General features: G+C 35.9%; 3 protein-coding genes and 2 pseudogenes across 11 annotated transcripts; 4 read left to right on the plus strand and 1 right to left on the minus strand.

The window, feature by feature from the left end:
* The first annotated feature begins 618 nt into the window (after positions 1-618).
* On the plus strand, positions 619-33,379 carry Liprin-gamma (liprin protein kazrin). 9 transcript variants are annotated; one of them, XM_088029230.1, is made up of 18 exons: positions 619-898; positions 950-1,037; positions 9,349-9,381; positions 25,545-25,664; positions 27,476-28,040; positions 28,112-28,393; positions 28,454-28,581; positions 28,687-28,866; positions 28,917-29,256; positions 29,348-29,435; positions 29,495-29,682; positions 30,334-30,539; positions 30,618-30,827; positions 30,882-31,040; positions 31,086-31,209; positions 31,263-31,407; positions 32,206-32,362; positions 32,492-33,379. In XM_088029230.1, exons 4-18 carry the CDS (start codon positions 25,626-25,628, stop codon positions 32,909-32,911), a joined length of 3,231 nt encoding a protein of 1,076 aa, XP_087885356.1. In that variant the 5' UTR covers positions 619-898; positions 950-1,037; positions 9,349-9,381; positions 25,545-25,625; the 3' UTR covers positions 32,912-33,379. The 9 variants fall into 9 exon arrangements, with proteins under 9 accessions (XP_087885356.1, XP_087885360.1, XP_087885359.1 ...); XM_088029234.1 differs by having other exon boundaries at positions 29,351-29,435; XM_088029233.1 differs by having other exon boundaries at positions 28,690-28,866.
* Positions 8,925-9,239, plus strand: LOC148179740 (10 kDa heat shock protein, mitochondrial pseudogene; annotated as a pseudogene).
* Positions 12,656-13,570, plus strand: LOC148179741 (uncharacterized; annotated as a pseudogene).
* LOC148179742 (uncharacterized) lies at positions 13,604-15,114 on the minus strand. The gene is made up of 5 exons (XM_088029573.1): positions 15,064-15,114; positions 14,847-15,020; positions 14,201-14,780; positions 13,772-14,154; positions 13,604-13,720 (listed from the first exon to the last, which is right to left on the minus strand). Exons 1-5 carry the CDS (start codon positions 15,112-15,114, stop codon positions 13,604-13,606), a joined length of 1,305 nt encoding a protein of 434 aa, XP_087885699.1.
* An 11,497-nt stretch (positions 33,380-44,876) lies between the features above and the next one.
* Positions 44,877-55,838, plus strand: LOC148179743 (G protein-coupled receptor dmsr-1-like). The gene is made up of 2 exons (XM_088029284.1): positions 44,877-45,949; positions 55,488-55,838. The coding sequence occupies exons 1-2, from the start codon at positions 44,989-44,991 to the stop codon at positions 55,661-55,663; spliced, it is 1,137 nt and encodes a 378-aa protein (XP_087885410.1). The 5' UTR covers positions 44,877-44,988; the 3' UTR covers positions 55,664-55,838.
* Positions 55,839-56,311: the final 473 nt, after the last annotated feature.

Genomic DNA, 56,311 nt, shown 5'->3' on the forward strand with positions numbered 1-56,311 from the left:
AACGTCTCCAATTAGTCGATTTTGGTACATAATTTATGCGTCCAAACATTTGTGTGGGTCCAACTAAAATCAATTATAAGTTCAAACGAGTGGTCTAATTTAAACCGCTCGAGATTATTCGACGTTTAAATCACAGGTTGCTAATGCGTAAAGCTGATTACCGGAAGCGAGTAATTCAGGGATCGACAGCTGCTTGTCCGGAAAGTCGTTATTGCGCATCCGGCAATTTCTAGGCCTCTTAAGTCAGACCCTTCAGTCACCTATTGATTGTTTTAATATTCCTCTCGACGTTGAAAAAGCAAAATATTACTTAAAGCTCCGAGAAAAACTTAAACTGTTGATCGGAGCTTTACTAGATGTCGCTCGGGCAACCCTTTGGTGAGTACGTGAAGAATGATCGCACTATTTCCAACAATAATGAAACTACCACATCACCCCTACTTGTAGTTTCGAAGGGGAGATATGCTCCGGCACTTCTCATTCTTCTACAAGTTATACCGAGGTCCTTTTTTATCCAACTGTTGGCGTACGTTCGTTGCACTCAGACACCCCAAAAATGATCCTCCATCTATCTTTATTTCCACAGTACGTGCAGAGCCATGAAGAAAAGCGCTTGCGCGCAAGTGTAGTCAATGAATGAATTTAGTCCGTTTCGAGTCCCCGGATTCTAACAACGTAAATTGCAGGACTACCGATTTAATTGTAAACTGACCGAACGTCACTTACAATCACACAAATTGCGAGTGCACACGAGAAAATAATTCGGTTTGGTGAAACGTGTCCGGGTCGGTACGACACTAATTTTCCAAAATTGAATTTTTCCGGAGAAATCAGCAAATTGCGCTCCGGTAATTCCCGAAACCTGACCGCGTGAGGCGCCGGATCGCTGGACCAGTGCGTATGTATTTTGGTGTATCATGGTGTCCCTGTGCAAACATTTTCATTTTAGTTATTAGTTTGCAATCGTTGATAGTCAATAAACGAGGGTGTGTCTCCTTTGGAGCAATGTTGACCTAAATATTGGCAAAAGCAAGGAGGTAAGTTCTTTATTTACGAGATTTCCACGACATTCGATATCCTTCGAATTCGATATTTGCGCCCGACTCATGTGCCGTGAAGGATGTGGCGGAATTGAAGTGACAATAATAGATTCTCATGACCTCACATACTTTCATTAAAAGCTGTCGCATTATTGAATTAAATTTTAGATACGGTGGGAACTATCGCGGGACTCTCATCGAACTGATTGTTTTTTATTGGGAATTCGTCACTGCTTCATTGTTCTCATGGTCCAGTTTTGTTATTGTTCCTCTGCTATTATTCACGTCTGCAATTGTCACTGGAGGCGGTGCATATGCAAATAATTTGACAAATGAATGAGCGACGGATTCCATTCTAAATGAGTCACAACAAAAGCGAAATTGCAGCACCGAGATAAGAACTCCACAATGGATCGATTCGATTAATCACACCTTTTAGACCACCACTGCACTTCCAAGCACCTCCCTGTCGCAATCCATTTAATTATTTCTGATCTTGGCTTTCATTAAACCCGAGACTTTGTTCTATTTAGTTTGGCAGGCTTAATGGCCTAGAGCCACAAATGGAAGGATTTTAAAGAGCCAGACATAACGTGTAAGTATTTTGCACTTAATAATGGAAAAGTATCATTTTTTCTTCGCGGACATTTGGGGATGGAATTTTTTATTTCCAGCGTATACGTTTCAGCAGGTACGTGATAAAATATAAATGGTTGCTGCGTGTATGGTTTCTCTGAAAATGAGATTGGATTGCGAGTGTATTGTTTTTCTTGTTATATGAGGGCCACATAATCAAGTCTTGAATGGGTATTGGTCGGATTTAATTAGTTATGTTAAATTTAGTGCACCGTCATGTTATGCACCTACATACGGGACATAAATTAATTTAGTTAAATTATGGTCGACGAAGTGTAGCTCTATTGATAAAATTAAATTAACAATCTGATAAAGACTGGTCCTACAACGAGCAATTTTCATCAATTCGAAAGTTTATAAGTAAAATTTAGTATGAACACTCAAATTAGTTCCATTACAAATTACATAGGTTTCCGGAGATCCTTTACTTGCTATTCTTCGAGTAGTGTTATTTCTTGTAATCCTTTGAATTCTTCAGGTTCTTTAGATTATTTCAATTTTTCATTTTTTTATTTTTTATTAATTTTGATTTTCCGGATCTCTTAATTTTTTCAAAAAATCGAAGTATTTGAAGAACTGGGAAAATTCGGTCTGGAATCAAAAGGATTTGAAGAATCCAGATATTAAGCCCCAAATTTCTGATTAATCTGGGGAATGAAGAAATTTAAATGAATTCGCAAAATTTCTTAAACTCTTTTAATGCCATTAAAAATATAAACGCTGAGGATTAAATAATGATTTAATAAAAAAATCTCTAGGTCCTCCTTTTAAAGAATTAAGCTCTGCGCTTGAGATCGGCTGTCGGCTGGTGCCTGTCCAAACTCTTTCCGACAAAAGGATTCAAGCCATTATTAGATAGCTTCGTTGTAAATATCACTGGAGATTCTCTGTCATCGAAAAATATCTCATATAACTGGAAATGTCTGAACTTTGCAATAATCCGACTCGTAGAAAATAATCTACATTCTCGTTGGTTTTGTTTTATTGACGAGGGAATATTTTGAAACGTTAAATCGATTCCAATCGCATCCTTCTGACAAAAACATATGGGGACAGAGACAATATATTTTCTCTCGATAAATGGATTTAGACTGACATTTTCCTCATTCCGTGCACGATCCATTTTCAACAACTAAAAAAGAAAGCAAGTCATCTTTCTCGATTATTTTCGTTAATTTCGTTCTGTTGTGAAACAAAATACTCCAAATTAACCCTTTTGACGAAACAAATCTTGCGACTTTCGTGTTTATCTTGCAAATGTATTTCAGCCAGAAACCCGGTAAAAAATGGAATGATAAGCTCTCAGGATATTGCTTCTGAATGTTTTATTAGAGATTAGCAGCGTTCCGATATTGAACTCATCAACTCCCTAAAGAAAAATAAAATTCGCGCCACATTTATAAAAGTCCGGGTGAAATTCAGAATCCGAATTTAATTAATCTGATACTGCCCTATGCGCTGTTGTGTGCATCCACGTGGAAGTGTTATTTCATTTTTTCAACGTTGGCAATTTCGGATACCTTTAGAAGGGTTCTTTTATCGAGAACTCAATTTTTGGATTTCCCATTTCGACCGAGAGAAGCTTTCAATTAGTTTATCGACTGGATCTTAGGATGCGGTAACAGGATATTTCCTCAAAAAAATTACCCTTTCTTTGTGCTCGGTACGTTCCTGGCTTCTAAGCCAATTAGTATCGGGTAAAATGAACATGTCAGCAGAAAAGCTGCGCGCTTTTGGGCGTGATTTGTATGCTAAAGCTCGGAATAACCGTGTTTCGGTATTATTATACGAATTTTCTTATTGTGTGCGTGCGGATTTGGCGTATAAATAATACAAGAACGCAGGTAAAGGGACTGAATTAATGTCAGTCACACACATACAGGAAATAGACCATTTATGAATATATACGCGCTTATTTGAATGTTGGCAATGTTCGCACAATGCATTTATACCAACTTGAGCTCTCTAAGCAATTATTTCACAACGGGTAATTGTTATGTTGCAAAAACCGTCCTCTGTACATACTGGGAATTTCTTCCATACCAGGCAGTCAACGGAAATTACGACACCTTAAACAATGAATACATTTTACCACACTTATGCTAATGGCAGTGGAAAAAGGACCGCTTTCATTATCTTTTCACGCCTTATTAGTCAGTTATCAGGTGTGGCCAAATATTTTTATTTGATAACAAAGATTGATGACGCTTTAACTTGACCTGCATTTAAGAAATATTGGGGTAATTAAGAAAATTAATTAAAAGGGTTAATTAAATGATACAAGATAATGTAGAGTTGACTGCACGTTTATTAAATATAATAATAAATTTATTACCAGGCGCGTGATAAAATCTAGCACAAAGAAACAGCAGTTATAATAAATTGTTATAACAAATGGTCATAAATTTTAGGATTTGTGTTTGAATACCAATATTTTATTGTTATTTACGGTCGATTTTAGATTATGTTGGAAATTTTGTGCTAAATTAAATTCAAACTAAAAAACTCGTAACCAAAACAGATAAAAATTATAAACTCAACCACAACAACTGACAATCAGTTCGATACAAATCACTATTTAACACAATTGATTCTATAGGTATTGATTCAGATTAAAAAATTTGCAAATTTTAAAGAAATAATCTGAACTGTGGAAACACTAAAATCTAGGCATTTGTCAAGCTTAAATGATCACTTAAAACATGGAAAACGTCCCAAGAAGCTCTAAATTTTAGTACTTTTGCTTTTTCACTTTTGGTTTATTGATGCCCCTACTTTCATTTTCATGTTTCAGAAAAGAAGTCTTTCACAATGCCACAATTTAGATTCTTTTGTACGGCGACTTATGTTCTTTTTTGCTCCTTTTTCACAGTAGATATAGTCAGCATAAAGTAGAGTTTGATTAACGGGAATTCCTGCAAACACGTTCCCAGTGAAAACTTTATTGGTACGAACTGAACGAAATTATTATAAAACCCGAAAGCCCGACCGGAGGGTTTTAATCTACAAATGTACGATTTAGAAGTGGGTTTTTTTTGATAAAACGACACTCGATGGTTTGATGAAAATTATTTATTTTTCTCAGATTTATTCTGTTCTTCGTGACACAAAAATGAAGCAGCCGGGCGTGATGTTCGAACTTTTTCCAGAGGAGCGATTTTTGTCAATTTCCTTCAGTAAATTTAGCAAATTTCACTTTTTATGTAGCCGGGCCAAAGTAGGACTATATCATTTTTATTGCCACTTTTTAAATCGTCAAGAATAAACTTTTTCTGTTTGTCACATTTTTACGTTCCATCAGTTTGTATTTTATACGGTCATAAGAAAACTTCCACAATTCTGAGTCTTCTAGCGTTTCTTGTAAACATTAGAAGATCGTTTGACCAGCATGTCCGCTCCTAAAACTTCCGAGCTCAAGTTTCAGCGTACCTGCCAGGCTTTGCGGTCAGCCGTATTTTGTCTTGTCTGATTTTTTATGATTGTAATCTCTGACTTTGGTGGAGAAGTTAGCAACTAGAGCTGGAGTCTCATTAATTTTGCAGATAAGTGCACTTCCGTTGTGAATGGAGACAGCAACTTGGAACAAAAACGGAGTTTTCATTATTCCGATTCCTTCTCCATCCTGTCTTTATTTGTTACTTTTACTCTCTTATTTTGAGTGTCACGTTATATTGTGTGATTTATGCGGACGGTTTACGCGCATATCTTTATTCATAACTGTCACTTCCTTGTCTTTTATTTTCAATTCACTTGTTTTGTGTATTTAAATTTATATTCCTACTCCGCCAGAGTCACTTTATCCAATTCCTCTGTTATTTGATTTATACGCACCTACCTTGAGAATTCAATAAACAAGTCGAACAAAAAACTCCCTGGCAGGAATTTCCTCGTGCTTTAATCTCTCCTACGCCAAATCTAATTAATTGAAACAAAACCCACGCAAATATTGTTTTGGTTGAACTTTGAAACAGCAAAAATCTCCAAAACTGAGTTTCACGAATTTATTTTTCCAACGTGAGAATGTTTCATTAAAATTTAAATTAACTTACCTCAAACCCGAGAGAGACTGGTCAGAGGTATAACTTTATTAGCTGTGAGGATAAAAAGAAAAATATTGAAAATATAAGTTGAACTTTTCGCGATAGATTTTAATTACAGTTGTAATTTTTTGCGCGTATTTCGACCATAAAATAATTTGGACTTTATTTGAATTATTTTCTACCGCAGGGGTTTAACGCTTTCACAACTCGATTGGTAGTTGCTATTCAATTTCCAAGTAAGTACACATATTCGCTTCAAGTCACTCGATATTATATTGACATTGCTTGTTATATGCTGGTATCAATATTGATCATTGACAAGTTAAACAATTAATTGAAAGTAATTAAATTCGCGAGTTAGTTTAAGTTTAGAATGCAACGTGTCCGTGCAGTTTATAAACATTAAATTTTAATTTAATTAATTCAAAAATTTCTATAGGAGAAAAGACGACGATACCCTTTCAACTAAGCATAATACAAGCAGAATACATAATTAGCAGGTCAAGCGGGCTCCTAACTTCACGCTATTTTCCTAAGCACCCAAATAAACTGGCCCTAATGGACGCTCCTGTCTTACAGCCGTCAGAAGTTATCCTCCACCTGAAGTTTAAATAACGTGCTTCTAATGCAAGCTCACGTGTCCGTTGGTAACTTTGGACAGTTACAATCACACTCATTTGCATTGAAACCCTTTTCTTTGATGTGAAGTCTCTATGAACTCAGATTAAATGATGATATCTGACATTTTCGACGTTACCAGGAATTAATATCAATCTATCTAAAATGATTTTGCTCACTCAACTGTGTACATTTAAACACTGTTTGCAGTGCAATATATTCCAAAGCTCGAACGGAGCTTTAATGCATAATAGATACACCCAACACTGAGAAATTGAACGCGCAAAATTCAATATCTCTAAAGAATGCAATTGTGTTCACGTTGGAAAAGTTCTCTGAAAAATTTGAGTTTCCAGCGCTGTCAAGTTTTTTTTTTTGAATTTTAATTAAATACTCGAGTCGTCGGCGTCGCTTCGAAAAATTGGATAAATAAATAAACCCGTTGACAGCAACATCTCTCGTTTGCTGTAATCATTAAAAATACGGCGGTATATATTTCAATCATGAAATAAACCACGTTTGCCCGGAATTATAAATTTATGCTCCCACTTTAAAAATCCGTTCCGGTTATTACTCGCCTGGATAAACGAGCGCTGTCTTTGTCTCTGAGGCGATTTCTTCAGAAGCTCGGTTTAACTATACCATTTATAATTAAATCAATGAAGAGTCGGCACTGAATTGGTAACACGATGTACTATGCCGCCGACTTTTATCGTGTATCTAAAGCTCATTTATGAAAATCGCAGAAATGGTTTTGATTCGGCTTAATGGTTATTTTCCTCGGGTTATTATGAACACAATATACTTTATGGTATCGATCCGACTAATTTTGTTAGTTCGGGTCCAATTCCAATTTAGTTTAATCAGTTTAACACGGTTCTCGGTGTAGCTAGCAATTTGGGGCGTTTGAGTAAGTTGTAGCGGATAAAAGTTAATGGTTGCAACTAAACCAAGCGTGAATCTGTAAAAAATACAGTTTAATACACTTAAATTAGGCTTTGTTAGAGAATTTAGTGGAGCTAGACGTGACAATGAGATGATTTATAATTTATATTTCGCCGAACATTAAGGAGGATTGCCTATAAATTAAAAAAAGGGTGGAAACGTGGACCACCGTCCCAGAGAAGTTATTAGAATTTCAAGTGCGTTTTAATGAAAGTACTCAAAAAGAAACAAAGGGGAACTCGCGAAAATAAAGCCGAGCAGTTTTCAAAACTTATAAACCGTCCGGGATTGGTTTAAATGTAGGCAAGTTTTTCCACTGTAGCGAAAATTTTATTTTGATAGGATTCTCATTAAACTAAAACGAAATTTAGTTCAACTTTTCCCACAAAGGCTCATTCATTTAGTTGTGCTTTTTGCGAGCTTTCTGAACATTCAAAATGCACGAACACATAATTTCAGATAACAAAATCGTAAGTGTGAGTATGAAACGCGTTTATGAAAACGGAAGAGTGCATTAATAAACTTCAGGATTTCCATAAAAGGGACGGAATACTGGCAACATTTTATCGGTTAGTGCCGTCACACGCTTTTACGGTGCGTTTTGACGTAAATTTGATGTTGGAATTTGTTGTATAAAATTGAAGCACTTTCTTACACGAAAAGCTGGAAGGTTAAAGTTCATTTCTGTTAAAAAGTTCTGGTAAAGAATTTGCATAATCTGCATAAAAGTGGTCATTCGCTGATGAATTTGGTCTCGTTTCAAAGCTGAAAGGCTGTTTTATGGGTGCGAGATTTTGCAGTTAATCGGAATTTTGCTTCCAAAGAAGTCTAGGTAAAACATAAAAAAAAATCTCAAAATTTTTAGAAGGATAAATTACAAGGCAAATCTAAGGAATCAAAACATGGAATCGCTTCAGATATTTCCACTTTTTCTCGAGGTTCTCGAGGTCTTAAGGTACTGTTCAGATTCTTGAAATTCTCTCTTTGAAGCCATGTAGAAGAGTTTCAATCCTTTCAAAAACTTGAAATTGAAATTTTCTTGAATATTGAGATTGTTTAAACTTAAAAATCGCTCAACAAAATGGTGCAATTAACGGTTCAGCTAACGCACAGAAAGTGAAAGGACTTTCATACCCGAAAAGTTTGTCAGAGGCGAAACTCATCTGAAGAATCCGAACAGTTTCGATTTTCTTGGAGGAATCATTGGCGACGTTTCCAGACGTGCAGATGGAGTTTAATAGTTTGATAACAGTTTAATGTAGTTCGTAATACTCTCGAATTTGGAAACTTAATTATTGTTATTGGTTGGTTTGGCAAATTTCCCAAAATTGTCTTAAGTGCAGTCTTTATAACGGTCGTTTCTCTACTATATTGGTAATTGAGAGAAACACGTCATAGGTTAAGGGTTATGCTGAAAATTCCTTAATAAGCCTGACCTGTCTTAAATAGTGTTGCAATTTGGAACGAGGCCGCGCGTTAATTCCTTAATTCTCAGACCATCTTTCGACCGCTTTGGGGGCTGTGCGATTAATAATTACAACGGAAATTATTATAGGCTTTTAGTGCGTTAGCGCAAAACGCAAAGTGGCTCATAGTATCAACCCGCCTGTGTAAGATCTGACGTTTTATCTGTCGTCGCAAAACAATGTCTTCTGCATCCAAAGTCGTCCCTCTGTTAAACCGCATTTTGATTAAGAAGGCCGATCCGGTCACGAAATCCAAGAGCGGTGTGATAATTCCCGAGAACAGGAAAAATCGTCCCTTGCAAGGAACCGTGGTTGCTGTAGGACCTGGCACGCCTAATAATGCAGGAACAAACATCCCTTGTTGTTTGAAGGTCGGTGATGTTGTGGTGCTCCCTGACTACGGAGGGACACGAGTACAAGACGACAAGCAAGAATATTTTCTTTACCGGGAAAATGACATTTTGGCGAAAATTGACGCTCTTCATTATGAATAACGCAATTTGACTCATTAGCCACCCTATTTAACCTTTCCATTTCGACTGAGTTAATAAAAATAATGAATCGCTGCGCATTGGATGTAATTTATGGTCCTGTATTTTTCAGCTTTCGGTGATTGCCCACATCACTCATCCTATGGTGAGTTAATGGATTTTCAATATTTCATGTGCTACCTACATGTTAAAATCGTTAAATAAATGTTCGTTTTGCATCTGACATTTATTTTGGCCAATAAAACGATGCACCCTTTGAAACCGTACGAGCGAAGCAAAACTGTACGAAGTAGTAATTAAAACATAATTGGATATGTTGTTCATCGATATTGCTACCGGAAAATGTAATTTATTCCCAAAGGAAAATTATACTTCTCGTGGTATTTGCTTCTATTTTAGCAATACACAACTAATGAAAGCGTTAACGTTAATTAACTTTTATTGCACGAGAACCTCCGCATGATTATAATTAACGTGTGGTCTTATCTTCACCGCCGGAATTAAACATAATTAATTTACGACACTTGATTCCAGAGAAGACGCCGCTTTTTGCAAGAAGCCCCATGTCGAAGCTATTATTATGCTAAGTTGGCGACAATTGCAGGTGAACGGATCGCATTAAAAGATTTCGTTCTGTTTCAATTTTAAACGGCAAAGGGGAGTGAAATGGGCTACTAAAAGAAGTTTTCGCTCGCTTAGATCTTACTACCTTTCGAACCGAATTAGTTGTTATTGCATTTTTAGAGTCCAATTCATGTTCACTTTGGTCGTACGGTTAATTCAAATAATAAAACCGCGAAAAAAATTGTGCATCATTTTTAACAATTGTGTATGATAAAACTTATTTTTACAAATACAAAAACAGCTTCATGTAAAAAAACTACGTTTTGTTTTAACTTACAACTTTCATAGTTGTGGCACTGAAATTACCAAAATTATAAATTTTAGTGCAGGATATTGGAACTTTTAGCTTGATTTCAAAAATAAAAATTTCTAAAACCTGTGTTGTTTGTTCTACAATTTTGTAATTTGGTGAAGTTAATAAACAACTGAAAAAAAGTTATTTCCCCAAATTTTATAGTTGTGACACTAAAATTACCAAAATTCCCAATTTTAGTGTAGGATATGGGAACTTTTTGCTTGATTTCAAAAACAAACATTTCTAAAACCTGTGTTTTTTGCTCTACAATTTTGTAATTTGGTAGAGTTAATAAACAACTGAAAAAAGCTATTTCCCCAAATTGCATAGTTGTGACACTAAAATTACCAAAAATACGAATTTTAGTGCAAGATATGGGAACTTTTAGCTTGGTTTCAAAAATAAAAATTTCTAAAATCTGTGTTTTTTTGCTCTACAACTTTGCAATTTGGCAGGGTTAATATACCATCCAAAAATAGTAATTTCCTTAAATTTCATAGCTTTCACACTAAAATTACCAAAATTACGAATTTTAGAGCAGGATGTGGGAACTTTTCGCTTGGTTTCAAAACTAAAAATTTCTAACATCTGTGTCTTTCGCTTTACAATTTTGCAATTTGGTGATGTTAATAAACGACTCAAAATTAGTAATTTCCCCAATTTTCATAGTTCTAGTACTAAAATTACCAAATTACGAATTTTAGTGCAGAAATTGAGAACTTTTGGCTAGATTTCAAAAATAAAAATTCCTAAAATCTGACCTTGTCAGTTTTTGGTTAAAAAAATGATTTTTAATACTTCATACTCCTTCTGGAATAGCGCAGAACTTTTTTGTACATGCATTTCAAACAGCCTGTATATTTACATATACATATTATTAAAATTCCTTCTCCTCCATCAATCCCAATTTTACCATGACAAAATTGTTTATTTAAATTTCGTTCTTCGCATATAAATTTTATAAGGGTCGGTAAAATTACTGTAATACACAAGATCTATTTTTTTATACTTTAACATATGTCATTGTTTTACACATTAATAAGTCACCCAACTTTTCCGCATATTAGAAATTATGGACAATTTTTTTTCTTATTTTTAAAACTGGACTAACCGTGATCGGGTTCTCTAGGCTCATTAATCATAACTAATTTGAAGAGTACGGCCATGTCAAACTAATAGTTATTGATGTCGGTAAAATGCCAGCGCGTAATTGAATTCTTAAGTAAATCTAATGTACAATGAGCTGGTAACTGGGGTAATTAATTATTAATTCGCTTTTCTTAGCTTCTGAACAGAGGATCAGAAATTTTAGATTGTAATTGGCTAGCTGCTTCGGTTCCATTTCAACATTAGTTAGAGCCTGTACAAGAAAGGGTGATGTGATTGAATTTACGTAGGATTACTTGGGCCTATAGAATTAGATTTTCTGGTGGGTACACTACTCGTGCTCACCTTAGTGTAAACTACCAATAAGGCGAAGGATCTTTCAACAAAAAAGACAATAGACGAACTTGAAGGGGTTAGAATTGAACGTGCGGGCTTTATTGCAAGAGGATCTAACGAAGGAAAATCTTATTAAATGAATGTAGGGCTTGTATGTAGGTCTGTCACGAAACAAAAGAAAAATTATACGCTAAGTTGGCCTTTAATAAACACGGTGATAATGATCTTGACAATTACTAAAACCATAAAATTCGTCACATATGTGGCGTTAACATGCAATGAGCTTTCGAAATTCGCGTTTCATTGTGTTCAGTTATTTAGAATCAATATGCGTATCTATTTGAATCGCTAATTAATAATGAATCGTTGGAAATTCTACACTGTGTCTAAACCGGTCTGTCCTTGGGGAAATCTTGCCATTTCATGACTCCTGACACCTTGAAATTAGCTCAGGTGTCAAGAGAGCTTTGTTCAACCCTAAATCCCTCTTTGGCATTCCTTAAAGTTATGAAAAAGATGTGATCAGAGCGCGTCTCCTATTTCGAGTTCATGTTTGTCTTCAAGTTTCTCGATACCCAATTCAAACTTTTCGCATTTTTGCCCTTAAATATTACTAGTTCTAGCATGTATCGGAAAAATGTTAACGATCTAACGAAAAAGCTTTGTCACGGATTAATACTCTAAATCGCCAAGGAGATGTGTGAAATTTGTCGATTTTCCGCCGCTGTCCGGGCTATCGGCGCTTTTCAATTAAATACCTATCAGGGCCGAGCTACAGGGTTCACAGGTCAGTATTCAATTTAAAAGTTTTCAGTGGATGTTGACGAGGCAACTTTCGTTGAAAATTCTTTTGTTGCGGTTTCCGATAAATCCACCAAAAAGCTTTTCCGGCGTATTCATGTGTCCAACGCTGATAAACAAATTTTTTCGGAAACGCCCTTGAGGCTATCATTCGTTGTTTGGATGCGATTAAACGGAAAAATCAGTGAAACAAAAAATCAAATTGGCTTAAATCGAACGTGACATTCAAGCACAATATTAGGGGGCTCATCAAACGATGCAATATTTCGAATTCTTCGTCACCATGCTGTGTTTTGATGGGTGAGCGGTAATTGATTTTCCTTCATCGGCAATGTCATGTGAAATTTGCAGGATTTATTCGAGCAGATATCGATTCGGAGCTGATGAACTTCTCAATATTAGCAATGAAAATGTTAAGGAATTGGACGTCGCCAATAACAACTTGTTGGAGATAAAACGAGAAACTTTTAACAAGTACCAGAATCTGGAACGGTTGAATATAATAAACTCGAAAGTTTATTTCGTCGCAGAAAAAGCATTTTACGATTTGCCATATTTGCGAGAACTGAATTTGACGAGGAATTTGATTACAAAGTTAAATTCGAACATCTTTCGATCTCGCAGCAATTTACGGAAACTCGTTGTCTCTTTCAACAGATTGACCAGTTTTGACGGTTTCGATGTGGGTCGTTTTTCCCAACTGACTTTTGTTGACATTTCTAATAATCATCTCCGCTCTTTACCGCCGAGTTTGGTGGAAAAGCTGGAAAACGAGACTTTTACGCTCATTGCTGATAACAACTTCTGGGACTGTAGGAGTGATTGGAGTCAAACTCAGCGTTTGAAATTGTGCGAGTTTGAACCACCAGGACAACCCTTAGCTTTGAAAATACCAACCCAAGCGCGGTTTACTACGTGCATCTTCTGGATCGCGGGAGCTTTCTGGTGTGGAGTGATTGTAGGAAATGCCAATTTGATAAGGAGACTAACCTGTCCGAAGAAATCCACGATGAAAATTGATCAGAGCACTCAATATGGTAACAGTTCGGTGACACCAACCCGCTTTTTTAATTCTATTTTAGATGCTTTTACATTTTATTCGAGAAGTGATGTTCTTCAGCTTACCAAAAGCTCCGGCGCAATGAAGGCAAGCAACAATATGTACACGTAATTTTAATGTTTCCAATACACGAAATTATTAAATTCACTTCGCACTTTGTACTTGGTCTTGGTGCTTGAAGGAGAGCTTGCTCCTCGGAGTCGACGTCTTGGTACTTCCCACCGAAAAACCGCTATCGTGACGGTCACCCTCAAAAAAAAACTACGAAGCTTCAGTTGCTAGATTTTATTGCTTGGGATCAAAATAGATTACCTCAGCCACTTCTGAACCCTCTGTATCCAGCAAATTCTGTAGCTGTTTTTTCTGCAGGACCACTTCGCTTAACTTCTTCTTGAGGAGGTCGCATTCGTGTGATTTCTGTTTGAGCTCCTCAGTTTTCGATTTTTCAAACTTGCGAGCTTCGCTGATGGTTTTCTTGATAACGTTATGCAATTTTTCGATGTCGTTGAAGTCAGCAGATACGAATTTCGCGCCGGCTCTGTTATCAATGTGGCGGATAATTTCCCGGAGTTTCTCGTTTTCTTCCTTCACTTGCTCGATTTCTTTATTATACTTTTCCCGTTGTTCCCGAGACAGAGCCAGGAGCGACATTGCTTGAGCGTAAACTTTCTCCAACATTTTCGTGACGCAGTAATCTGAAGAGTTTTATTAAATTGAGTAAATTAAAGGATGAAATCAAACCGGTTTCATCTTCTTCCTGGAGGTTATCAAAGTTTTCGTGGAGGACCTGCAGGTTGTTTTCGATGACATCGATCTCGTCCACGACCGAATCCTGCTGCTTTCGCTTCTTTGAAATTTGCTTGAGGAGGTTCTCCAGTTCGAATTTCTCCATTTGGATGTTGAGTAGGTAGTTACAAATAGTGCGCTCTTCCTGAGGAAGCGAGTAAACTTGTTCCACTATCTCGTTTCGTTTTTCTTCGGTGTTAATTAACCTGTCGCAACAATTTCTGAAGCTGTTCATAGAGTTTTTCAGACTGAGAGTCGTGTCCAGTAAACTATTAAACACTTCAATGTAGTTTGTGTTAATGTCGAAGTTTCCCAAGAACTTTTTTAATTCGCTGGGCTTCATGTATTGACGCATGTTGGTAATGATCTCATTCAAAATGACTTCCTGCGTCTGAATTATACAGTTCGTTCGTCCAGCTATGTGGCAAATGCGGTCGTAGAGGTCCATAATGCGACTCTTCATTCCTAATTCTCTGTAAAATTTGTTCATCGCGAGGGCCACCGTCATGTTGTCGTCCGTCAGCTCGGGCAAGCACTAAAACGAGATTCAACCAACTGCAGTTTCCAGCATAGTTTGCATGTTTTGACATGAAAAATTTACCGTCTTTGCGAACTCCACCATCAAGGGACTGTTCATTTCCTTCTTGATATAGAACTCGAGTTGGATCCTTTGATTGTGGACTTGCTTCTTCAGCTTGTCGATGACCCTATTTTTCTCCTCTAATACGACTTGGAGGGTGGGAAATGTTTGATCCGGGTCGTTGCTGACGTGAGACTAAACTAAAGTTAGCTTCGTTTTGACCGAATTTACTTCTCACCTTCGTGTTGACGAACTGGAGGTTGCTGCAAGAACTTTTAACACTAGACATTTTCACTGGTTTTCCTAAAAGAGTTTAAACTAGAAACTTAAATTTTTCGATTTGACATGTCATCGTCAAATGACTCGCTTCATTTATTTGGAAAGCGATGGTTTGATAATTGGGTAGTTTGTTCGAATTTCGCTGTAATCACCCTAAAGCAATTACGTGCAAAATTTGCCCCGGTGCGCCACCTTTACCTAAAATTCTATTACAGCAAAGTTGAGCAGATCCTGAACGCTCATACCACATATTAATTAACGGCGTTACTTCGTGTTGGATATCGATTCTGGCATAAAATACGATCTGTAATGATAGTTTTTAACGGCGTGAATAGTCACGAAATTTGCTCGGAAGTATAAAAATTATATTCTCCGAGGTGGTTGTTTTTGCCTGCGATAAAGCTGTGAGGATCAATAACCAAGTGCTGGAATTCGGAGAGAAATGTTTGCAACTACGAGAAATAAATTACATGTTGAACTCGAACTACCCTTCTCTGCGCAATTAAGAAAAAGTGGAGGAACTTAACGGCTGGAATTATTGGAGTAATTTCTATTTAAAGAGGAAGTTCGGTGCATAATGAATGTGAAGTTCGTTCTAAACAATCTATTAACGGGGACTCTTTTATAACTTGTTCTTCATTAGCCTGTTCAATTTCATTAAAATTCCCATAATTAGATCAGGATGGAAAACGAAAGCTGCCCATGTTTAACACGGGAATTTCGCGCGATTATACATTCATGGCTTCTTTGCGGGGAAGAAAGCTTAATCCAAGCTGTACAAATGCCAACTTTATCGATTTATTCAAACGTTAGCACGGAATCATTTCTTTTAAAACGCTTTCAGAGGAGATTTATTGCGTTTACCTCACACTGTCACTTTGGAATTGTCATGAAGTTATCAAAAACGGTGACAATGCAGTAACTACCTCAACCTCATAACGCTTTTGCTTGAAATATGAAAATTCTCAGACTCAAGCTTTAACGAGTTTAAAAGATTTATTTCAAGGAGCAATCCCATCCGTTTTAATTAAACTCACAGAGCTTTGGTCATATTTTAATTTTACTGAGTTCGACACATTTCCTGACTAGATGAAGCCTCCAGGGCGAAAATACGTGCTCAAATTTCTGATCCACCCTCTTTGTCCTCAGAATACTTTTTTCAGAGTTTTAAACTGCTTTAACAGCTTTAGCACCTGTACACGTCTTATGGATGGCTCGAGTTGGAGCGGTCGTTTCTCTTGCTTCTGTATGCTCAAAGACAGATCTACTTATTCGGTTAACTTCTTACTTCTTCCAGCGATTTCCATATTTGTCGATTTTCGTGGGATTGCGGAGGAGTGTCAAGATCATCATTTGCGATAACTTTCTATGGTAACGTGGTAATGTTATCGACCAAAGCCTTCAGAGAATCCTGTTGTTCAAATTTCTAGATCGTAAAGTACGAAGCTGTACGAATACTAACAAGTTGCTATCGCTCCCTAACAAGAAAATCGATAAGGTTGCTTGCACGATTGTTGACACTGCGTAGGCATCTATTTGTTTCTTATTGCATTAGTTGAATTTACTGTTGAGGCAGGAATTCTTCGCTTAATTTCTATCCTCTCTGAAGCTTATTGCATATAATACGACGTGTAATCAATACGGTATTATTAAACCGTCTTTGTTTGAAGCAACAAATCCAAGTAACGACATAATCATAAATTTATCTCTCCACGTCCGGACGAAATAAACAATTAAAAATTTATCATCCCTCGTTTTTCTTTGTTGCAAAAAGCGATTCCACCGAGACGGGTAAACATTTCCATTTCCTGAAAAATGTTTTGTCATTGTAAATATTTTCCATCACGGGGATTGGAGGGTTAATTCCAAGATCACAATCCTGCGGCAGTTATGATTGTTGAGTAATATAAACAGGCTGATCCCCGGGATTATCGTATGTCGCATTGTGAGGATCTCTGTGATGGTTATGATTTATCATTTTCGCTTCACTAACTTCTTTTGTGGGATTAGCACGAAAGTTTCGCGACAAGAACTCCGTTAATCGCCCGTTTAATTTGAGTATCGTTTTTGAGTCATGCCCCCCAAGCTGGAATCAAACAGGTAACTTTTCTTCTTCAGATTGATGTTCTTAATTTCGACCCCTCGAGCTCGCGAGAGGAGTACATATTAAGTATTTAAGCAACAGCAGCTCTGTTCTCTTGGTCTGCTGAGGTATTGTTTATTGGTCGATTACGAATTAATGAGGAGCTCTTCTGAATTCAGTTTCCCTGTTTATTTATTCGTTGCATCACCTTTCAGGTGTAATGGCGGTGCTATGGAACTCCCTGCTCATAAGTTGAGCTTGAGGGTGCTCATGTAAGGGAATTGCTACGTCTGCCTCCCCTTTTATGAGAACAACCACCTGCTAACCCCAAAGGCAACATTTCCGTCTCCCCCTCACAATATGATTACCCAAATTCGATTTGTTGTTTAAACAGCGAGCTTCAATATTTACAAGCATGACTCATGCGTACCTGCGCACCCTATTGATAACTCTTATCGAAACAATTAGAGACTCACTCAAATCCAGTCACGTTTGTGCTAATTGCGCCGGGGGAGCGCTTACTTCAGCAAAAAATTCAACGATAACTGGGTATTTTTAAAAAAGTGTTAATCCTCCGTTTCAACAATCAATCCATTCTTGTTATTCCGTCCACGCCCAATTCTCCTATACCCTTATGAATTTTATTCAATCCGCTTTCCCGTTGGGAGAAAATCCGTTTTTTGACGCTATTAAGTCCGTGACTGCAGCATTGTGGCGCTTATCAGTTTCCCGCTTTGCACGTTTTCCAAACATACTCGGTGGAGAAAATTGTCGCGTTCGAGTACAACGAAATATTCCAGCCATTTAGAAGATGTGCGAAGAGGGAGAGCTTGTGACCTAAATACGGGACAAAAGCATCTGAGCTTTGTTAATGCATAAAGATATGCCAGACCTTTTCTCCTATGATAAATACCTCGTTATCACTAAACTGAGAACTATTTGACAATGGAGGATGTTCATTTCGTCAAGTTCGAGTGCTTTGTTCTCCACAATTAATTGTTTACGGCAGATACTAGTTAGTTAGGCCTTGTTTTTTTATCGATTCAGAGCTGTATTGGCGCAAACATGTTTACCCGGACAGGGAAAAACGAAATAATAGAATTTTGGCAAGGAACTGCACGTTTACTACCGTGAATTTAGGACCGGCCAGGATATACAGGGCGACATCTGCGTTTTACGTGAACCTAATGTAGCACAGAATGGATAGACTGGCAAAGTTTCCTTTTTCTTTGTCCGGGGAGGAGTGTCGTTGTCATTTATCCCAGGCATGAACTGCGAACTTTACAAATAAATTCAAGTCAGTGCCTTTAACATCTAATATTATATTACAATCTGTTCTACTCGTCCAAACCATCAAATCCGCTTTGACATGATGATTACACTCACAATGTTTACTAGTCATGTTTGGGTTTACACAAACACAATGTTTTCAGTAAGGCGGTTTAATTTATGTTGATGCTTCGTCGACGCTGCTGAAATTACTCAAAATGATCCCATTGATCATTTCAGGGGGCAAATAAATTGATGGAGATTAAAGTGAAGACTTCACTCTTTGATTTGAATTAGAGTTTATAATGATGGTTTATTGTTTATTAACGCAGTGGAGGTTCAGAGAATATTGTTTGTTTTATTGATGACTGGAGCCCTGCTGCAGAGCTAATTCATATTTCTAGTTTATTGCCTCTATCGGGCGCATATTTCAATATATTTTATGAATTATTAAATACTAATAAATTAGGCAGTTAAGCGGTTAAAATTCATATTTATAACCGTAGCTGCTTTGGTACAAATTGTAAAAACAGTTTCGGGTTTCCCAATTGCTTCAATTCCAAGCTTAAAGATTTTTCTCCTTCCTTTGTTTGGAATAAATATACACAGAAATGTAAATTGAAAAAATGATTTTTTGATTTCAGGATATGTAAACCGCTTTTTTTTAACTGTCATAATTTCAGAGAAATTAGGTTTCTTCTTAACATTGTCAAATTACTTGTTTAGAATTTTTATGGTTTTGTTTTGATTTTCCAGGCGGTCGACTTTCTCTTCTAGTCGCACAGAATCGCTCTTTAAGTTTCTAAATTGAAAATTTTTTGCTTTCAGAAAAAATTTAATGGCTTCTGAAAACTCGACTTTTGGATTTTCAGATTTTGAAGTCAAGCTCAAAATTCACGTTTCTTTAATTTAGGATTTTCAATTTTTTTTATGGAACCCTCATTTTAATCCTAAATCTCTTTTTCTATCAGACAAAATGTTTATTTTCCAGCTTAACCATCTTTTAAAAATTAGGTTTAGACATTATAAATTTTCACTTTCTGAGTTGTCCGTTTTTAATTTGTTTTCTAGCTCAGATTTCCGGTATTAAATTTAACTCAGATTTCTAATGTTCGATTTTATGACTATCACTTTCAGTCAGACCACAAATTTTGCAGGAAATGCAATAATAAATTTTAATTTTCAGTATCACTCCAATTCACTACAGAGCAAATAATCGCGCGTTCAAATAAAATCCCTCATTCAACACAAACTTTCAAAGCTTCAAAAATGATTTTTTAATTAATATCACAGCACTCAGTTAACAGCATGCACGCCACTTCTTTAAACAGCGCCGTCAAATATTCCATGCAGAACGAGTAGAAAAATTCATGACTGTCAACCAACCACTTTTTCTCTAAAACTGCAATATTATTTATTTTAACTTTCCACGCTATTCAGAACTATTCCATGTGAAGTGTCGCAAAAAAACGAAAGATAAAACTGCGGTAAACGCAAGGAACATGTGCTTTCATTCCCACTTTTGATCGCTGCGTTGATGAAATGAATGTCGTGTAGAGGTGGCGGGCATTATTTGGTAATTATTCTGGAAAAGTATTCTCAAGTCATTAATAAGTTTTGCGTTTGAACGGGACTTTTTAATATCCAGAAACATTCCAGAAAGTGTTCCAGGTCTCAACGGGGACGTTGCGGATGATTTCGGTTTATTTTACTGGGACTTTTTCAAGTAAACAAGATTAAAGAAGATTGTTTGCGTCTAAATAAGTCATTTAGATTATTTGGGACAGAAACTCGTTTACAAAACAAGCACGAGCAAAATGTAATTACTTGTTTATCGGTGTAAATGTAAATTGGCTTCCGTTCACATTTTTAATTACCGAGTATTTGAAAGAGTATCTTCTCCACGCTCCCTAATTAAATTATTACTCATATTATTTCCCCCTCTTTTACGACAAAAAGCGGCGAAGAGAAGCGCTATTGTAATCTGGAACGTCACGTTTTAACTCGCCAAGAAACTGTTTTTAATGAAATTCATCATTAAAACTGTTCCTTAATAGCGTTGATTAAATTTTCTTAAAATCGGCAGAAACTTTTTTCGTGGTGTAACAATAAAGTGGAGGCTTAAAAAGGATTATAGAAAGAGGACGTAACTCTCGCTCATGCAATGGCGTACCACTTAATGACTGAAAAATACATCTGAGGTTCCATTAACTCTAATCCAACAGCATTTTTAGAGCACCGGCGAAGACACAAGTATGTGCGAGTTACATGAATCATCTCCACCTCCACCCTTCGTGATCTTTTTCATTAATAGTTCGAGGGTTCATTGGTAAAAAGGACACGTCCGCGTCGCCCCATAACGAAATGCAAATGCGCTCAGCAACATGTAACTGAAGCTGTTTGTTCGCATTCGCTTTGCTTATTTATTGTTTTAAACGACAAACTCGGGCACAACGAAGATAAAATTTTACTTAACTTAATTCGACGGCAGGCTTCGCGTAATGTCTTTCAAATCTCATACGAGAATCTAACGTTGTTCGGCGCATCCACCATTGCGGTTTTGCCAGACAGCAGGTGATATGTAGTACCACAAAGTGCAGATTTTAGCAGTGAACATTAGTGGCCATCTGACCGTGTCTAGAAATTATGTGAGTCACAATGTAATGGAATTTTGATGAGGCGGAAACAGGAATCGTTATGGGCGTCACGTCATAAGAATAAAGTAAGGTAATAAAAAATAAATTGACCGAATTCTCGTGCTTCAATTTCAATTGCGAGGCGGATATTACAAAGTTGCAGTGTTATTTATACGGATGAACAGATTCCATACGTATTGATTATCGCTACATCAACAGGTTTCTTTTTCTAAAAATACGAACGCTGACTGTACAACGTTTTTTTAAATTTAAACTAACGGGGTTGGGTTTTCCCAAGCGAGATTGTTGCGGTTTTTGCCCACATTGCAGTTTTCTTCTCAAAGTTTTGTCTGGTTAATTAGAGAGGACACGTTTCTTGCCTGCTTTTGCATTATACCATCCATGTTTTGTTTTTCTTATTGCTGTTCCGTGAAAGACTGTTTTAATTTGTAATACAATGTTTTTTATTTGTACCACAGATAGATGAAACCATGAACAGGGTCTTGGTTGATTTATGTTCTGTAGGAGCTTGGGATTGTCTTTCACCAGATACAGTTTCCGCAGCCAAATAGTGATTTTATGACTTAATTGGGGTACTCATTACACAAAAGGTCTAAACCATCGCATTAGCTTATTCTTAAATCTTGTTATTTATGACCGCCTTCGGTAAAATTGACCACCGGTTCATCGGCGTCTCAGGGTTGTTTAAAGATTTGGGGACACGTGTAGTCTTGCTTCCGAAACGCTCGTCAACAATGGATGATTCGGAAAATAATACATTTTCAGCGTGCATTTTAAATTTTCAAACAATTTGGATATTCTGCCTGGTTGCTCTTTAAAAAACGATGGACCATTTTAGACAGGATAAAAATACCAAGTTCTATTAAAGACAACCTGGTAAAAAATCAAAGTTTTCCAGAAATCTTCATAATGATGACGAAGAAACTGAAAAGAAAGGAGAAGAAAATTTGCCTTCAAATAAACCTTGATTTAAAATGTGTCCGTGTTTTCTTAACATTGTCCCTTCTCACTACCACCTTCAAGTAGTGACGACCCGGTGGTCAATTTTGCCGAGGCCGGTCATAAATAACAAGATTTAAGAATAAGCTAATGCGGTGGTTTAGACCTTTTGTGTAGTGAGTACCCCAATTAAGTCATAAAATCACTATTTGGCTGCGGAAACTATACGTAGTTTTATAGTGTTTTTATGACCGGTGTATTGGCTTGGTTCTTAAGAAAAAGGTCACAATTTGTTTTAAAGTAACAGTCAGAAATATATAAAATGAATAAATGTGATTAGGAGACAGTGTTAATAAAGAGCAAAGATACAAAGGCAAAGGCCAAACCTTCAAACAAAGAGAATTCCACGGAGAACAAACAAAAGACAAGAAAGACAATCGTACGAACTCGTGACGAAAATCTGAGATCTTAAAAGTTATTATATTTCAGAGTAATTATAACTCTGCTAAAAACGATATGGAATAACTATACTTCAACAAAACGCGGCTAGATAAGAGCCAGTTGTGAATAAATAGGTCAACACCAGACGAGTATTCATCCAGAAGAAGATAATTGCGTGCATGTACATTATTGATTAAAAAAAGTGTTGAGCTCTTTCGGCCGCGGTTGGAATGAAGTGAGTAAAACACGTAGAACATCGAAAACGTAGCGAGTTTTTAAGTGAGGGTGGAATTCAAAGATTTCGAAAATTTGAAGCAGTTGAAATTATCGAAAGAGTTCGAAGACGTATAGAATTTGAAGCAGCTAAATGGTAAATGCTTAACTGCTCATATTTCTTAGATTTATCTACTTTCAGTTCTTGCAAGCTTTTTCAGATCTTCTAGGTCCATCAGCGTCATGAGATCTTTCAGTTTCTTCATACCTTTCTGGTCTTTTATCTCTTATTTTATTATCTGAATTTCTTTGATTTTAAATTTCTTATTAGATTTCTATCGTATTATGTACATTACATAATTGTTTCTACAGGATTTTTAAATTAGTTACTTTTTTTTTTGTCAACCGTATGAGGATCTGAAAAATGAAAATAGTTTTAAGGCGGTTTGACACGATCACATTATTTCTCAAATTTTTACAAATATAAATTTCTACGCATAAAAATTTGAGAATTTTTCTTGAAAATTGACATTCAAAATTCAAGATTTGTCACAAAAAAAATTTCTGTTCGCTTACCTCCAAAATCAGGGGTTTGGAGGTTTATTCTCTTCACATAACATGTTTTAAAATTTTTTTGCTAATATTTTCTTCAATTTCGCTGCTTACCACGACAATGTTTGTTTGAAAATAAATTGTAAAAATGTAATCGTGTCAATAAGTAATAAAAAAAAATTTAAGAATTTTAAGAATTTCAAGAACCGAAATCCGGATAATTGGAGAAAGGAGGTGAAAATGTTTGCACACTTTTAAACCTGCGTTTGAAATGATCAATGCCTCCACAATTAATTGGAAATATCGATCCCTCGTACAGAAAATTCCGGCACTTTGAAACTACAACGAAATCCCCCATAGTCTTGTTTTTATTCCTCGCAGCGCTTCAAAGTTCTTGCAGAATCAATTTAAATTTTTAAATAGCAGGAATATCTTATAGTTACTTAAGCGTTATGGTAATTTTTCAATAAAACTTTCTTTATGTAACAATTTAAAGTTTTATCGGTGCATTAACATTTTTACGGCTGTTATGAGTGTCTATTTATATTGAATCGATTCGGTTCCAATTTCCGTCTTGATAAATAATTGATAAACGGACAATATAGCTTCCGATGTATTTAGCTGCACTACACGCTATATTCATAAAAGCATAATTTTAAAGCAGTTGTACAAATTGCAGGCTTTTTCAAGAAAGTATCCGCATAAACCGATTAACTTGGTAATCTTCGTTTTGCATGGCGCTGGTTTGATGTGTTGGACAGTTCGGATAATTAATCACGGGTTTATCTCAAATACTGTAACTAATACCGTTAGGCAGGACTCTGAGAGCTTAAGTTTCCTTCAAAGGGGGAAATAAGTCGATTTTGATAAACAATAACCTAAAAATAATGGGCTTCAGTCAAAATTGTTTTAAATTACCGCCGCAAAAGCCATTACTTTAATTTCACAAACAGTTTTAATATAATTTCGCCCCGACGCCGAATAAATATTTGTTTAATATGCAATATGTACGACGGGGTAGCCGAGTTATCTTTATGAATTTTAAATGTTTTCGTAAACGCTTTAATGTAATCGGAAGAAACGAAATTGGTATGCAAAGTGCAAGTCGGAGCATTTTCAATGTTGAGAAAACCTGCAACAATGGGTCAATTTTCCTTCGATTCAGAAGAAAAACGCTTTCAATGGAAAATTAGCTTTGAAGTGTGTGTTCTTAAACATCAACAGAAAAGGTACTCCAGTTTCAATTTTCCATAAAACTTTTCTTTGTTTTCGAGGAGTTCGTTCCAACTTTATGGCGTGACGTCATCAATAACGTCGATGCTTGACATGCTCACTTGTATTCGAGCAATCGAGAGACTGGAATTTATAGAAAAGTATAATTACTTGGAGACGAAGTGTTGTTTTTTGTAGAGTTAGAACAGAACATCGTCAGCTTGAGATTTCCGGTCACACATAAGACAAATTCGATTTGTTCTATTATTGCTTTGACAAAGACATCGAATATAAATTATTCTCTTTCGTGGACAGCTAAAAGCAGGGCGATAGAGTGATTTTCAAACATGAACCAATTTCATTAGGAACATTTAGAGCCTCAAACATTAACAAAGTTCTCTAAGACCACGAGCTCCCAAAATAACTTCGTCAAATGAGCAAGACTTTAATTCCGCATCTGCAAGTGCAGGTGGTGTAGAAAATGACAATAACGAATTAATATTCCAAGGAGCTACGCTCCAAGAAGTCTCAAGTTTGGATTATTCAAGAAGTAATGTTAGTACTGTACTGAATCACCCCCATGTCCTTGTCTGGTCCTGGGCGCCCGGGTAACGCCACGCTTCATAGAGCAGGTTGCAATTTATTCGCCGCCTCCGTCCATTAACCTATTGGGGGTGTGCGTGCATCGATATTGCACGTCCAGTGGTTCCATATTCTCCCCTCTAAGCGGTTGCCGAATGCAATAACCTAACGCTTCACCCTCCTGCTTACAACATTCCTAATCCTGCATACTACCAAGTCAGAGTTTGTTCGGTCAGGCGAGCTGACAAGGGCAACGTGCACGAAGAATTTTAATGGTAATATTGATAAACCATCGTGTACGCGCAAATCGATAAAACTGTTCACGCTAATGCACCCTCGGATCTAAAATGCATCAATTTTAAATAGGCTGCGCGCAAAGCACATTTTTACAGAAAACGGGAAGATGAAAACCACTAATTGGTTTGTTTTGCTAACGAGCATGCATGAAACATTATTTTACTTCCAGCGACTGAATTTTCACGTTTGTTGCAGGATTGTAGCCCCGATTGAAATGTACCATTGGGGGGCAGCTATGGAGGGGGGCTTAGATGCAGCGCTCGCCGCCACGCCGCCATGGCGCTGCTGATGCGACGTCTATTCGTAGACGCTCAGGTACAGTGGAAATTACACCCCACACCATTTAAAATACCATTCTTTATTGTTAATGTCATCGTTTCGCATCCTTCATAACCACATTTATTTCCCTGGGTGCTCATATTTTTCTGGAACATACATTAGAACAGAAAGAAACGACCTGTCAAGAAGGTCCTGCTTTTCTGTTATTTTTACCCAAATGAAGTGATATTGGGACTTTGTTATGATGGGAAGGGTAAACTGAGCAAAGCAAACAATTCATCACGGTAATAGTTAGAAGTGAGGAAAACCTGTGTCTTCATAAAGTTGAATACTTCCACACGTAATCAATCTCAGTGCGCTAATTGTTACCAAAAGAAGCTTTTAGTTGGGACTTAATAGAAAAAATATAACTTCTTTGTTTCTCCAGGTTGAATCTAGTTTAGCTTTTAAACTAAATTCGTATAAGTTTTGAATGCGGTTTTTAGTGTTTTTGCGGGAGTCTATAATGGAGAAAGTTTATATACATCTACGTCCATTCATGCAAGATTTTCATTGCTAAGCTTCCTTAATTACATTACCAACCAGTGTTCTTTGTGTATCAGATTATTAAAGTTTTCAGCGTTGGAAAGTTCTTTTCATATTTAAATTCTTGAAAGACTTCTTTTCTATTGAGTAGGTAATAATATTTTAGTGGAAATTCTTGTGATGGCTGTGACTTACAGTACCAACTATTTATGAAATTGTTTTTTTGGTATGGAATTGAAAATTAGATTTTGAAAATTTAGAACGATGCAAAAATCAACAAAACATGATTTTTTTGCAAGAGATAATAACTTCTTTAACAATTTTTTAATAATTCTTTAACACCACAAGAGAGAGATCTGAGTCTTTATAAAAACGAAATTTTTATCAGTTTTCCTCAAATATCTTGACTTTTATTTATCTATAATCTCCTAAAAAACATTCTAAAAATCAAGAGGATTGTAAAGAAAACCAGAATTTAAAAGGTCCGAAAAATCGTTGAAAAAGAATTTACTGGGCCTCAACGATTTGTATAATTTCTAAATCTAAATAAAATTTGTAGGATCATTATACTGAATTTCAATATCTGACTAATTGGAAAACATCTAAAGAATTCACAGGATCCAAACGTTTAAAAGAGGATAAATCGATTATAAGAGAAACTAGTTGCATATGTTGCATATTTTTGCCTATAACCAGTTTTGTTTAAAGGAAATGTCGCGTAGTTTACAGATTTTTTTTTTCAATTTATCTTGTATTCAGATATGATTTAATTTTCTATGGAATGAAGCAAAGTAATAGAAACTAATTGTTAATTATTTATTTTACGTTTATGAGCATGATAATTTATTGTTTGTGCAAACAATGTTATATAAATAAGTATAATATTATAAATCAGTTTTAATGAATTAATTTAATGCCGGAGAACTTTCAACTAATTAGTCAAGGAATATGTGGATAGTATCCTGCCGTTTAATTTACCATTGAAGAGACATTTCATTACACTAACGAGAATTCTGCACTGAGAAGAAGCCCATTTTTCAACATTATTAAAAGACTTTTCGTTATTACTGTTTGATGTCTTAAAATTAAGTAAATATTGATGTATAGTGGAAATGATTTTTCTTGTTTTAAAAAATGTTGAGTTTGTCGTATTTCATATGATTTTCTGTACGTAATGCTCCGCGACAGCTGCAGCTGACAGGCCCGCAGTCCACAGTTTTTTTCTGAAAACTCAAAAGTAATATGATTTCCATTTTTCACTTACTGTCTACTTTGGTACAATCTTGCGAACACTGCAGCTAAATGTTTTGGTTTTTTTCCAGGCAAAGCTTCGCAGAATGGTAGAGGAACACTCTGCCAACTTAACCGCTCGGATAGATTCCGACTACCCCAGTTCTATCCCTCCCCCAGTCTCCAATTCTGCTTGTCCTTCTCAAGACTTGAAGCTGACCGATTCCTCTTCCGGCTCACCTATCGGTCAGGTGTCCGACGTAAACTTCGTGAAACCTCTGCTTGGCGCCGAAGAAAAAGAACCCGCCGCTTGTGATTTAGATGTTAAGTGTATATCGGAACTGAAAAAAGACGTTTACAAATCCTCCCGCCCGAATTCGATAGAGTCACGTCGAAGTAAATCCTTATGTAACACTAGTTCGGTAGAATCCAGCGACGACGTCAAGGGAAAGAAAGACGTCAAAAAGACCAAATCAAACCCAGTGAAATGCGAGGGTCCAAACTTAAACAGCAGCGAAACAACGAATGAAAAGAAAGAAATCGTGATGACGGTGGAAGAAAGCGCGAGTCCGGCGAAGGACAGGTCTTCGCCCGAAAATTCGAACGTCGAACGACAGGAATCGCCTAAACCCGGATGCAGCAACCAGCCGGAAATTGGTAATTCTTATTCAGATTTTTAATAAACTCGCGCTGAAAAAGGTGTCCAATTATTTTTGTATTCACTTCAGATTCGTCTTCGCCCCGTTCGCCGCGGAGTTCTGACGGAAATCGTGATGAACTAACCACGCTTTTACCTTCACCTTCGAGTTACCCGAAAGCAGCATCAGCGATTCGCAGATTGCGTCTAGAAAATGAAAGATTACAAGCGGAAGTAACAAGACTGAGACGCTTGGTGGTTTCGGGAGCGTCTTCCGTTTTAGCTGAAAAGAAAACTCCCACGGAAGGTAACGGGGACGCCAAAACGAACGTGCTCGAAATGGAATTGCAATTGGCCAAAGAAGCGTTAATCAGTGAGTTCCGCTTTGCTGTTCTAATCCGTGGAGAAATGCATTTAAACCGAGTGTTTTTAGCTCTTAAATCGGACAGGCGACGATTGAAAGCCGAGAAATTCGATCTCTTAGGTCAGATGAAACAGCTTTACGCCACTCTGGAAGACAAGGAGAAGGAATTGAGGGACTTTATCAGAAACTACGAACAAGTAAGTTAAAGACGAGTTAGCGCGATATCCGCACGCACTTCCGCGTCATTTTTCCACTTTCACGTATTTTGGTATTTTCCCATCTACCTCTCCAATTTGTTCCAGCGGGTTAGGGAGAACGAAACTTCTCTCCAACAGCTTTCAACGGAACGCGAAGAACGCGAGAGGGAGCGCTGGAGTTTATTGCGCCACGCGAGAGATGAAGCGGAGCGCAGTTTATCTTTAGCCGCACAACTTAACGCTAAAGAGTTACAACTTCAACAAGCACAAGAACAGTTGCAGGATGTGAGTTTTCTCGGGGAAACTTTCAGGTAATTTAAATGATTAATGTTTAGGCCCGAAGACAGTTGGCGTCAAGTGGATGTCTGTCAGACCAAGAATCTCTGGCCTCATTACCGCGCCATAGCATCAACGGAGGCGCTCTCACTCCTGGATCCGGGGGCTTGTTATCAGGACATCATGGTCTAGGCCTGCTGCCAGGTGACAGAGGCAGCTGCAGCGCAGATTCCGGTGTCAGAGTCAGCTCAGATAGGGAAAGCGGAGCGACGTCGGTTGCTGGAAACCTCTCCGATTCCACAACCGACGGAACGCCAACTATCACAGTTGAAGGGAGCAACGCTGAAGTGGACACGGTGTCAATTGTGTCTTCTGTTCCGCCGCCGCACATGTACCAAAGTGAGTGGGGTCGCGTCACTCAAATCTGTAGATGTAGAATTAACAACATTAACAGTAGATTTGAAGCATGTCACTAAATCTATCTTTACAGCAGTATCAACTAAAGACTGCAGTCCTACTTTATCGCCTCTTAACGCTAACACCTTCTCCAGATCTATAGATGCTGGGGCTCTGTCTCGGTAAGTGTTCATTCGAGCTAAGAAAGCACACGCTGCATTAACTTCCAATTGTATGAAAGTTCAACTAATTCCAGGTCCGTGGAACAATTAAGTTCGCCGCTTGATCCCGAGCCCTTGCCTGTGGGAAGGCGATTGAAGCATCCCCATGGACGCCCGGGCGGAGGACGCGGGGGCACGTGGGGCAGCATCTCCAGAGTCTTCGCCAGGTCGAGGCACCGCAACAAGACCAATTCTTTGCAGGAGAACTGTAATGTTAATATAACCGCACTGCCCCGGAAGTTAACGCACACTTCTTGGATTTCTTCAAGAAATTTTAGATCGAATGAAGCTTCAAAGAATTCTCAAATCCTTAGGGAATTTTTAGGGAATCGGGAAAGATCCTCAAGGAGGATTACTAGGAATATTATTACAAGTATTCAAAAACATTTCTAACGAAATCTCAAGGAAAAATTTGAAAGAATCTTAAAAAATCGCTGAATAGCTAAGGATTTTAAAGGGGCGAGAACCTGAGGAATCGCAAGGAACTCTAGAGAATCTTATGAATTCTAAAGAGTTCGAACTTTAAATTTGCTTGTTTCATCCCCATTTAGGGTCTCGTTTAAATATATCGAACCAAAAAGACATCCCGAGCAGAAATTGGAGTTTATGCCAGATTTTATCTTAAACTAAATGGCATATCGACGAAATGATGGCGGTAATCTCGATTTTATGTGCCCTACATATGCGCCGGGACTCGGATGTAAACCCAGTTTATATTTTTGATATTTCTTCCCTTTCACAGCTTAATAAAAGAAATGTTTGACCTCTATCTAATCAATAGAAGAGTGACTAATTGCAGTGTTGCGTTAACTTCCGGTGTGGTGTACTTTTTCCCCTTTTTATGTCTGAGATCTTTTAGGCGAGCACAATTTTGAGCCTTACCGAAGCTGGTCTCCCCTGACCGAAGAAGGTTACGCCGAAAAGTTACGACTCCTAAGGGAGGCAGCGTCGGTTCCGATGGAGCGATGGAGAGCACCCACAGTCCTTGCGTGGTTGGAAGTAGCTCTAGGAATGCCGCAATATGGAGCGAGATGTGCCGAGAACATCAAAAGCGGCAAGGCAAGTGTCAGTATTATCGAATTTACCCAAAATTTTGAAGACTGGTTTGGGTAAAAACGGTGATTGTATGATAAAATCTTATAGATTGGTCCTTTGCATGGTCAGGTGCTCTTAGAACTGAGCGATTTGGAATTGGAATGTGGATTGGGTATGACACATCCAATGCACCGGAAAAAATTGCGTTTAGCAATCGAGGAACATCGACAACCTGCTTTAGTTAGATATCCTTGTATTGCTCAACTGGGTCACACTTGGGTGGCGAGCGAATGGCTGCCCGATTTGGGATTATCTCAAGTAAGCTTCGGGGAATCCGGCGATTGTGTTGGGGTTTACTGTGTATATTTGCAGTATTCCGAGAGCTTCACGGCGAACATGGTGGATGCGAGAATGTTGGAACATCTCAGCAAAAAGGAATTAGAGAAATATTTAGGAGTCACTAGAAAATTCCATCAAGCGTCTATTGTTCACGGCATCCATCTGTTGCGCATAATGAAATACGACCGCCAGGTACTATCAAACAGTAATAAATTTCTTATAACTCGATGGTTCAAGGCACTGGCCGTACGAAGACACCAATGCGAGAACATCGACGCTGATCCCCTGGTCTGGACTAATCAAAGATTCATACGTTGGGCACGAAGTATTGATCTGACGGAATACGCCGATAACTTGAAGGGTACAAGTTGTGAAATTTGCAAGACGTTTGAAATTGTTTCTTTACTTTTGCAGACAGCGGCGTACACGGGGGATTAGTGGTTCTCGAGCCGTCTTTTAACGGTGACACAATGGCGACGGCCCTGGGAATCCCCGCTAGTAAAAATATTATAAGACGCCATTTAAACGCAGAGCTAGAAGCGTTGGTTTTACCAGCAAGGTACGTCATTTTCTGTCAAATGGAGGAACTCCAAGCAGAAGCTGCAAGAGTTATATCTAAACACGGCAGATAAACAATCATGTTCGATAATAATTATGATAAGTTTGCCTTTTTAGTCCAAGTGTTCAAAATTATTTAGACGTGGAACGACTTACTTGAATTTACTGTAGTCTAGATAATTTTGGCGCAATTACGACAATGATTGTGCATTTCGATTTGTGTTAAATTTAATCAAACTATTTGCCTTTATTGAATCCATAATCAAATTATAATATTTTGTTTATAATAGTTTAAAATAAAGGTTGTGAAATGTGGATTCTTTTGTGTGATGCCACAGGGGGACATTTTACACGAACATTCTATGTTATGTTGCTTATGCTTTGCACTGCCAATTTTCAATGTTAGAGCACAAGACAAGTTAGAACATTTATAGTTCAATGTCGAAATTCAGTGTTTTAATGTTACACAGTTCTTGCATGCCCTCTGATGTATGTTAGATTAGAAATTCAATTTGGTCGACGAGATTCACACCAGAGGCGGTTATTAACACTCCTTGGCCTAAAGGGGTAAAGTATCGATGATACCATCCTTACCCCCTCGATTTTCAGTTTTCATTTACCCGTTTAGACCGAACCGGAGTCTCACCACCTCCCTAAAATTCTGTTTTTAAACTAAATGTTCAACACGTTACTAATAAAAGCAGAGCTGATCCTCCCCGGTAACAGAACAAACCAACATAGAATGCTTGTGTTTCCCGCACTGCTTATTCATTGTTTTGATTTTGCACTGTTATGCTAGATCCACACTAGAGCACTATGTTCGAGTCAGAGCGAAATCGCGTGTTCTGGGAGGGTCCCTAGGCCGATCATTTTCCCGTTCCTGTGCAGGACTTGTAGGACCACCACCCGTGACGCGGGAGCAAATGAGTGCGGAATCACGTAGAGCCAGTTTGAGGGTAAGTACAACACACTTCCTAACCAGCATGCATCAACGCACTTGCAACGAAGAATTACAGAAAGCGGGTAAGTGCACTACACGCTTTTTAGTAGGAAAAGAGTTCTTTTTGAGTTGAGCGTGCTTGCAGGGCTCCCTGAGTCGAGCGTTTGGATTGACCAAAAGCAAATCGGAGCGAGAACGAGACAAGCAATCCCCAACTTCCAGTTCGGAAAGCTCTTCGGTCATCAGCCGCGTGAGTCCACCCCTGCATTATTTTAGATCGTCGAGATCGGGAGGAGAGTCGCCGATTTATGCAACGCCTTTCGCTCATTATAACGCTTACAACAGGAGGTCGGAAGAGTACGACAGTTATATGAATCGGAGGTCCATCGATGAGTACGAGATTACGAAAAGTGCGCAGAATATGAGCGCTGAGACTATTTCGAAAGGAGACAAAGGGAAAATTTTCAGTAATTTCATCGGAGGCAGTTTGCATCGCAAGAAGAAGCAGCATAGACGTGTTAGGAGCATTGGAGATATCGATGTGATCCACGTTGAACCCGTTTGATTCCATTACGAAGCCTTTACGCATTTTGCTCAATTTTGTTCGAAAAATATGTAATACGTTGTTGTTTCGACGTCATGTACATTCTCTGTAACCAAAGCTAACCAAAAATATAAAAATGTAAAATAGGGAATTAGATGTAGGCTAAGTTTAGCTTTATTACTAGTCATGACGAGGCACAAGCGAATTAAAGAATATTTTCTGATGTTGACTGACATGCTATGAAAATTGAAACAATAAATTAATTATTCAGTAAGATTAGCAGTTACGTAATAAATGTTGACAAAACGGTTTAGTTGTTATTACATTTGCAACAAGACTAAAACTAGGATAAATGTGTTATCTACGATTTTTATTTATTTATCGTTACCATGTATCCATATTGTGATTTCTGTGTATTTTGTTATGGTCAGGTATTGTGTGTATAGTGATTGTTTATTTAATATTTATTTTATTGTATCTATTTATTCTCAAAATAAAATTATTGAACTCAACAGAAAAAATGCTCAATAGCTCCAGTTTTCTTTGATTACATTCGGTACAGTTTTCTTATATCCGTTTTTTGTCCACGATTTTTACGTGACCGAAATGCACAATATGCATTTCGACTTTGTCCACTAAATTTTTGGATTCTTTGAGATTTCCTGTTTCGTACTGCCTAAAATTCATTTCTTATGCTCTTCTGTTTTGTAATTCCTTACAGTTTGTAAACACGTTAAAAAGAGTTATGGCCGATTGAATTATTGGGAAGTCGCTTGAGGGTCAAATTTTTGAAAGATTCGGTTTTCACCATCGTTTTTCTCGCGATTTTTTAGGCAAGAAATCGTTCTTAGATTTTCCATTTTTTTTGTTAAGGAACATGTTTTGAATTCATTTAGGTAATCCTTCAATTAATTAGTTGAGTTGAGCAAAGTTACACCACCGACAAATAATTAGATTTTTTGCAAAAAAAGTTGGATAATCAGTAATGAATCACTTAATAAGGTCCATCATTTATTAATTTAGTCGTGCTCGAATTTTCATTCAAGAAAGACGTGCAGAGAGAGGGTCGTTCGCTATTGCACTTTCTTGCACTTTTCTTCATAAATTTGGAACTCGGAACTTCAAAGCGGCGCCGAGATAATTTATTTCTTTTAAAAATAAAACAAGTCGTGTGAGTGGTGCCTGCTTTCTAGAGGGCGATGCAGTAATCTCCTTAAAATTAGAATTTACAAAATTGACTTATTTGCTTGACAATTTCGTCTAATTTTGGATTTCAATTTAAATTTATCATTACCACTTTGGCCCGATTTTGTATTTTTTCACCTTTTCTCCGTTAGACCACTCTTTCAATTTTAACATTTCTTCCCTAGTAATCAACAGATGGCGCAAGACCTGATAATAAAATCGATAACAGTAGAAAATGCAAGAATTTGAAAGAGCGAGTCTTTCAAACTTCTCTTATTTCAAGCTATTCCTCTAATGATTTCTTCCGATTTCAACTAAAATTCCAAAGCTGTTTTCACATTGGCACCCTTTTTTATCGTTTTCTGTCCTGAAGATAATGATCAGCAGTAGTGCAGGAAAGGAAAATTTTATTGCTTAGGACTGAACATGGGGGCAAAATCGAACAAAAACTACATTTCCAATGACTCCACCTATTCCGTGTTCGGTTTGGATTTAAGTGTGCCCCTGCAATAAATTTTCCTGTACGACAAAAATGATAGTGGCATCAAAATCGGTAATAAATTACGTTGTTTTCGCGTAAACAGGAAGGAAATACTTGTAAATTTAATGCGCAATTATCAAACTAATAAAATGAAAAATGCAAATACTGGAAATTTAATTAAATAAGTAGATAATTAAAATAGGCAAACAATGCTTTAGTTGTGCAGAATTTCAATGCAACGAGAAATGTTGTTAATGAAAATACGATCTGAAAATGTAATAACGGATAAAATCGTTTCAGTGGATCGTTTTCGTCAAAACTAAAAATATTTGCGTATTGAATTTATCGGCTCTGTATGTTTTTAATTTACAGATTACCGTTGGTAATTGCATCATTACCTTTTTTCCACATAAATGTTTGTGTTATCTTATTGATTAATAGATAAATAGAGATTTATGCAAGTGCTGAAAGTGTTGGTACTCCAAATTAAATAATATTTGTTTTTAATCGCACGTGTAAATTGTTGAATTTATATCTAAATTTAAATTCGCTGAACAGAAATAGACAATTCAGTGTACCTACCAAAGGAATGTTTAATTAGACATTCCAGCACAGTTGTGATATTCTTAACTTATTATTCGGATAATTTAAAAGAAAGAAAATATTTCGGCGAAATTTGGAGGAATTTTTAATTTATCTCATCAAAGAAACTTCAACGTGCCTAATCTCCCATTACCGGTGAAGCATCAATCATTGTTTAATAACACGACAATTACTCAATTAAACAAAAAATTGTTTTGATGGAAAAGTTCCTATCAGAGATGACATTATTTGTAAGCATGTTTATCAGTTACTGTCGCCATAACACCAATATCCAAAATTTTAGGAATCCAGATGTAGGCTCGTATATCATCCAGTTTTGATACGAACGTATATTTTCGTGCGTATGAAATAATATTTTCGAGGAAATTCATATTAACATCACCTGCGCTGTTTTGCTTTCAGAGCCCTTGACGTAACGAACGTATTTACGCATCAACCATTTTAAAAAGCAAATAGAAGAAACATCAGTCATCCAGTCAACGATTTCATCAATCATCGGTGTAATGTCTTACTTCAATTATTTTTTTAGCGAAGGCTTTTACCTATAAACACGTGTAAATATTTAAATAAATTTGTGATGTTTGTGGTGGCGTTATAAATCGAATTTTCCACGTTTTCTTTTGTAACACAGCCGTGACATTCTTTTCCAGTGTTCCCAATCTCATTCCCGGACCTACATAAATTCCTCTGTTCTTTGGTTTTGATGCTTGTAAAATTTTTCTGTTTATTCGGCAGTTAGACGTCGACATTTGGGGGGTTTATTTTCCTGCGAGCCGCGGCGTGTAGACAATGGCAAAAGGGTTCAGTCTTATTTGCGCTCGAATTCGAAGTGTTTACAACTCCTCCATGAATTAATTATGGCATTGAACGCAGAATTCAGGCTTAAAATTGTTACGTTTTCGCTTGATAGCGAACCCACCATTGAGCCTTTTCTTTTATTGCCGAAGCCCCGGAGTGTATTCAAAAGCTATTGATTCCGGTATTTCACTCACGTCATGTTTATGCTTCAACACTTCCTGCTTCAAACCTGCATGTACTAATTTAACAATTAAGAATCCTTCACCGCAAAATTAGGAAACTTGGAAGCTCTTTGTTCCAAACTTCTTCACTTTCGAGGTGACGGTTTTTGCAACTGACCTGTCGAATTCAATTATGCAGTTTGAACGAGTTCTTAAAGCGCCTAATATGCAAAGGAGTTTTTTGCGCGATAACTTTCAAAGTTGCTGTTATCAAATGGAGTCGACGTGGAAATTAACAGTGAACGTGCTCGACTTTGGTAAAATTGGGATTAGAACTACCAGGAAATGTTTGTTTTATGTAAAGGACAAAAACGATCAATGATATTTTTACAGGAGTTTATTGGTGGGATTATAACAGTATCGGAAAATTGTGAAAATTCAGCCCCGAATTTTTGGCGGTCTTTTCTATTTTCAGAAAATTATTACATATTGATTTGATTGATAAGCCGGAAGCTAAATTTAATAAACTCAAGGGATGTATCTTTTGGAAAGGTTTTTTTGCCAAAATAGAGGCGAAGCACTTACTCTGGATGACCAAATGAATAACTTTTCAAATTTTTTTTTGTTCTATTCTTTAATGTAAATTTCTATTCTGGTCTAGTATTTTTTTGTCAGATTTTTATTAAATACAAGGTACATTAAATTTACAAGAATAAATGTGTTTTCACCTCGTTTGTGACTTTCTTTTGAACATGAAACGAATTTTCTCAATTAAACTTCCTCATGGCTCGTCAGCTCCACTTTACACGAAACAGGAAAACCATGAAGACTTTTTAATAACTTGAATTATAACTTGTTATGCTAATTAAGTAGAATATTGCACTTTAATAAGTTAGTAATTTCGATCCATTCGAATTGCAGTAATTAGTTACAACAAAAAAGTTCTATTTATAAAATAAGTGGTGCAAATACCGTGATATCAAACAGTAAAAAATTATTATGTTTATCTATAATATCTTTAACCATCTAGTAATTAAAATAAATACGGCAATTCGTCGTTTGGTGTCATTAATTAACAACATACATATGTCGTTTTGTCTGTTTTGGAACTTTGGTGAAATGAAAACCCGTGTATTGCTGGACTTAATTATCCTTGTATGCACAATATTAATTCTGCAATACTAATGGTATAGGGATTATCTATTACGTTGAAATCTCCTGAAATTATTAACAACAGTAACTTATAATAGACTGGAGTTTAGCTTTTGTAGGATTAATGTCAAAAGTTTACACAGTCCCATTATGCGCCAAATAACTAAACTGTTCAAAGCTGCGTTGCGCCATTTTTTTATCTAATTATGCCTAAACTTCTTTTCCAGTAAACAGGTTATTGTTGCAAAAACTGTTTGATTGATCGCCGTACCCCAACCTTTAAAACACTCTCTAACAAGGGCAGGTAACGATATCAATCAAATGCAAATCAAATTACCACCGCTCAATCCTCTGCCAATAATACGGCCCATTACCCCTAAAAAATACAATCAATGCATGCGTGAAATTAAAAGCTTTGTCTTTGTTTTGTAAACAGGCGGAATGAGATTTTTATCTCAACTATGACTTAACGGACCAATTCAAACTGGTTGAAGTCTCGTTGTTTTAACAAAAAATTTCGTGCTTTCCAGCTTTTGTTAAAAGAAAACGGTCATTTAAGTACCAGTTGACTCGAACGTTATCTCCACCTGAGTGGACAGGAATAGGAAGAAATGGAATCCTCGACTAAATAAAAGTAAAGTTTTTTAATTTCGGTATTATAGAAATGACCCTCTGATCTGTTTGACACAGAGCGCCCTCGTTTCCAGTTTTATCATAAATCAAAATAAATTTAAATTGTACACACATTTTTATCCTTCTCGAAAAGCTCCAAAGTTTATTATTACGCGGGGGATTTACGCAATAATTTAATTAAGACGTCAATTTTGAAATATGTACTTATTATTCGATGTAAATTTTATCTGAATTCTGCTAAATTTCAAACCGTCACTTTTATTTTTAATGCATAAATTGTTTACGTCTTCTAGTTTTCTCCGACTTTATTTATAGCTACTTGAGAGAATGAGAGAACAACTAAAAGCTTAATCCATCATTAATTACAAACAGAAAATCTCGGATTAATAGAGCGTTTATTTACTCTATGCATAGAACCGACAACAAAGACAGTCTTAAATGATGTTTACGTTTTCTTCACGACCTATTTTCTATGTGTGAGCTCCCATTCCCATTACCATAATAAATATTTAGATAAGTTTTTATATTAATATAAAACGACTTTTATGGGAGCAATGACTCACACAGATCCTAATATACACGCAAATTGTTTGTTGTTTTGATGGTAATTTATGGTGAATCAATCGAAGACGAAAAGCCTTGAATGAGTCAACGTTCCCCTCTCAAAAATGTTTCCCAATTAAACGAAAAATGTCATTTGGGATTTGGCTCGTCCCAAAATGAAGGAAAAATTCATCAAAGAAATTATTGTACTTTTCCCTTAACAATTCATCTTTCATGAACATTCCTGCGCATCGCATTTAGCAATTTTTCCCAAGTTAGTAACATCTGATTGATCGCATAACTCAAATATTTCTCTTGGAGCTGTTAATTAATCCCAAGACGCCCACGGTTGCGTATAACATTACAAAGCGGCTATACGTTAGGCTGACTAATAAATATTCAATGTTGATAAAAGAAAGTTTGTTGGTTTTCGAAAAACGTTCATTTTCTGTTACTTGAAGATTATAAACTTTTGTTAAGTTGAATTTCATAGAAACGTGCGGTCTTGGAGGTCAAACTTAATTTAACTCTTTATACCTTTAAATTAAAGAAAGCACGTTCTAGCCAGTCTTCTAGTTCGGCAGTCACTAAATGGAACATTAATAATACTCTGCAATTGGCGTTTGAAAAGAACCCTTGAGTTAACATGAACTGTAAAATACTTCTGATACAATAAAATAAAGATCTTGTTCGATTTGATGGATTAAATTGAATGCTTTAACTTTGCATAGTGAATTAAACGAAGGTTGTCTCAGCCGTATAAAGATTAATCGTGTTATTTTTCGCCATGTTGCACAATGACCTTATAGAGATAAATGAGTATCACTATTCACCTTCCCTGTCGAGCGTTTCCAGAATACAATATGATTATCCCTGTTGTCATGGGCCTCCATTATTATCCTGCGTTCTCTCCATGAACTATTCGGTCCCCAAAAGCTGAGTTGGCAAACCTGCTATTCAAATTACTCTCTTATCGATCAACTGTAGTAAATCTCTCATTGAACCGATTGTTCATGCAAAGTTTATAAACAAGTATATTCGATTTACCGCCAATAAATTTCCAAAATAAATTCAAACAAGCCAACAACTTTGTTTCGAGAAAGTGAGATCGATAGTGTAACGAGGTCAACGCACAGAGTTATATCCTTCGTCCTTTTATGGACCATCACTGACAACATAAAGTGTTTATCTCAAGTTCATTCATTTCCGCGCTTATTTAATAAAGCAAACTTAATTTTATTTACTTGTTAAAGGATACTTTGTATAACCTTACGTGCAATCACAAGGGATTCGAAGGAGTTGGGTTCTAATCTTCATCCCAATGAGTTTCGTTTAATCATGGTCTCTTGTAACAAACAAATCTCTCATTTCCATTGAGCAAGGTGAGGATTAAGACGAAGAAATACGAAAGTGGTGAAGCGGAAGAATTATCTGCGGCTTCACAAGGTTGGAGAAGTTCCGCGGCCAAATGGTGCGAATTAAAATAATTCGATTTCGGGCTAGAACACAAAACGAGATATTCAGGGATTTAGATATTGCAGTTGGTATTAAAAATAACTAAAACGTTAATCTGTATTACTGTTTTCATTATTCATGCGAACATGACGGTGCTTCTGGTATTAAATAAATGTTTTATCTTATAAAAATTTCATGTCCGACCCGTTTAACTCTCCCTTGTCCGTGTAAATATTTCACTTTCAACCTTCGAAGCTTCAACGTTAATGAAAATGAGAGCGAATGTTGGACGCTAAAAGAATGAAAACAGATATTAATAGAGCAACCCTCAAGGTAGTACAAAGATTGGAAACGGGCAATCTAAACACTAAAAATCGACGGAATTATTATCATTGGAGGGACTCAGATTTCAGTTTTACCACCACCATAAAACCGGAATCAGATCCAGTCATTTTATTTTCTGTCGAACGATTCACTGGACAATGATTTTCAGGGAAATGTGCCAAGGGAATCACCTATCTGGAGGACTTTTGTCAGGATCTATCTCTAGTCTAGTGGAAGGGTACAATAATTATGGAGACAGATAACGGAATGTAAATAATAACTTCCAAGGGTAAATAAAGCATGGAATACAAAGAAGTGATACAACTTGTCAAGTTTTTCGTAAAGTCGTTCTATATTAAGCAATATTAAATGACAACTCTTGTGTGCAAATTGTGCCAAATTATGCAAATATGAAATTGTATAGCACGACATTGTAATAATAATAAATCACTTGAAACAAGGGAACGGAATTTGTTAAATTGCCAGTAATAGTTGTGACATGAATGTCAGCGGGCGAAATATTTCATTGGGTTTGAATTAAACATAAAAAATTCCGCAGACGAGTTTATATTTAGTCTAAAAAATCTGATAAATTGTTCATGTGAACACTTTTGAAAACTCGTATAAACTGTTTAACATATTTTGACAGAAAGTGCATCCCTTCCTGTAATATCACACCAAATATTTATAGTTGTGTAATATTTCTTAAGTATTAATAGCCTACACTTTGTTCCATATTAAAAAGATCGTATATTTCATTTATTTTGAATTCATGTCAAAAATAAAGTATCAATTCAATCTCCGCGGGCATTTTAGCGTACTTCTTTGTTGTTGAGGAGTTATTTAATCAAATCTGGATTTGTTTTGAAAGCGAAATTACGGAAGCAATTTTTGGTATTTATTGAATTAATTAATATTACAACTAAAATTGAGATACAAAAACAATTCAGTTAAAATTACAATGCTCCAGTAAACAATGAATTAAAAAAAATTGGATTTTAATAAAACAAATAATTAAATTTATCAGATAATCAGAAGTTCGTGCGCTTTTTGGAACTTCACAGACGCAAAAAGTAGACAGTAACTTCGTTATCGTTTAGCAGATGTTTCTCAATAGTTGAATATTACATTCTGAAAACTTTACCTTTCAAGAACAGTCATAATTCCACGACTTAACGGTTTAAATTTAAAGAGAATTTTTTTTCATCATTCCAACGCTCATCTGGCCTTTTCTAAAGTTCTGTAATTCCTTTGTGTTATAATTTTGTGATGAAAATGAAACGTCTTAAACTGAAATATTTATCAGTGACTTTGCTCCTCATTTTTGTAATTCACCACAATTCATAAGAGCGCACCTCCTCAAATTTTACTATCACAACTGCAGGTGAAAAGGCAAAAATTCTTTAAATCTGTTGTGTACTTTGCTCTATATTTTTAGCACAATCGTATTAAATCATGTACAATTTCTCAGCACTAATTCGTTAAATTAGGTATAAACAAATAAACACTCCAAATACATCGAAGCATGTCACCTCTAATTAACAGATTTTACCTGATAAGATAAAGCTCATATTGTCTAATAAAAATACAATTAGACCCATTTGATCCCCTTTGGTATCAAAACCAAAAACTCTCTTCCCTGCAATTTTTATCAAACAAATGCAAATATTATTCCAGAGGCCTTTTGTGACTGGTTGGATACCAGTCCAAATCCTCTTTTTTTAGGGAAATGAGAGTAATTGATGACAGATAAGACACCCTAATTTAGGCAATTCGTGCCACGTAAAAAGCGCGCAACGCAGCTGCTGTTAAAATTTGTCACAGGCGCAATAAATTTCATGTTGTGAAAAAAACGCTAACAAACTTTTAGTTGAATTATTTTGAGCATCTGCAGCTCCCATTTCCTGCAAATTGAATCGATTCACGTGCGGTGAAAGTTAGTTTAAACTAATGTGGAATGCAACTTTTCTTTATTCAATGTTTTCGATTTTAATGATCATAATTTCCACTTTGCGTTCGAGCTTCGACTAAAATCGATGAGAAGTTTGTTTGATAAAATCGTAACAAGAGTTCTGGAACATTTTTATCTGAGATTAATTGTGGTACACCTACGAGCGAGATTTGTTACAATACTAAGTTTGAAACTATCAGCTTCGTTGTGCACGATGAACAGCCTCAAACAAAGAAAAATTAAATATTGACTTTGCTAAAAGAGAGTTTCCCGGGGATATTTATTTATAGTAATTACGGAAGTGAGCTCGGACTGAACTCGGTATTAAACACTTAAATTTTATAATTAGGTAAGGCAGGGGTTAAAGTTAAGATGGGTTTGCGCCATCGTTTTTTGTTGCCAAAAATCTGGTCCAGATTTCATAAATTCAATTTACTTTAAATAAAATTTTTGGGGATCTCAAAACTGTCCTAATTTTTTTCGTACGGTAACAAATAACTGAATTAGATTGAAGTTTCGGAAACTGAATTTTAAGTTTCGCAATTTTTTCGTTCCGTATCTTCAAAACTACGACAGGTAGAAAAATTCGGTCTTCGCCATCGTTTTTTCGCGCTTTGGTTGCTAAGAATTCGTTCCCAAGTATCTGAAATGTGATGGTCGATTTTTGTGGGTAAATAAATTTCGATACAAACGATACAAATTTTTGAATTGTTGTTTTTTTACCGCCACTCGTAAACTATTTGACCTACCGATCTGAGTGAGATTCAGCTAGTTGGTAGATCTCGATCTGCTCTTTCGATTGATAGCTCAACGGTATAAACGTCATTTTTGTACTAAAAAAGTCGGTTAAAAATAACCCCAAAAAGACAAAGATTAATTCTTTTTTGACAACCTTCCTAACTACTTAACTACTACTACTAATCTGAGATCTGGTCAGGTGTCGAGCAGCTTCTTCAATTGATTTTCGATTGATATGTATGTAATATGAATTTTTAATATTATTTCTACCATGAAAAAGCTTCTTAAAAATGACCCCGAAGAGATCCTTTAAAAATCGATTTCGGTCAATATTGGTTTATTCGAAAAGCAAACTTAATTTATTGGTGCTCATTACGTTAACAAACTTTTAGTTAAATCAAACCCAGAAAAATTAAATAGGTACATATTGACTTTACAAAAAGAGGATTACCGGAGGATATTTTAGTAGTAATTACAGACGTAAGACAATGGTTTAACTTCCCGAGAATTCTGTTGGATTTTGCGACACAAACGCCACGAGGAATAAAAAACGAAGAACCCGAGAAAAGTTTTATGTTTCACAGATCTCGCTAATGCACGATAAAATCCAAATGACAATTTATATTCTAACAATTTGGGAATTTTCACGTTAGTGCAAGACATGGCGGAAATTCATTTGGACGAGCCACGGGGGATGGAACACGTCATAAACTTTACTTTAATAGTTAAGGATGTTTGATTGGGTTAAGTGTACCTAAGTGGGAGGGTTTAAAAGAAAAGGAGGAAAGTTGAGGAACATCAAAGACCCATCAAATTGGGGTTTAGGTACTGAAGTAAGTTTGGACGTTCTTCTGGAGTATCCGAATTTCAATGGTCAAATTATTTTATTCATTATTAAAATTATTATTTAATTAATTGTTTTAATCTGCCCAATTGAAATGCCCACGTTTATTTGGCAAATTAAAAATATATTACCCGAGTTTTGCATCCTTACAACTTTTCTTCTTCAGAAATGATTTCCCACTTCTGTATTAAAAAATGTTGTTGGCTGATAACCTAATAAGAGTTGATATGACTTCGACATATTTTACCTACAAACTCATGTTTAATTAATATTGTGGGAAAAATTCAGTTACCGTCAGGTGAAATTCCCAATAGACAACCAATCAAACACATTTTACCATTGAATCTAATACAATATTTTCGTGCAACCGTGGAGGCTTTGAATTGTAAAAAGTTATTACCATAATTGAATTCTAAATTTTCATGATTGGAGCGAATGCATGCATTTTCAGCAATCTTTCAAACATTCGCCGGCATTCGGATACCTCATTTGAATGCCATTGAAGTCGCGGATATAATTGTGTAATTTTTCTTTTTGTTTCGTTCAGTTTAGGTGCTCGACACTAATTGCTTTATTTTACTGTTTTTCAACAGAGTATTTGTCTTTTGGAAATTCCATTGTCATGATATAGCCAGGAATGTATTATTACAAACAAAACCGACGTAACTGAAGGTAAACACAAGTCGTCACACTTCAATCACGACGTATGCTTTCATTCACAGTCTCAGGTGTGTGCTTAAATATTTATCAGCTCGCAAGTAATTTTTAACTTCAATAAATACAGGTCTAATCAGTTTAGGACGGTTTTGGCACAGAAACCGCTTCTGCATGCTATCGAGAAAACAAACCGAGCGCAAATTAATTTCGCAATCTCTAACACTTTCCATTCCCCGACTTTAACAGAGGTACAAATTGCTTCCTCCTGTCGATAAATTAATACCGAATTGCTTCGATCTTTTACGTTTTAAGCAAGAGCGAGCTCCAATCGCTGAAATGATCATCCGGAGCTCATGCACAATCGAATATGAATTATGACAGCTTGATGAGATTTTTCAGGATTTTCAGAGTTTTGCGAAAAGTGAGCGCTTGCGCGTGTTATTTTGCGTGCGATAACTTGCAGTTTCTCATCATTTGAAAAGCTGTGCGCGGAGTTGCACGTCTCCGGAAAGTGAGTGGAGCGATGAAGAGCGCCTTTAGTGAACTTGCCATGGATGGTCATTGAGCCTCAAAATGAACAACACGACTGGAAATTTGCTCGAAAACTTTACCGCTCGGACCGAGAATGTGACTTATTGTGAATTGAGCAACGTACGAAAGGCCTTCGCGGTTTATTATCCGTACTTGAGTTTGATAATTTGCATCTTCGGGTCTGTGACAAACGTGTTGAACATTTGTGTGTTGACGAGTAAAAAGATGCGATGTCCGACGAACTTGATCTTGACTGCGTTCGCGTTCGCGAATTTATTAGTGATGGTGGAGTATATTCCTTTCGTGTTTTGGTTTAATGAGAACAAACAGTTCGCGTCGCATTTCACGTACAGTTTGGCCGTTTTTGTCATTTGTCACGCGGTTTCCACTCAAGCCTTGCACTTCATCTCTTGTTGTCTCACTGTCATCTTGGCCATCTGGCAATACATCGCCGTCAAGTTCCCCCAAAACAACAACAAATGGTGTAGCAATAAGATCACGAAAATCACCATTTTATTCACGTATATTCTGTGTTCGGTGGTTTGTATTCCCTTGAATTTGTCCTTGAAGATTGCTGAAGTCCCGGTCAGTGTGGATGACAACGGGAAGATCACCCTCAATCGTTCGATGCCCAACGTCACCATCCATGTCACACGTTATGTCAACGAAGCTTACCAATACGCGAGTTCTTACGTCTACGCAATTGCCATCAAGCTAATCCCGAGCATCTTGCTCACAGTGCTCTCTTCACTGTTAATAGTAGAACTCATCCGAGCCAAAGAGCGCAAAAAGAATCTGATGAACCCAAAGAAGGGCGAAAATACAAAAATGAGGAAACCAAGCCAGAGGTTTTTAGAGAAGGAAAAACAAGCTGACAGGACCACGAGAATGTTACTTGTTGTTTTACTTCTGTTCCTGATGGTGGAGTTGCCACAGGCCATTTTTGGAATGCTTAATGTTGTTATAGGGAAGGAATTTGAGCGCCAGTGTTACCATCCGTTGGGTATGTAGTTAAGAAGTTCCATTTAATAAACTTTTATAGCACATCAATGAGTTTGATCGGTGAATAAAAGTTGTTTGATTGAGATGAGCCCATTAACTAAGACGGGTAAATTAAAATGAATTACGCACTGGGACTAACTTTATTATAAATCGAGCACAAGACACAAACTTGCTGCTAGCTAAAATTTTGTTTCTGTTTGGAAGCGCTAATTGATTTTACCTTAATATCAGACAATGTTCTGGAAGTGATAATTACATAATAAATTGCGCAAGGCAAACTTTAATAAGGATAATAACGTAGGTGTGTGCTCATAAGTGAAACCCCCTCGTGTGGTATGAAATTAACTTCTTGCTTGTATCGATTTAGTTCGCAATAAACGACGTTCTTAATACTTAATTCATTTTAATACAAATATTTTAGTGTGAACTGGGTCAAAGTCAGTATACAAGAGTCCAACTTAGAGGACAGAAATACACAATTTTAAAACAAACCAAAAAGTCAAGAATAACCGGAATCCAAATAAACGCCTCAAAAGTGTAGGCGCATATTTAAATTTTGCCATAAAAATTATTCTACTTCTACTGAAAAACTGGTAATTCGGCAAGAGTTGGGGGAGTTGGGGATGAAGGAATTTGTTTATTTTAAAAGGGAAGGCTGATATACATCATAAAATTTTCTTTTTTTTGTTTCCAAAACAAAGCGTCGGTAAAAATGTTTTAATATCCGTATAATAGAATTTTATTAACTTGATATGTTTACATGAAAAAGATTTTAAAATACGAAGTAGCTTATATCAATCGGTTTTATTGCGTGGAGAAGAAGTGGGAGGATTTGATCTGAATAATTCTAAAAGATTATTTACCGCAATCGCCAAAATTTTTCTGGAAAACTGTTGTCATCTCCCAAAAACGCTGCTTTTAATGATTTGTGAGTCAGTTTTGAATATAAGAATAATATAAAATTTTTAGAAATTTTTGTTTACACTGGCCCAACCCAAAAGTGCTAAAATTTGGAAATAAATATCATAATTTTGATAAATGCAATGCGATAACAATGAAATTTAAAGGGGTTAGTTGTTTTAATTCGCTTATAAAGTCTGCCAAATTTCACAATTTTAGAACAAGAAACAAGAATTTTAGAAATTTTTATTTATGGAGCGATGGCAAAATTGTCATAATTTGAAATTAAATTCCAAAATTCTGAAAAGTGTGACGCTATAAGAATAAAATTTGGAGGCCTTTGTTGCTTTGACACGCATATAAAGTCTGTCAAATTTTAAAATTTTAGTCTAAAAAACAAGAATTTTAGAAAATGTTATTTACGGGCCGAACCCAAAAGTGCCATAATTTGAGAATAAATACCATAACTTAGATAAATGCTATGCGATAACAATGAAATTTAGAGGGGTTAGTTGTTTTAATGTGCTTATAAAGTTTGCCAAATTTTAAAAATTTTTAACAAGAAACACAAATTTTTATTTATGAAACGAACGCAAAATTGTCAGAATTTGAAAATAAATTCCAAAATTCTGAAAATTGTGACGCTATAACAATGGAATTTGGAGGTCTTTGTTGCTTTGACACGCACATAAAGTCTGTCAAGTTTTAAAATTTTGGGACAAGAAACAAGAATTTTAGAATTTTTTATTGATGAGGTGAACGCAAAAATTTTAAAACTGTAGAACAGGAATCAAGAATTTTAAATATTTAAATTTATGGAGCAAATCTAAAATTGTCAAAATTGGAAAATAAATTCCGTAACTCTGTTAAATGCTATGCTACCACAATCAAATTTCACGCCTTAGTTGCTTTGACACGTTTATACAATTTGCAAAATTTTAGAACAAAGAACAAAAATTTTAGAAATTTTTATTTAGGTATGGGAGAAATGCCAGAATTTGACGGGCTTTCAAGTCATCGCTATCAATCTTCCATCGTTTAGAAGTTACGATACAAAAAAATCAGATAAAAATTGGCATTTTCATATATGTAAAATTCAATGAGATTTATAGACATGTATAAAGTTTCGAACTGATTTTAATATTTATACGCCCAGAATGAAGTATCTTAGAAACCTTGAACGTCGAATTGTTTATTGTTAAAGTTAAAGCTCAAAATTGTTGAAATAAACTGAAATTTTCTTGGAAACAAAACAAGTGAAAACGACACCCAATTAGTCACCAATTTGCTGGAAAATCATCAGTAAATGAGGAGGCGTTATCACAGAAAATTTATTTCATGCATCTTCACTTTTCACCGGACAATCTGGAAGCAGTAGATGCATAATTTCATGAAAAATTGATCTGGGCAAAAAACTATGGATTAAGATTGATAGGAAAATCTGTTAAAATTATTATGCTAAAAGTAGTGGGGCATTAATTAACTTCCTTACCATTTCTGCATGAATGTTATTAATGAACTTCGAAATTGAGACTTATATGTATAATTATTATTAATTATGTACAAATATCTCAGAATCCTGACCTGATAGAGCGTAACAAAATAGAATCCGTAACAAAATCTACTTTCTAATTGACATTTTGTCTCGCATCTAAGTTTGCCAAAAAAATTAAAAGCACTCACGCAAAGATTCTTCTCATATTGGCTGATCGCCAATATGACTCCCATGTCAATCAGCAGATATAATTCGTTAATAAAATCATGAAGTGGCGATTAATCTTCAGTTTTCAGCAGCACACGTCGGTACAAATATTTATAGACACCTGGTATTAACGGAATATAAAATCAACATAAATTATATCTTTCAATTAACTAGAAATTAATTAAAAAGTAAAAATAGTCAATCAAGACCTTGACTTTTGTAATTATCACAACATGACTATCTAAAACATGATCCTGTCAGAATTATCTGAAGCCTAACCCAATTAACGACAATTTCGAGTGGGACGAATTCATCATTCATTATCATAAAAAGGAAGATTTCATTCCGGATGGTAATCAATATCCGGTGTAACTGGGTAAAATTTTCGAGATTAATTAAGACCACGTGGGTTTCTCCTGTTTACCTAAAAGTTAAATGTCACCCAACGTTACTCTTTCTGCTTTGATCTTGATAACCGTCTCTGAAGTGGACCTTGTTACGGCTGAATTCACGTCAATGTTGAATACAAATTTATTTCAGTATCTTACCTCCATAAATATTTTTTTATTTTTAGCCCACCTTGTTTGTTTAACTTTAATATTTATTACGGAATAAATTATTTAGAGAAGCGCCGGTGCAAAAATTTCAACACTTTCTAAATAAACCGATCAGTTAATTCAGGGTGGCTGCAGATTCTATTGATTTGCCATTTTCTCGTGTTACAAACCGAGCATTTAAAACAATAACACCATTGCAAGAAACTTTTATTTTTTGAGGGCGTCAAAAGATTCCCTTGGTTCAAAGAGGATTATAATTAAATTGCTAACAGTTGCTTTGATGCCCTAAGACTCGTTTGATTTCAATTTAATACAGTCCTGAATAATTCATTTACATTTCAACATGTTCCGCCTGTTGCGAAACAAATGTTTATACTCGTCTGAAGACAAATAGCTTGTCTTCTTGCAATGAGTGAAGTCTGAACACCATTTATCTTGCAACTCTCAATTTTTCCGGGTTTTTCAGTCCGGAAACTGTCGGAGATTGCTTTTATTTTTGCTGTACAATCCGGACTAAAAGCTTTAAATCTGTCCGATAAAGTTTTAAAAGCTCAAAGCATTTATTCGTAATTAGGAATAATTTAAACGCACGCAAATAAAACCGCAAGCTCTTGTAGATTTCGGGGCGCTCTTTCGATGGTCAAAACTGCCCCCAGGCAACTCCCGGAATAAATTTTTTATTTCCACTTTTAAGTAACTCCGCTTTTTATTTTTTTTTAAATAATTTTAGCTGTTTTTCAGCGGAAATGCCTGTTATTTTTTCCATCATTTCAATTTCACTTCGTTTCCTTCATAGGAAATGTAAATTGACAAAAAAATTATCTGAAATCGCATCTGGCTCATTTATCTCAAAAACTCTCAAAGAAAACTCAATCAAACTTCAGTTATGACTTTGTGGCCGGAGATAACGATTAATAATCTCCTCCTGAGCGTTAAAACGATCTGACGTGGCAGTTTCCCGGCTAATTCAACCTGGGCCGGATTTAAAATATTCAAGAGCGCCATAGTTTAATAGGACAACAGCGCCCGTAAGTTCGGCTTTGTATCATTAACCGTAATCGAATCCGAAGGCTTTTACAGAAAAAAGCACTTTGAAACCATTAGCCAATTCAGTATGTATCTCCTGAATGTTTTATTAAGTTTGAACCAACATTTTCATTTATAACTATGAGGCTAGATAATCTACTACATCTCTAGAAAAAAGAATTCTTATGTAAGTGCATCTCTCGAGGCGCGTCTTCCACGACCCTTTTATGTGGAGAAACCACATATTTGTAAGCTTTTACAGAGCTTTATGGCTGTCATAATTGCACGCACGCGTATGTTCCCACGCCCAAATTTAATAAAAGCTCCTTTTTAATTTTTAGTACTTTAATTTGTTGTGCATGGCGTCCGCACATTAATTTTGGAATTCTATACACGTGCGCCATACGCCATTAGAGATGTTACGCTGATTAAACTTTTAGCTTCAAATTACTGATTATAACATCAAACCCGATAATTGCAGTGGTAATGCAAGATATAAAATCTAATTAGATTTCTGACGCCTACTGCTGACTTGGCTGTAAAATTAACAAGTTTCACAAACAAAGAAATTTAATTACGAGTTTTTCCACACGGTGAAAATGTGGTATGTGTAATGTCACGTTTTCATTTACAAAAACTTTTAAATTAGCACGAAATTTCGATTTTCATCGTTCATATATCTCGGTGTTATTTTAAACTCAATCAAATTACAATAAAAATCATGGGGTGGGAAAAGCGCTTTCAATATTTTAATTAATGTAAACATTGCTAACCTTTATTCAGCAGTTACATGTTTCAAAAATTTGCTGTTCAGGCGGAGAAAATATTAATGAACTGTTACGAAGAGATAAAGGCCATAAAATGCACGAATTGAAGCCAAATGTGGGACATCGTTTTTATGAAAATCTGTGCAATCTGGATGAATCGATGATGCTTGGGGATAATCAATCATCAAGGATCGGAAAAGATGTCAGTTGAGGTGATATTTACATTTTCCATGAAGTGAATTGGAAAATGATAAATTTATGAAGAAAAGAAAGTGCTGAGTTGGATTGCATTAAATTTAAAAATTGTAATTCAAATTCCGCGTCGTAACAGTCTTGAGAGGATAAGAAGCTAAGAATCTAAAAATTGCCTTTTTTTATTGGTAACAAAAACGTTTATTTATTTTTCATCCAGTTAGTTCAAAAGCTCTAGAATCTTGGGACAGAGAACATTAATATCGATAAAAATCGCTGTTTCCATTGATACCGGAATTGCCCGAATCTGAAACCTCTTCGTCCTGAAAAAAATTACCGTTTGCTGGTAGATCGCATATGTTGAAACGAATTATTTTAATTTATGGGAAATATGACGAATCGCATCCTGTACGAAACTCTGCTTGGTACTAAACTCAATAAATTTGGAAATTCAGATTCTGCGCTTGATAGGCTAAAATCGATTCACACAGATCGAATAAATTTCCGTCAACGTAAAAAAAAAACTTCAAATGTTATTGATCGCCCGTACAAAGCTTGCAGTAATGTGATTTATGTCGAACAAAATGAAATATTTTAACCACCGCAAGAGACAAGTCGTAAATTCGTTGAAATCGAATTGTATTGCAATTACCCACTACCGAGCCTCCATAATTCAAAGAGCAGAAGTTGGACGATATTTTCTTGTAATTGGACCATTTCAATTAATACAGACTTCAAGCTCACACCATAAAATCGCTCATCGGATATTTGCAGAAATTATTTGTACGATTATCACTGAATTATAAACATGCATTTCACATGCAGCTACACAATGGCAAAAAGAATATTTTATGTAAATTACATTATTCAACTCCAACGTAAATCGACAACTTGTCTGCATGTTTACACCGCACTTTCAATGGATTTTCCAGTGCTTCGGTCTTATGTGGGTTTGTTTAATGTTTTGTCCTGAACTATTACCTAGTTTTTTATTTTTCTGGGGCAGCTATAAAACTGTCTCATTTCATGTCCTTCGTCATACATTTTCACCTATAACTTTTCTCATTTTTTTAATGCAAGCCGCGAAATTCATCTTCCTGCGTCTTTCGCGCGCATAAAAGTGCGTTATATGATGTAACACGTAATAATTCTTGTCATCAACGCGGTTTATATTCAGTGAGTAACATTTCAAGAATTCACGTTATGTGGTGGTCTTAAAAATATTCTTTATGGACGGCTTTTACTCTTGTATAAATTAGCACTAGTGGGAGCTTTTAGCAACCCTGTGAAAGAGACATCAACAGATCGAAATCCTGCAGCCTCCGGTGTAAATTAGCGGGAGCGAATTTAATACAGAGCGTTTTTCGCGTCCAACTTTCACTAGCTTGCAATAATAAACCCCACTGGGGCTTGTTAATTCAAGTTTTCGGCGCAAGAAGAGAATGTTGAGCATATGATCCACAGAGAACCGAACGCAATTAATTTACTCGGTTTTACCTTTACTAACAAAAGCATAAATTGTTTCTTAAATTACCAAACGTTCGTTTATGTAATCGAAAGCCGATACCAAACGACATTTTTATTATCGAGAAAAATGATACTAAAGTCTTACTACTGGAGTTTCATTTAAGCAAATGGCTCAGAGATTGTTTATTACGTTGTAAAATCACGACTTTAAACAAAGCTTGGAGTCGTGAGAAGGTGTTTGTTTTGATCGGTGAAATCCAGTGGAAACGACTGTTTAAAATACATAAATAAGTACGATGTAATTTCAGTTCAACAATACACAATTTAACGGAAATTTTCTAATATGAACCAGCAGCTGCGATGAAAGTCGACGTCGTCAGGGTTCCACGCGCGGATTCAATTCGGCAAAATGAACAATAACAGATTTTATTTTTTTGGTTTGCTATTTTCCGGCTGAAAATGTAAACAACCTGTCGGCAATTGATAAATCAAAACCGACGTGCATATTCTGCATTTTAATCTACACTATATTTAACTCGATCCATGATTTGCAATGATTTGAAGAAAGAGTAATTTTGGGGGAAATTTATTTTCTTTTCAAAGTTACGGATTTTTGTGAGGAGTAGTTTAGGTGTCAACATAATAAAACGGGAGATCCTGTGAAGTTTGAGGTACGAATTCTGAAGTATGCACAATGAGAGAAAATAAATTTTCGGCAACTTTCAGCTGGACAGTTCTCATTTTTGTTTATTGACTGAAAAATTTGTTCTTGATCTCGGTTTTTTTTATCCTTGACTTTGTTTTATTATCATTGCAATTTTACCTTTACTTATCATCTTTATGTCCTTTTTTTGTAACTCACCAATGTCAAATTTCGACTATTTATTGATTTTGAGCCGCTCTTTCGATTAGTATAAAATACAAACGGTTTGACGACGTTTTTTGTGTCCAAACCCTAAAAATATGTTCATTTTCATAAATATTTATACATTTTGAGATGCTCTTTCCATATGACGACGTTTTCGTGTGAAAAATCGCATCGCTGAAGAATGTCAACCTCTGGTACTAAATTCAATAAATTTGGAAATTCAGATTCTGCGCTTCGATTCGCACAGATCGAATAAATTTCTGTCTACCTACGTAAAAAAAACTTTAAATGTTATTGATCACCCGTACAAAGCTTGCAGTTGTCTGCATTTTATTCTACACTATATTTAACTCGATCCTTATATTTGCAATGGCACTCAAGAAAGAATGATTTTGGGGGAAATTTATTTTCTTTTCAAAGTTATGGATTTTTGTGAGGAGTAGTTTGGTGTGTAAACATAATAAAACTGAAGATCCTGTGAAGTTTCAGGTTCGAATTCCGAAGTACAATGAGAGAAAATAAATTTTCGGCAACTTTAAACTGGACAGAGTTCTCATTTTTGTTTATTGACTGAAAAATTTGTTCTTGATCTCGGTTTTTTTATACTTGACTTTGTTTAATTTGCATTACAATTTCACCTTTATTTATCATCTTAATGACTTTTTTATGTAACACAGCAATGTCAAATTTTGACCATTTATTGATTTTGAGCCGCTTTTCGATTGGTATAAATTACAAACGGATTTGACGACGTTTTAGATGACAAAATCTGCGACTTGTTTTAAGAAACATTTTTCTGTTTAAAAAAGATAAAAACTTTAATTTTGATGAATATTTATACATTTCGAAATGCTCATTTCATATGACGACATTTTTGGGTCAAAAAATCTTTAAAACGGTCATTCCTGAAACCTTTTGAAGCCATATCGCATTCATTTATACAGTAAATAAGACATAATATGCTTATTTTAAGCAGACTTTCACATAGCATGCAAACATAGTTTTATAATTTTCCTAGGACGAAAAATAACTGCATTAGAAACTACTGAAATCTCAGGGCGTTGGCGCTGCGACATTGCAAAACGATTCAAGTATTTTTGAGGATTTATATTGAACTATTTGAAATCTGATTGGGACTTAAACTCGATAAAATTCTTTCAAAGTCGTAATGTCTTTTTATTGCATATCTGAAATTATCATCAGATCAACTTTAAAACAGATTCGCTACAGGGCGAAAGTAATTAGCCACTTCAGAGCTTTTATTGGAGCAATTCATTCCAATGCATTTAGATAAACCTTCTTTGGTAAAACAGTTATCCCGAGTTTACTGAATTACCAACAAAATCTCCGGCTTTCGTTTAAAATAATTGAAACCACATCCTATGAGACAAAGTAAAATATGTATACTCAAATCAATTAAAAATTAATTATTCTTTAGATCTAATAATTACATTTTAAATTGCACATGAAGCAAAAATACACGCCTGTTTTACATTTAGTGTAGCGCGTCATAATGTGACGTGAAATTACGTAAGAGGACTTTTCCAATCAATTGAATTTTTACGGGTATTATCATGCGCCATAAAGTTACAAAAATAGCTTTAATTATTCCGAAACGCGGTGATGAACGACGATACGAAAATGTCTTATTACATTATGATAATGTAATGATATGACTGTGTTTACGCATAAAACAGCAAAAAGACGGATAATTTCACGTGTCAATATTCTGCTATAATTAACTGGTGTCATCCCGAAATGTTTGAATGGTTCTGGTCTGGTTCCTATCGCCATAACGATCCGCTGTTTATCTTCTCTCATAATTAAGCTGACATATGCGGGTAATGTTCTACTTATAAGATTAGAATTCGGTAATAACTAGACCAGGATTCGAAAAAAAATCCGCTCAGTTAAACGAGGAAATCTGATTTTATAGGCGGCGAATGTTTTGGATAAATGTTTATTCGAATTATTGTAATATTTTTGCAGTGGGAGGAGGTAGTCAAATAGTTTACGGATAACTCGTAATATTCCGGGCTTCAATGTTTTTCTTGTTGCAGGTGACATTGTGGACGTCCTGACCTTAACAAATTTCTCCATCAACTTCATTCTCTACTGCATCATGTCGAAGAAGTTCAGGATGGTGTTCAAGGAATCGTTTTTTCCATACGTCCCTTGTTCCAACATTTCTAAGGAAAATTGGATATCTTTGAATACTCTCCAAACTTATGTATAGACTGTAAATAAACAATAACTTAAGGACTGTGTTAATTACTGTAAATTTGCATTAGATTTAACAGGGTAATTAGATTTACGTATTTATTTAATTACAAGATCTCATTTTGTGTATAAGTGTACATTTCCGTGTCTAACGTTGTTAGGTGAACAAGAAATAAAAAAAGTTCGAGCCACTGGTAGAAATTTAATTATTTTCATCGTTAAAGGAAAAGTAAACGTTTTTCTAATTACAATCGTTTGATAAGAACCAATATCAAAATCCGTTTACTTTTCTTGTTTGTGTATCAACAAAAATTCCATCAATTAAATCGGCTAAAACTGAGCCATTTCCTTTCTTTTTTTATTAAACAATTTTATCTGCGTGATTTGATCGTTCTATGCAAGAGACTGATTAAAGTTAATCTACATATTATTATGGAAGTATTTTTATTAGCCCAATTTCCGCTGCACGCAAAGTTTACTGTGTGCCTTAAAACTAATTAGATTCTGATCTAAATGAATCCACTCATGGGGACCAATTCAAATTTCAATCACTGATAACCGACTTTTTGTATTTATTTAAGTAATGAAAAGAAAACTGAATCTCCTGTCGGTCTTGTGTTCGTTGCAGTGCTCAACTTCAAGGTTTTTAAGACCCCCAGTTGAA

This window comes from Gnatocerus cornutus, chromosome 2 (genome assembly GCF_029298725.1).
Source record: "Gnatocerus cornutus isolate USDA-ARS CGAHR chromosome 2, icGnaCorn1.1, whole genome shotgun sequence".
Classification (NCBI taxonomy): domain Eukaryota; kingdom Metazoa; phylum Arthropoda; class Insecta; order Coleoptera; family Tenebrionidae; genus Gnatocerus; species Gnatocerus cornutus.

Bases quoted from the DNA above. Each gene is read 5' to 3' on its own strand.
- LOC148179742 (XM_088029573.1), bottom strand. From the start codon at position 15,114: ATGTCTAGTGTTAAAAGTTCTTGCAGCAACCTCCAGTTCGTCAACACG. The intron at 15,021-15,063 runs GTGAGAAGTAAA...ACTTTAGTTTAG, and splicing joins TCCAGTTCGTCAACACGAAG to TCTCACGTCAGCAACGACCC. The intron at 14,781-14,846 runs GTAAATTTTTCA...ATCTCGTTTTAG, and splicing joins TGGTGGAGTTCGCAAAGACG to TGCTTGCCCGAGCTGACGGA.
- Liprin-gamma (XM_088029232.1), top strand. From the start codon at position 25,626: ATGGCGCTGCTGATGCGACGTCTATTCGTAGACGCTCAG. The intron at 30,540-30,617 runs GTCAGTATTATC...AAAATCTTATAG, and splicing joins TCAAAAGCGGCAAGGCAAGT to ATTGGTCCTTTGCATGGTCA. The intron at 30,828-30,881 runs GTAAGCTTCGGG...GTATATTTGCAG, and splicing joins CCGATTTGGGATTATCTCAA to TATTCCGAGAGCTTCACGGC.
- LOC148179743 (XM_088029284.1), top strand. From the start codon at position 44,989: ATGAACAACACGACTGGAAATTTGCTCGAAAACTTTACCGCTCGGACC. The intron at 45,950-55,487 runs GTATGTAGTTAA...TTCTTGTTGCAG, and splicing joins CCAGTGTTACCATCCGTTGG to GTGACATTGTGGACGTCCTG.